This window comes from Ruditapes philippinarum, unplaced genomic scaffold (genome assembly GCF_026571515.1).
Source record: "Ruditapes philippinarum isolate M1 unplaced genomic scaffold, ASM2657151v2 ctg7323_1_1_1_1, whole genome shotgun sequence".
In the NCBI taxonomy this organism is placed as follows: domain Eukaryota; kingdom Metazoa; phylum Mollusca; class Bivalvia; order Venerida; family Veneridae; genus Ruditapes; species Ruditapes philippinarum.
The window spans coordinates 3086-71609 of record NW_026852671.1 but is presented as its reverse complement, the minus strand read 5'-3'; the positions used below and the strand labels follow the sequence as shown (position 1 = coordinate 71609).

At 31.4% G+C, this 68524-nt stretch overlaps 3 protein-coding genes across 3 annotated transcripts; 1 reads left to right on the top strand and 2 right to left on the bottom strand.

Moving 5' to 3' along the window:
* Positions 1-3839: 3839 nt before the first annotated feature.
* LOC132720605 (uncharacterized) lies at positions 3840-5857 on the bottom strand. Its single transcript, XM_060704766.1, has 4 exons — positions 5741-5857; positions 5303-5482; positions 4600-4759; positions 3840-4177 (listed from the first exon to the last, which is right to left on the bottom strand). The coding sequence occupies exons 1-4, from the start codon at positions 5741-5743 to the stop codon at positions 4074-4076; spliced, it is 447 nt and encodes a 148-aa protein (XP_060560749.1). The 5' UTR covers positions 5744-5857; the 3' UTR covers positions 3840-4073.
* A 9122-nt stretch (positions 5858-14979) lies between these two features.
* On the top strand, positions 14980-24146 carry LOC132720615 (uncharacterized). Its single transcript, XM_060704778.1, has 8 exons — positions 14980-15509; positions 16141-16282; positions 17080-17259; positions 18215-18478; positions 21393-21535; positions 22096-22215; positions 22639-22716; positions 23066-24146. The coding sequence occupies exons 1-8, from the start codon at positions 15344-15346 to the stop codon at positions 23692-23694; spliced, it is 1722 nt and encodes a 573-aa protein (XP_060560761.1). The 5' UTR covers positions 14980-15343; the 3' UTR covers positions 23695-24146.
* Positions 24147-26650: 2504 nt separating this feature from the next.
* LOC132720594 (uncharacterized) lies at positions 26651-28690 on the bottom strand. The gene is made up of 4 exons (XM_060704755.1): positions 28567-28690; positions 28110-28289; positions 27398-27557; positions 26651-27005 (listed from the first exon to the last, which is right to left on the bottom strand). The coding sequence occupies exons 1-4, from the start codon at positions 28567-28569 to the stop codon at positions 26896-26898; spliced, it is 453 nt and encodes a 150-aa protein (XP_060560738.1). The 5' UTR covers positions 28570-28690; the 3' UTR covers positions 26651-26895.
* Between the last annotated feature and the right edge of the window lie 39834 nt (positions 28691-68524).

Here is a 68524-nt window from a genome sequence, read left to right as displayed (position 1 = left end):
GACATTACAAAAGGAATTTCTCGAGACAAAACGGATTTGAATGATTTTCTACGGCAACTTTATTTACATTTGAAATGTAAAATACATGTATATACATATCTGAAACATTTAAAATGTAAAATACAAATCTTCTGACTTTTGCAAATGTAAACGCCTAATATCACGACTCACTATGCTTGTTTTACTGTTATGCCGGTGAATTATATTTGTTTGAAAGAAACAGTACAATCCTTGCTGGTCAGTAGTCAACCATTAAGATACACTATTCAAAGTGCCTTGACATTGTGTGGGCGTTGTGCATTTGTCATATGACGTGGTCTGTGTTGGGCTCTTATAATAACAAAAAAAAACAAAATACCCAAAAAATAATAAAAAAAAAACTTTAATTACAATAACTATTTAAACGTTTTCATTGAAAAAAATACTTTTATATGGGAAAAAGCAAAAAAATTTTCTTTGCCGAAATCGAGGTTATTTTGCGTTAAGATTGTTACACCCGAGAAAAGCCAAAATGATGTTTCCAGTTTCGGCATCGTATGGCCTATACTGTGTTGGTGCGCCGTAAAACCAAACACACACAACAAAACACACACAAAAAAAACAAGCTTATTTAACGTTCTAATTGTTAAACATTCTTGAAAAACTAACCATTATAATGCAACAACTAACAATCGTTCATACCTTTTCAAGTACGCTGAAGAAGACCACTTTTCTTAAACGTTTCTCCGCAACAATAGATATCGCAAATCTAATCAGTGTCAATTGTGTATTTCGGAAGTCTAAAAAAACCACATTCACTGACAGCTGACAACGAAAGCCTTTGCATGTTTCAATAATAGAATTAATCTACAGAATTGCTTTAATTATTTCTACATAGAAAGCGGCATTAGTATGTCAGTGTTCTTTTGACAATCTACAATTTGTTCCCGAGAACAGTAAGGTCATGGTAAATTATTGTCTTTATCTTAAATGGTTCTTTCGTCTTTATTCACTATCTATCATTGTCCAAAGCTATAACTTTGGAAACTGTTTGTTTCCGGTGGTCCTGTGTTGATGGGTCGTGGGGGGAGGTTGTGTTATTGAACGCCACCCTTCCTTAATTATCTTGTTTTCATATTGTACCTTCATCCCTTCACTTTACCGCAAAGAATCACATTTGAAAATTTTTCGAATTGATTAAAAATCAAGTGAAAGTACATTTTGGAAGTATTCAAAAATATCCTTCAATGAAATAGTGAATTTTCGAATACTGATTAAAGTTCTTCAGAAATAGAAATGATGCAATTATCAATTTAATTCTTCATATATACAACGAGTTTCCCAAATGTGGAACCAATGCATTTTACAATAATTAAAATTCTTATTTTTGTTCTGACAGATATCTGCTATTTGCTTGTTTTGGTTTTTTTGAAGATTTTTTTTTCCTATTCTATGATGTTATAATGATTTGCTCAAACTCTACCATGACGGTATTTGCTCAATAAGCTGTTGTTGTCAAAATATCTTAGTTTACTAAATATTAAGTTGGAATCGAGTAAGAAAACGTTTAATTGTTCGTTGGTTGCTCATTTAATTAGATTTCAGACACAACACTTTTCGGACATAACTTATCTATTTTATATATGTATATATATATAATATGCCAGTCAACAAAATCGCGAGTGAAATCGAAAATGATCTTTCGATTTCGTGTACTTACAATTCAAACACTATGAAACTAAGCTAGAATATTTACTAGAGAAAAAAATCAAAATGTTTGCAAACGTGACACTATTACAAAACCCTCAATTTGAATTTGTCATGATCCTCACATAATCCCAGAAAATAGAAAGGGAGAGATCCATGCAGTCATGTGATATGAACTGTCCATAAAAGTTGTTTGTAAATATTACACAGAAATAGAAGATACATATTAAACCTTTTTGCATGTTTTCACGTTCATTATGTGAATGGAAAAAAATAGATTTAAAGCATATCCATTTAAGACGTCTCTCAATTATGTATTTTGCATTTCGTCATTTGTTTTTCGTATAAGGAGACCGGTGTTGTCCCTTTTATGTACGAGTGCGACATCTTGTTTCGATTATGGAATTAAATGTCTGTCTTTAGTAGCCAATTTTACATACAAACAAGATACACAATGTGTATTGAATGGAAAAATTTAACGCATTAACATTCGCAGAGTTTTCATACGAAGTTGAACATGGAACTTTTAATCCGACACGTTTGTACAAAAAGACAATTGAAAGGTCCATGTAAGTTTAAACACCAAAACACAAAGACTTAAAATTAAATTGTTTAGATGTTGATAGTGTGTCTTTCAGTCAAGTTTGAAATTTTGATATGTGCATGTTCATGTCTCAAACCTTGCTCCTAATCAGTTTCTGCACGGTATTCTTTGCGACACAAAAAAAATCAAGAAATTAGATTCAATGGAGTGAAGGCTCCATCCACGGGGCAACGTGATAGTTGATGACGTCTTGAGTGATCATTTATGTCTCAGCAAACTTGTGTTTGCCACTTATGGAGAACTATTGAAGTTAGTTGGTTACTTGTACGTGGACCGGCCGCCACACATGACCAAAATAAGTTGGTGGGGGAAATCAACATACTAACCAGACAGACAAACATACAAACACACAGCAAGGAAATGTCATTTATAAACCTAGTGTATGTTTCATAGAAAGTCTTAAGTCTTGAATAAGTTCTTAAAACAAAACTAAGCCAATATGTAGGTATAATACTTGGTTGCTGCTCGCCATTATGCGATAATGGCCCGAAGATGTGCATAATGGCCTGACGGTCGCAGCCCGAAGGCAATTATGAACCCGAGGGCCATTATCGCATAAAGGCCAGCAGCAACCAAATATTAACGCCTTTAATACCTATGTCCGAAATACGGCGTTTAGACATCGCCGCTAATCTTGGTTGTCGCCCTTTTTTAGGAAACGGACTGTTGTCAATGTAAACAAATATCTGTCATAACACTCCGATTAACTAAGAAAACAAGACAGCACAAAATAAATATTAAAAACAAAAATGTTTTTATCGGCAAATTCAAAATCCTTCTCTACATTGTTTGTGAGAATTACATTTAGATCTAGTGTCAGTTTTTAAAGAAGTGTTGTGTCTTCAAGACTGATGTCTAGGTCTAAATGCGAACGATCCGGTCTTTTCCTACCGTCAATCTGAAATCATTTTTGGAATTTCTGAGGGTCATGTATTGTCTTAAGTTTATAAATCTTCAATGTTAAGCTTTGATGATTGTGATTATTTATGTCATTTAAACTTTAAAAAATGTACAAGTGACTATACAGTTCATTCAACGTTAGCAGACTGAGAATCACTGCTTCCTGTAAACGTTGCCTTTGCCTTGTTGATTTTTATTCTCGTTTTTTCTTATTACGTCTTTCTGCACGTGCGCTCATTCACTCGCCCATTATGGAAAAATAATGCCGAGTAGCAAGGCGGCTAAAATTGACTAAATGTCCTAACCTTTAATTCCTATGTTATGACCTCTTGTTTTCCTGAATAGCTATGCAGGTTAATATTAATTTATCATATTGCGAAATTAAAACGATTGTCATTGTACTATGAGGTTTATTTTAATTCTAAAGTATTTGACTTTTTAATTGTTTAACTGTTAAATTATTTAAACAGTCACACGTTAGTCCAATAAATAGTCTTACGTCCTATGACTATCACTTAGGACTCTCTGGAAAACGCAGGCAGGATGTTAAGAATAAATAAAAGCAGAAAGGAATATAAATTCCCTATTTATGATTAGCACGGCATTGTATAAAATTTCAAATATTATTAAAAAAAAAGGAAAAACATAATTGAGTATTTCCTTTTGTTTAATCAATGCATCACATTCATACATATTATCAAAAAAGAAGACTCTTACAACTCGGGTAATACATGTAATACAGACATAATTAGAGTAATTGAAAACAATGCTGTTCCAAAAGCCTTGTACAAAAGAATATTAAAATAAAGGAACTATAGAAAAGGTATGTCGGTTCAAATGTTCTATAGTCAAATTAAAGAAAACACTTTGAAATTCATTAATCCTAATCAACTGTGTCCAGATCATTATCTGTGTCAAGGTCAGCACATGCTCTAATGAACTGAGGAGCTTGCTCATCGAATTCTTCTGCTTCAATAACTCCATTTTCTAAAATAAGACAAAAGTGAAATATGTTAACCAAATGATAACTGAGTGTCTTATATGTAATACATACGTTTGGTTTAAGAGGATTTTACTTACTTGGTAAACGATATTAAAACGCGTGTCTATTTACATGATTAATCTGAAATGATATTTCATTTAATGAAATATTTAAAGAATTTGTGTTTAATTTTTCAAAAACTGTGTTCTTTAACTTTTCAAAAACTGACGTGAAGCAAACATTTAACCTTTAAGCACGATGGTGAACAACAATGCAATTCGTCGCAGTGAAAATAAATATATCCTAAAATAGTACAGACCACTTAACAAACCCCATGCTAATCTTTGTGTTTTAATTCTAAAAGCCATTGCAAAAATTGTAAGCTACTCAAATAGTAAATATATAATATTAATAAAAAAGTACAAACCATTATAATCAAGGTCCAGGAAAAGATTTAGTACCATTTTGTTGTCACCAAGGATAGCATGCAATTCTTTGAGAGCTATTTCGCCATTTCCATCAACATCGTATGTTATAAAGTCACATGGATTAGCTTGAAGTTCAACATTGTACAGTTGTTCTTCATGCTGTAATTAATAACATACCTAATGTACCATACGAATAACTTAGTATTACATAATTTAAGAGTGTTGCAAGTAATGTGTTATGATTATAACTACTACTGCTTCTGATGCTACTTCAGCAGCAGAAAAAAAACCCCACAAAAACAACAATAGCATGCTGCTGTTGCTGCTGAAACTATCACTTTTTACAATGACAACAACAACAAAGTTAACGATTGTATTTTGCATACAGACAAGTTTGAAACAGCAAATCAATGATATTTATACTAGTAAAGATGTAACCGCTTGAAATTAATTTTTGCTTATTTAAAAGAAAATTTTATTGACTGAAAGTAATTTTTAAATCGATTTCAGTGACCGTTGCGCATCTCGCACGAAATAAATGAATTGCACAAATCGTCCGTATGGTAACTTTTGAAATTTATTCAATGTTTCATAAAATTTAAATAATTTATTTCATTCGTTGTATCATTTTATCAGAAAATGCGACTCAAATTTAATTCATAATGTAAGAAAATAATTCTTATGAGACATTTGAATTCTTACTTGATCGTCACTTCTTTTGTAACGCCGGCCTGGAAAAGTAGGGCCCGGTCTTAGACTACGAGAAATAGGGCGTGGGTCTGGTGGTCTTGGTCTAGGCTTATAGGTCCGCCGATTGCTTCTCCAGGCTTCAGTGTACATACAACAGGCCAATAGAATGGCCACAGTAAATAGCGTCACTCTCTGAAATAGGAAATTAATTGACCTTGAAATTGAGCGGAAAAATTTATAAACATTAAGTATTTAGAACTACGCTATTATTAACAACAGCAAAATATCATTTAAAAGACGAAATAACAACATAACAACAACAAACTTATTACAAAGACAAATTAATTCGCAACTTGTGTTGTCAAATTTTAATTAAATTGCTCTCATATGTTTACTGGCGTATGAAAAATATTCAATAAATATGTTTGAAGAAAGAATAATATCACATACCATGATTGTTGCATCTTCTGCTGCAAATCGACCGCACACAAAGGACTTTATTAAACAATGTGAGATACGATGGACAATAAACTCTCTTTATAGCCAACCAGGGTAAAGATTGCATGACAAATGATATGTATGTTTACAAAACAAAGCAAAGTTTTGTTCATTTTTTTGCATTTCAGATTTAAGGACAATCATTTTTTTATGTTTGCTTATTTAATATGTTTTTCATAATATCGCCATATTAGCCATTTTTAAAAACAATATAAAGTTAATAATATATAATTTACCGGTAATATAATTTATCAAAGAATAATGTGTGCACACTCAAATAATAAAATTAATAATTTTAATCAATTATGACTTTGTCAATAACGGTGTTCGCACTACTTAAGTCATATGTATTTTTGCGTGTATAAAATGCCAAAATCAAGTTTGTATAATGCGACTCTCAGTTGGGTTGATTCTACTTTATACTTATGTTTACTAAATACAAGGGTCTTAAGACTGCTCCTTCGAATTACTCAGTATGTAATCTGTATCAAAATGGCAAAATCAGGATTCATTATACTGTTTATGTAAATATGTTGGTAAGTTATGAAACTCAAATTATAAACAATTATTAGAGTGTTTTACGAATTCTAAATGTTCAACTGATAAACAAATTTAACAGAATTTGAAAATATAGGGACCGATAACCCATGAGAGTTGATTTTCATATTTGACGTGACATGCTCGGAATGTCAAAAAGCAAAAATGTTGCTTCTTCTTAAGAAACATACAACTTTTAAAAATCTATTTTAAATACCAAAGCTATGTTGTTAATCAAATTTAAAAATCTGTGGCTTACAAATGTACAATGCAGTATTTTTATCTTATTTCTTTTGTCGTCACCGTAGAGTACACATCCGGTTTGACGCGTGCACTTCCTTCTTGAGCAGTAGAGCATTCTAGCATCGCACAACAACGTGATTATTCATAAGATTTATTTTTGAAACATTGAAACAAGGGAACACTATGGTGGCTAATTTCCGCCATTTTGTGTTTTCGTGTCTTCGCCCCGAAAATCGAAATGCGAAGACACAAAAACATACCTATTTGTCGTTATTTCGACTTTCGCCTTTCGGGGCGAAGACACAAACACACGATCGAAACATTCTAGGCGAAATTACGAAACTTTAACACGCGAGGGAACGAAAACAAAGTTTTCATGTCGGCGGGGCGAAATCTTTCGTGTCCGCGCCCTTTGTTTGTCGTGTCTTCGATGGTCAAAGTGCCAGCTTGAGAAAGCACGTATAGTAAATCAATATCAATAAAAACCTTCGGTGTTCCTTTTGGTTCATTGTAAGCGACGAAACGACACACAGAAGCGACAAAACGATACACTCAAGCCGAGAATTTCAAATAGAAATTATGAACCTCTAAACTAAAGTAATCGTTAAGATTCAAAGAAATGATACCAATGGTTTTCTAACGGTGAGTTGTAGAAAACAGTCCATTAAAAAAAATCAAAGACTTTGTATAGTATTTAAAAAATATAACGATCAAATCGACCATACCATGGGGGGGGGGGGGGCACTCTCTGCGTTTTTCGAAGGGGTAGAGCTATGTTTCTTATGTTGCAAAATTGCGTTTTTTTCGAAATTTGGAATAATTTATAAACAATAAGAACAAATAACAAACTGAAAAAGCGGCCATGACATGCATGCTCTGGCGATTATTTCCTTTGGCTTGAGCTAGATGCAACACATGAAACTTCAAACTATGGTTAGGGCTAATTCACAACATTTGAAAAAAAATCGAAAACTCTATTTACAGAAAAAAAATCGCCAACCGAATAAGCGAACATGCTTTTCGGACCTTTGGCTGCTATTTTTCTTGGTGTAGAGTTATGTGCCTTATATATTGCCTTTCACAAGGAACCTCTGGACTATTATTATGGCTAACACACCAATCTGCGAGTACTAAGACCATTTTTTGGTGAAATGTAAATTCTACAAATACATTAAAATATTACAAAATGGTTGACGTACAGAACACATTTTCTTCGCAATTTATAGATTAAATGTTGAACTTGAGCTGAAAAAGCATCATTTAGAACATAAGTGTTCGACGAAATCATCGTTCACGGCAGTTAGCAGGTATTGCGATAGTGGGTAAAAAATCTGGAAACAAAGTGATCCGTCGGAAGCATTAATTACAACAAAATTACATAAGAAATTGCAGACTCGGTTTAATTTAGTCTGCACACGAGATATAATGAATAATTGCAACATGACTCACGCCCCCTAGCACCGGCTAGAGCGGTATGCCTTACCTTGAAAATACATTGGAAAGGTTAAGACAAGTCTAATTCCTTTTTTTAAAATCATTTAAAAATGTGTGATCGAAAACCGGATCAAAATACTGAATCCATACGAGCTAACGAACAAATAGTATTACAAAAACAAAATGTTTACACTTAAAGCAGTTGATTGAAACATGGCAGGAATATTGATAACATTAAGAAATAATTAGAAAAATACAAATTTGTTAAATCCTTCATGAATAACAATGGACTTTAATTTCACGTGGTGAAATATATCAGTAAATTGAAATAATATTATAGAAATATTGTGTTTTGCTTATCTAATAATTAAAAGGAGGAATTTCATAATTGCATTATGCCCATTTTGCGTTAAAATTATATCATTAAGCCTTCAAAACGTAAATGACATGTAATTTAAAGTTTATGTATTTTTGTAGCTGTCGTATTTAAGATTTCAAAATTAATATTTTTTTTTGACACCAAGAATATCAAAAAACCGAGTATCAACAAAAAAGAAAAAAAAGCATATCCTGTTTTTAAATAAAAGAAAATCCACAAACAACAAAAAATAAATCACTAACACCATCAATATTTATTTAAGATGTGGTGGAAAGACGGATATGACATTTTTTGTCATGGACGATTGAAGTAAAGATTACAATTTTATGCAGGCTAGGAACAACTATATGATAAAGAAGGTTTTTATTACATTAAACATATCAATCACTATCCGTAACATGGGGGAAATACGTTTTAGAAATAATTCATTTAAAGTTTTAAAATGAATTTAGAAGTTAAATTTTGGGTGTGTTTAAATATTGTCCTCAAATGTTTGTGCATTAATATTCATGCATGTATATTATATGACACGTAGCTCCCAAAATGTAACTAAAGACGTTGTGTATAGGACAAACTTGTTAGCATATAAATTGTACATGAAATCATAAAGAATGTTAGATTCATTAAATAGAGTGATAATTCAAAGTTTAAAACGCTTAAAGTGGCAAAAAGAGACTGCTGCTATTACCACTACCATTACCACCACCACCACAACAACAACAACAACAACCACTATCATCACCACCACCACCACTTCTATTACTAACTACTACTTCTAACTACTGCTTAGTAACTACTACTTCAACTACTACAAACTACAACTCCTACTACTTCTACAACAACAACAACTTCCACAACAACTACCACTACCACAACTACTACCACTTACTCTACAACAACTTCTACATGTACCTCTAACACAACTACTACCACATCAACAACCACTACCATTAACAATTACTACATTTACCACAATTACAACCTCTGCCACAACTACTACCTCTACCACAACTACTACCTCTACCAAACTACTACCACTACCACAACTAATATCATAACCAACACTAAATACTACTACCACAACTTCCACTACTACCAAAAAAACAAACCACCTTCACCACCTTTAAGTACTACCATCACTACCACAAGTACTACCACTGACCACTACTTCCACTAACTACTTTTGCCACTAACTGCCACCACTACTACTACAACTACTATTTTTACTACTGCATGCATAAAAACTTAGGATAATATTAGTTAGTTTTGTATAATAACCATGATATATTACTTGAAGATTAGACTACTTTATTAAATGCAAGCACATCACTGTGATATCGTATCCAATGTTTTATGTTGACAGGCCCGTCCAACTGTTGAATGAACGGAATAGTCTTTGATGATCTTGTTTATCATATTTCAATCTCACAACCTTGTTGTCTGTGCCGCGTGGCGGCCGTAAATTTTCTCCCCGTACATACAATCAATGCTGTTATATTTTCATGCTTCAGGGATTGTTTGGCGTTCAAGTACAATATGATATACATGTATAAAATGTTGATTTAGTCGCACAACATAAGATTAGAATAAAATAAGTCAAGAGTTCGTACATTTCAACCAGGTAAATACAAACACAGATAATTTAATTAGCAAATAAAAATCATTAATTGTTGTTCAATTTGAATACCAAATGTGGAGATAACTAGTTCGAATATCATTCTACTTAGAACATTAAAAACAGTCAGGAAATTCAGAATAAATAGCAGATGCATTACTTTGATTAAAACAAACTGAACATATTCTTTCATGAAGTGGTACATTTTTTTTGTTTTCCCATTTCAATCGTTATTTTACGACAGAAACTCCGAAACATTACCATGTGTTAATGGATAAAGATAATGTTTAATGGACTCTTAAAAATTTTATAACGGTAACAGCGGGACGCAATGTTTATATCATTATGCCACTTTTGTTCAAGCAAGCCTTAAGTGACTCATCAGACAGGGAATAACAAGTATAATTCAAACCTTGTCAAGGACAAGTGGTCATTTTTTTAGGAAAACCTTTATACTCGTTGCTTAGTACTGATGGGTTCCAGCAACGGCCTCGCTTCCGAAACAGTCGAATTATTATCGAAAATATTACTATGATTCAAAAGTTAAATATGACACTAACTCGTTGTTTGGTATTGTCTCACTCATTGTCAAATCAAAGACAATTTTATGTTCAAAAGTCTAGAGTTCATTTTCAATTAGTTGTTTCTGGTTTTGCGCTATCAGATTCATTTATAACGTTGCTCCAAAAGTCATAAAATCTTAACATTATTAATCTTTATTATTTCATTGACAGACATAAAACCATTACAAAAAAAAATCTTGTTGAAAAGAAAACAAACTTGTTAAGTAGACTCTTTAAATCAATTATTAAGTATAACAGCATAAAAAACTTTGATACCAAGTTAACAATGATAATTGCAATTTTACCTTAAAAAAGTCTGAAAGAGGAATCATAGTTTTGAAAAAAAAACTAACAAAACCAAGGAAATGCTTACCTGTTAAGTTAACTTGTGCTAAGAAATAAGGAATGTGTTTCTGTATATACAAGCATTACATATTTGAAAGATTATAAGAAGAAAAAAATCAAAACAAAGTCAACATCCCACCTCGCCCCACCTCAAGACTCCTTCCCCTTCCCCTCCGCCTCCTCCAAAAAGGGTGGGGTTGAGGCAAGAATCTCAACCACATATAAACTCCACCATTGTGAACTTATAAATGAAATTTTGAGAACTATTTATAAAATAAAATGCGTATTTTTATTTTCCGTATTGTTACTGTTAAAAATATTTTTCACTTCAAAAAATATATTTTCCGTTTTTCACTGGTAACTTGCCGGACTATTTACCTCTTAATTCGGGCAATACACAAAATTTAAGCAGAATTCTTAAGAATTGTAAGGTCAAAAAGAGAAAAGTGTCTATCAAAAAAAAAAAAAAAAAAAAAAAAACCCAGAAAATTCCAGTTGTTTTCTATACATACAGGGTATATTTTCATCTTTTGGTACGAAAATTATCATATTTTACTTGTAGCTCACTCCATTCGTGGAATATTTTTATATTATACCACTCGATGACTGTATTTATGGAAAAACTTGAGCAGTCTGAGAACCAACTCATTTAAATATCAACTATATATATATATACATATTCTTTTTCAAGGCATTTTATGTAAATTTGAAATGCTCAAAGAAAAGAATAATGTACTATATATTTGACAACTAGAAACAAGAGAAATAGAGATAAATAAGAAATTGTTAAATCATAAATTCCCTGACACTATGCTCCAAGGTATTAAATGAAGTGACTTTTGTGATAATTTTGTTTAACCCCCGTAAGAAATGTTGTCAACGAGAAGAGTTATCCGATTATCGTAAAAAAGCCATGATTCCTAGAAAATAAAATTGAATTTCAATTATACCAATCAGACCGCTTGATGGCGATATTATTTGCTTTCCATTGAGAAAAAAAAGGAATACCGCACATGAGAAATTGTAATCGGCCAGCTTAGACAGACAACATCCTTCAATCGTATGATGTGAAGCTTTGTAGGGAATGATCCGCATCTGAAATGGCTACAGCCGATGTGTAGACTCTATGCTCCATTGTCCTTTTTATATTTATAAAATTGCTCGCAACGGAGGCAATTCAAAACGAAGGATAAAGTAAAAGAAAAGCAAGTATAAAATTTCCTCTGGCTATAATAGAATATTGACATACAATATACGTGAAAAAAGTTATTTCTTGAGCTTATTTTGTTTTTTTCTACACATAACAATTTTGAAAGAAAAATTGAAATTTTACATGCCAAAGTTATTCACTAATGTATGCTTGCATGCAACATGCACACAAGAGAGGAAAATTGGAAATATTTCTACATGAAAAGAGATATTGTATCAGGTATATATTTATTAACATAATCAACATGCAATTTTCTGGTATATCAAACAGTGAAACTAACTGCTGATAAACATGCAAACGATTTGAAGACATTTTTCAAACTTTAAGTAAGTTGGACAAAAGTGTACCACAAATACCATTTTATGTCACGTATTAAGTCTTGATTTATAGTTGTTAGATTTGTTACCGTAACGAATGAAATACTGAATGAATGCCAGTACTGAAGACAATAAAATAGCTGTTGGGAAATTATTTATAATTAAACTGAAAAAAAAAAATCAAGATCCATGCTTTATAATACTAATACGAGTATTATACAACTAATATATACACAAAATATTTAATATGTTAAACACACCAAAAAACGCATTAAAATATGACCGATGAACAGAAATACCGAGGAGCGAGAGTCCTTCACCTTTTCTCTCATTATGGCAAAGAAAATACATTTTATTTTACATAATGAAATGATAAGAAAATATTAATTTAAACTAGTTGATAAGTGAAAAAAATCTCAAAAACTTTATTATTGTGATTTCGGTGAACTTTTCATATTTTCCAAACAACTTGTGTCACAAATTTCTTAAAGTAAGCAAATACAGTGTGTTTCAGGTACGTTTTATATGGTAATTAGCATTGCTTCTTTGCGTACAGATATCGGCGAATACAGAAACCCGTTGAGATTTACCCGTTGCGCAGTAACGCATTAGCTCTCCCCGGGAGCTTTATTCGTCGGTATAAGAAATGATGTGCCTCCTCGACGTATAAAGGTGTGAAAATAAGCAACGCCGTCAACAAGAAAAAACAGACTTCCAACTTACATTATTTGGTGTCAGCTAAATTTATTCTTTAATCATCATTACAATCAAAATCATCATTAAGTTTTACGTTGCGCCTTTATAGTATAGGTTATAGGGCGACTTTCCAGCTTTACTGTTTGAAGCACCTTACAGTGTCGTTATCATTTTTCTACGAAAGACCACCGGGGACAATTCAACTTCATGAATTGCCTATTTCAGCTTCATCAATTCCCGATTTCATTTTTACGAATTCATGATTTCAACTTCATGACGTTGACATCGTGAATTCGTAAAGTTGAAATATTGAATTTGTGAAGTTGAAATAGTGAATGCAATAGGCGACAAGCCTCGTTCATCGCCCAATGGGCGTGTTACGATTGGACGGATATTCCGATCCAAACTGCAACGCAAGGCAGATATTATCTTTAATGATTGTGCGATTGCACGATGATGAACACACGTGTATGATGGCTAGATTAGACATGATCTAGATCAAGTAGACGGCAATCGAATATTTAATACGGCTAATAAAAATGTATCAGTTGGTAAATCTAAAATATTGTAAACATATTAATCATAAATTCTGTATTTTACAACCTTACGATGGGAAAACATGATACGAATTCTTTGTTTGTAAACATTTAAATCATCTTGAAATCCAAAATAATAATCTGTTCAAACAGTTTCGAGTATATTAGCAAACAACGTTATTTTAGTTGAAAAGGAGCAAACTAGATTATGCAACATATAATTGCTAATTATTTTTGCAAAATAGCAATAAATCCTAAATGAATACAGACAAGTGGACAAAGAAGTGGCTATGTGTGTTTTGAAAAGTATGTCCTTAAGTATTAAGTATGTATTGTAAAAAACAACTACAACAAATAACAAACCAGAAGACCATAAATTATCAACAAAATAAATAACAAAAAATAGTATAATCCAGCACAATGATTGAAGGCATTTATAAAAATTTCTGTGTAACTTGACTAAAATCATTAGAGAAAAATGGTCAGAAAAGTTTTTCCAAGAGTGTCATTCCATAGTGCAAAATTATTGCGCAACAGGGCCATAATTCAGCCGAAAATGATAAGATATCACAGAAAGACCTACAATATGCGTTATCCCAGTTGATGGAGATGGTTCAGTGAACGCTTAGTTCAAATCTCTCTTGTAAAAAGACAAATTAAGCCATACTTTTCGTACATTTACCAAATTGAAGCTAATAACTATGCTTTCCATTTGAAAATCGGTTAAAACATAATGAGAATGCACCACATCGTGAACCGTTGGTAACGCCTTTATTGTATTTCGAAGTAAAATGGAAAAGTATAGAACTTTTCAAACCAGTTTTGAACGTTATTTGATGTAAAGATGAATTTGCAGTTAGTTCAATACGAAGACGATGAGAACCCGCTCGTTTTGTTTATATATATTGTCAACATAATGAGAATACATCGCATATTAAACAGTTCGTAACGCTGTTTTGTATTTTGAAGTATAATGGAATAGTTAACCACTTTTCAAACCAGTTTTAACGTTATTCGATGTATAGATGAATTTTCAGTTAGTTCAGTACGGAGGCGATGAGAACCCGCTCTTTTTTATATATTATCAACATAATGAGAACACACCGCATCTTAAACCGTTCGTAACGCTTTTTTTGTATTTTGAAATGTAAAAAAATAGTTTTTTCAAACCAGTGTGAACGTTATTTGATGTAAAGATGAATTTGCAGTCCATTCAGTACGGAGGATATGAGAAACCACTCGTGTTTATATATTGTAATGTATAGATGTATACTAGTCACAAATAAACTCGTTTCATAATAAATAACACCGTTGTCAGTGAGGTTATCGTACGATACCATGCTACTATTAGCACTTCAAACTTATGATAACGTTATTTTGAAAGCGCCTGATGTACCTTTTTTATTCGAGATCAAGTAGTTTAGAGAAAACACGTGATTTAGAATGCTGATGAATAACAAGAGTACAGACAGGCTAAAATCTTATTGTAGATTAGAGTACAAATCTTAGTGGATCAAAACTTGTTTGTTTACATTGTACTTCACTGTAAAACAACTTTCATCGTCGTAGTACTTAGTGGCATGGTTGATTGAATGATTTTCTAATTTTATTTTAAATACGGAAAGGGATTTCGACGCGATTTTTTTTCTTTGAGATAAATACTTGTTTATTTTTTTCATCATGATAATGAGGGACATTCTGAAGATAGTTATGTTTTTGTGCATACTTAAACAGTCATATTCAGACAATATATTTGATGAAGCTTTCGAGCAAGACTTAGAAAGGTTTGTCGAGAAGACAATGGAATGCCGACACATCCCTGGATTGACACTATCTGTTGTTAAAGGTATTTCATTTTGTTTCCGATTCTCGTGTTACATTACAATAGCTGTTGCGGTTGTATCATTTAGCTCAGCCTTGCGAGTTTTATACAAAGAAAGAGGAAAATGAATGATGAACTTGCACTTGCCAATGCCCTTAATAAAAAGGTTGAATCAAACCGAATAGATAATGATTCCTTTTAATTTTCGGATTTGTACGATTTTCGTTTTTTATTTTTCGTCTCTATTTTATTAGTTTGATTCACACAGAATAATATTAAAAATATAGAAACCATAGAGAACGATGTGAACTACTAAGCCAAATTGAAAATGTTGAAGATTCAGTTTAATTTAACATAGTTATCATTTTATTGGAGTTATGGTTGCATGTATATTTAAGACAAGGTACTTTGAACGAATAAAAATGACGCATTTATAGGTATTACACTACAGTATTAAACTATATTATTATGAATATTTCCTTTAAGCTTCACCATTGAATTATTAAGTAAAGGCTTTAGGCATTAAAAGTTTCTGCACTGTGCTAGCAAATATACATTTTTATATATACTTTTAATGAAAAACGATATCATACGCAATTACTCATAAATCTTTTATTTGTTATTATCAGTTATTATTTATAATTTACTTAAAAAGATTCAAAAATTTGGGCTAAGGGTTACGGAACAGCCGACTTCTCGAATGGACGTATGGTTGACAACACTACACTGTTCGGTATTGGTTCGGTTACCAAATCATTTACAATGGTCCTTCTCGGTATTCTACTGACAGAAAAGGGGTAAGGATGGTTATTGCCAGCAGGGTTGATATTTGAGTTAATTTTCCTTTTAATTCATTTGATTATATTGAACAATATAAGGGACATTTGACAGAACTTTTATTCACATATAACTGAAATATACAAAGGTATATGAACGGTTCAGTCAATGTATTTTCAACTACAATAAAACGATTTCTATACAATTCATTGGGTTTTGTTACGTCAGACCAACATATTAGAGGTCAAAATATGAATGTACAGTTTTCTGGTGTAGGAATACCTTAGGAGCCCCTCCATGCATAAGTTCATGCATTAACATTGTGACGTTCTGTAAGCCAGTTTGATACCTTACCCACGTGAAAGATTAAAAATTCCCTGGCGGGATTCGAACCTACAGCTGTTGAGGCCAAGTTGTTTGAAGTCAACGACCTTAAATACTCACCCTCGGACTAGTGAATTTGAATTTAACAGCAATGATGAAAAAGTTTATTGTTTGATTTAAAGTGTATAAAGCTATATCGCTGTTGTTTGTAAATTGTAAAAGTTTGTTTCTGTTATTATCTAATTGATTACTGAATATCTAATATCTGAAATGATTTTCTTTATAAAAAGCATGCAGGTAATGCATTAAGTCATCACCAAACCCATTAAAAGAAGCAGCAGAATATTTTGTCCGGATATTTTACATTTTATTATGTTCAAGTACAATATTTGACGTGTAAATTAAATTACGCACACATTTAATGGTACATGATTTTTTTTTAAAACGACCATTAGATTAAGAAAACTACAGATATTGCTTTAAACACTTTCAGATTAGATTGGGATACAAAAGTGCACGATATACTTGGATCAGACTACGAATTTATAGACGAATATAGAAGCAAAGAAACAACACTCAGAGACTTGTTGTCACATCGGACGGGACTGGCTCGTCTTGATATTGGTTTGTTTTCTGGTTTTCCAAAAAGTTTATCAAGGGCACAGCTAAGTATGTGAGTATACTTTTAGCTGGTCAATAGTATTCTTTTGTTTGTTAAACCGATTATATATGAATATAATATGGTAGTATGACGACAAATCCATATCGGAATGTCATCGGGACATAAATGTGTCGTGCATGTTATTTTATGATTGTGAAAATTCAGTATTTACATCACTTATTGATAACATACTATACATATATGTTGGAAGAAGGCAATCATTACATGGTTTAAGTTACAGATAAAAGCAACAGTTATAAGCCTTAGTTTCAAAATGTCATAAGGGTCATACGGTCTGAAAATTATTTTCGCTCGCTTACAAGTAAAAAGGTTGCAGTCGGTATTAATATTAATCTGTTATTGAATAAATTTCACGAGAAATGATTTTTTCTCCACAGAAGTTATATACATGTACATGTATCATAAAATCCCTTGTTATAGTATACATGTATATGTAAATTTATTTATATAAAAAGTTAATATCCAGAGTTTTTGTAAAAAAGAGCTTTACAAATTATAATGTTGCTTTTTAACAAGCTCTAGAATGCTTATTTTCTTAAGAATTGAGGTCACTTACGTTGGCCTTTAATCGAATCGCACAAAATCAATGTTTACATTTTATGATAAAAACATACTAGAAAATATTGCGTGTTTTTGTCATTTTTTGTGAGACATGTTCATGTATGTTATAAAAATACCGTAGTTTATATAACAACAAAAACATCGATATCAATATAAAATGATACAAGTATTATTAGCAAACCTATTTATTTAAAGAAATTATTTATGTGTGCATACATGTATATTCAATAATTATCCATGTTACCGTATATGATTTAATTGATTGTATTTTTATTAATGTAATGCTCAACGGTAATATGTGATTTACTGTATATTAATAATAAAGAATCTTCTTCTATAAAACACGATAAATCTTGGATTCTAATGTCACAAAAATGTATTGCAGGAAGATGAAGTATTTACCTCAACTATTGCCTTTTCGAGACAGATTTCTCTACAATAACTTCATGTTTATGTATCTCGGACATATAGCAGAAAAATTAGGTGAAGATACCTGGGAAAATCTTTTGAAATCTAAGGTGTTATTGCCTATTGGAATGACATCCACTCAAGTACTCAAACAACCAGAGGATGTGTTGAAAGATAACGTTGCTAAACCATATATATTCAATGATAATGAATTTCAAAATGGCACACTTGATATTTACAGGTATGTTTGTTCTATGTAAACATTGTTCATGCTCACAAAACCTTTATTTTAATAACTGTTGAAGTGGATAGTGAACAACACAGGTGGTTTAAAACGGTACCTCATATCCAGTTCACAATTATTTAAATTTCAACTTCTTTTTTCAATGGTCCTTTATGTACAATGACAGTACACATATTTACCTAATAGCAATATCAGAAAGCTTAGTTTATTATAAACATCTTATTTATTATCATAACAAATACCTTTTCAGTTTAAGAATAATGTTTTTTTTTAAAATACGACAGACCGGCTTGGATATTTCAACTTCATGAATTCCAATTTTCATCTTCGTGAATTCACCGTTTTAACTTCGTGAATTCACGTTTTTAACATATAGAATTCACGATTTTAACTTAACGATTTCAATTTTGTGAGTTCTCAATTTCAATTTCACGGCTGCATGATTTCAGCTTCATGAATTCACGATTTCAACTTTATGAATTCACGTTTTCAGCTTCATGACTTCAAGATTTCAACTTCTCGACTGCATGATTTCAACTTCATGAATTCACGATTTCAACTTTATGAACTCACGATTTCAGCTTCATGAATCACAATTTTAGCTTCACGAATTCATGATTCGCGCGTGTGAATTGGCGCAAAAAGTTGAAAGTTTGATTTTTTTAAGTTGAGATCGTGTATTCGTGAAAATGAATCCGATAATTCAAGAAGTGTTACCACCGGTCTTTCGTACTTATGAGATATATGACATTTAAGACGTGTTAAGTTTAAGTCATATTAATTTTGACCCGAAGACAACTAACTTTATTATATATTGAACTTAATTTTCTTGTAAAAAGTATGAACGGATATCCTTTTTATTTGAAAAATATAAAATTATCTTACTCCAATTCAATTAAAGATTTGATTTACATTTTCTTTTTCTTGTAAAATGTATGAACGTTTACTCCTTTTATTTGAAAAATATAAAATTATTGCAATTTAATGTTAGTATACATTACAGTCATATTTTCTTTTTCTTCTAAAATGTATGAACGGATATCTATTTTTTTTAGAAATATTAAGTTATCATAATTTGAAAAAAGATACGTTATATGAGCCGCGTTATGACAAAACCAGCATAATGGGTTTGCGACCAGCCTGGATCAAGACCGACCTGCGCATCCGCGCAGTCTGATCAGGATCCATCCTGTTCGCTATCAGTTTCCTTACTTGTTATAGGGCCTGTAAGCGAACAGCATGGACCCTGATCAGATTACATAATTATGCAAATAAAACAATTTTCAAACATCAAAGAATATGTAAAATATGTACTGCGAATATTGGTGCATATTATATGTAATCATTAAAATATATGCATTCATTTCTTGTTAAAATTTGACTTAAACTTTATTGAAAATTAAATTTTAATTACCTCCCTTTATTTACATGAAATGTTAAATTCGGTAATATCTTTATAATGCTTTTTTGGAACTTACAATATTGATAAATCTTAATTTGAGCATCATTTTTATGATTTTAAACCATAAAAAATGTGTTACAGGTTCTTTAAAGTAAATTGGTCTATAATGGAAGGTCTGTAAATAATAAACCTGATAGTATTTAGTGAAGGTTTGTAAATAATAAACCTGGTAGTATTTAGTGAAGGTTTGTAAATAATAAATCTGATAGTATTCAGTGAAGGTTTGTAAATAATAAACCTGATAGTATTTAGTGAAGGTCTGTAAATAATAAACCTGGTAGTATTTAGTGAAGGTCTGTAAATAATAAACCTGATAGTATTTAGTGAAGGTCTGTAAATAATAAACATGGTAGTATTTAGTGAAGGTTTGTAAATAATAAACCTGATAGTATTTAGTGAAGGTCTGTAAATAATAAACCTGGTAGTATTTAGTGAAGGTTTGTAAATAATAAACCTGATAGTATTTAGTGAAGGTCTGTAAATAATAAACCTGGTAGTATTTAGTGAAGGTTTGTAAATAATAAACCTGTTAGTTTTTAGTGAAGGTCTGTAAATAATAAACCTGATAGTATTTAGTGAAGGTTTGTAAATATTAAACCTGATATTATTTAGTGAAGGTTTGTAAATAATAAACCTGATAGTATTTCGTGAAGGTTTGTAAATAATAAACCTGATAGTATTTAGTGAAGGTCTGTAAATAATAAACCTGATAGTATTCAGTGAAGGTCTGTAAATAATAAACCTGATAGTATTTAGTGAAGGTCTGTAAATAATAAACATGGTAGTATTTAGTGAAGGTCTGTAAATAATAAACCTGATAGTATTTAGTGAAGGTCTGTAAATAATAAACCTGATAGTATTCAGTGAAGGTTTGTAAATAATAAACCTGATAGTATTTAGTGAAGGTTTGTAAATAATAAACCTGGTAGTATTTAGTGAAGGTCTGAAAATAATATACCTGATAGTATTTAGTGAAGGTCTGTAAATAATAAACCTGATAGTATTTAGTGAAGGTCTGTAAATAATAAACCTGATAGTATTCAGTGAAGGTTTGTAAATAATAAACCTGATAGTATTCAGTAAAGGTTTGTAAGTAATAAACCTGGTAGAATTTAGTGAAGGTTTGTAAATAATAAACCTGATAGTATTTAGTATCAGTCATAACAACAAACAACACAAGAATATAATATGGATGTTGCATGATCTGAAATAGCATTATTATATGTAGATAGCAGATAATAAAATGTCATACGACAAGATAATATTATTCATCATATTAATGTTCATATATAATAATTAGAACTTTTTCTTCCACTTTTGTTTTTCAAGCAATGTTTTATAAGAATATCTGATTGATACATTTTATTTCTTTATAAATATTTGAAATAATGTATGGATAATGTGGCCTTTGTAAACCTTTCCTCTTAAAGAGTTTTTTGTCTATTTTAGCATTTACCCGGCCGAGCCTGCCGGTGCAATTTTATCGACTGGAGAAGACATGGCAAAATATCTCCGGTTTCACCTAAAAGACGGAACTACTGAAGATGGAAAAACACTCCTGAATCCCATACTTCTCTTCGAGGCATACACTGGTAAAAAGTCCTTCGACATTTATGAAATAAATAACACATGTTTTTCGTGGTTGTAGTGGATAATATACAACCCGAGTTCTGGTATCTTACCGCGAAAGGTAGCCATGGCTCAAGGGTTAACAATAAACGCTATCATCCCGACGTTCATATTTTTATTTATTTTAGTATACCGAAAAACCTAATGACTACAATATGAGATTCATACACTGTTAAAGAAATACTAACACACAGCCTTTTTGGTTCTGCTGTGCTTTATTATCTTCCTACGGGAGTTTACTAGTATGATACTAAATACAGAGGCATGTAGCAGTTATGTGCCCTAGATTATACACGGAGAATATACTCAATGAGGTTAAGGATACATAACAGGTCTAGGGGAATGTATATTAAAGTTTATATTGAGTTATGATATTATTGTATCATAGTTTGGGGACCTTTCTGTTGAAAATGTGTCCGAGTTAATTAAATTGTATATATATACACGATTTAACTAATGTCACATTTTCAACAGAAAGGTCCCCAAACTATGATACAATTGTATATGTCATATACTTTTTCAGCAACTACCCCTACAGTGGACAAAAGTTTCTTAGATAGTTACTATCTTACTCGACCAGAATTTCCAATATCAGAAACACCTCAAGGTTATGGACATGCTTGGTTTTCCGCTACATACCGAGGTAAGGTTGTTAAGTGCAAATTGTTTTGGACATTAAATATAAAGTAATTCATGTAAATTCTTTACATTTATGAGTGATTTTAGCAGGCTTCAAGACGTTATTTGCATTATGACGAGTTTAAATAATGCAAAAAGCTCATTGGAGTAATTTGCGAAAATATAATCATTTTATAATAACTTAATATTTAGACTGTAAAGTGAGCATTTTATATAACATATACATAGTAAATAAGCTTTGGTGATTGTAAAAACCACACCGTTATTGCTTGACATGTTCTAGAGAAATTATTTCTGCCTTTAAAATAAAATTATTTGTACAGATGTTAATTAACAAAAAAAAGAAAGACACACAATCATTGTGAACATCAAAATTCTTCCTGTGAATGTCCAGTAAAATTATTGACAGTGTTCTCTAATATTTAAGGATACCGTAAGATATGGCATAGTGGTGGACTCTTTTCGTATATCACGCAAGCATGGTTTTTTCCCGACATAAATGCAGGTAAATTTAGGTCGTCTTATTTTATATAATAAACGTTTTTTTTGCATGCATAACGTGCATACACTATTCCTTCTTAAAAGAAAACAACATAATATAGTTCAGCATCTAAACACTGAATATTATTCATTAATCGACCGATATTCCCATGGTTATTGTATTTTAATGTTAAAATGTTGATTTCTAGCTTAATCCGGTGCTTGGGGCGTGGACGGCAGTTTGCATTTGACAGAACCGTCGATGAATAGGCTCATTCAAACCGAGCCTGCATTTTCAATTTTACCGTTTTGTACTTTCTTTAGGGAATCGTTAACTACTCATTTGTGATTAGCATTATTTTTCTAACTTACAGGAGTATTTGCCAGTGTTAATGGCCCAGCTTTAGCAGGCTTGCCCGGTTATGCACTCCGTACAATTATGTATTACATAACTGACAAGCTAATCGGTGAGGACCCGTGGCTAAACGAGACAACAACATGTGAATTTCCAGACCTTTGGCGTAATATAACTACAAATTCAACAGCACCAGAACCGTTTGGAAAATTAGAAAATCCATCAGAATATACTGGTATTTACGGGAGTTATTTCCTTCCTGCGCTGACTATCTCAACAAAACCTGGTGACGATTCTTCATTGCTCATTCAAATGAATAGGCTCGGAGGTGTCCTACATTCAACGCAAGACAAAGATAGGTTTTTGATGGAAATCACTTCTCCATGGGAGTACATGACAGCTTTTATAGATGGCAATAACAATACAGTGTTTGTCAATTCAACATTTATAAGAAATAAAGACGGTGAAGTGAGAAGCATTGAGTTCAAGTATGAAGTAAAAACTGTGTACACCAAAGATATCACAATCTTTGACGACCAAGTTTCAGGCCAAGCTGCTGTTTTGAAGCTAGATACATATTGCATCATTAAGAAGTTTATTGTTTTGATAGCTTTTTCATTTGTGGTTGCCAAGATAAATCAACACTAAAATTACACTACAATTCTTAAAGAAAAAACAGCAGCAATAAGTATGTTACAATTAACGCAGTAGTTATCGAGAAAGTTTCTTTGAATATTATTCAACTGACGTCTATACATGCTAAACAAAAGGAATTATCAAGACAATACGAAAGGAATCTCTCAAGACAGAATACTTTTCTATGGTAACTTTATATACATTGGGAATGTAAAATACATTTATACACATATTTGAAACATTTAGAATGTAAAATACAATTCTATCGAGTGTACAGAGAATGTTTTGCAAATGTAAACGCTTAATATCTTGACTCACTATGATTGTTTAACTATTATGCCGGCGGAGTACATTGACAGAAACAATACAATCTTTGCTGGTCAATTATTAAGATATTCTTCTCTGTGTCCCTTGATATTGTGTGGGCGTGCGTGCGTGTTTGTGTTGGTATATAAAAGCAGAAATAAAAAGCAGAAATAAAAAAGGTTGAAAAACATTTACTTACAATTAACAATTTTCATTAACAGAAAAACCTTCTCATATAGGCAAAAGGCAAAAAAAATTCTTTGCCAAAATGGAGGTCATTTTTGCTTTAAGATTGTAACACAGGAGGTAAGCCAAAGTCATATTTCCTGTTTCGGCTCCGTATAACCTAAACCGTGTATGTGCGCCGTAAAACCAAACAAAACAAAGTTATTGTACTTTCTAACAGATAAACGTTCGTGAAAAACTAACCATTATTGCAACAACTAATCGTTCATACTATATCAAGTACGTTGAATACCACTTTTCCTAAACGTTTCTCTCCGCTACAATAGATATCGCAAATCTAATCAGTGTCAATTGTGTATTTCGGAAGTCTTAAAAACGAAAACATTCACTGACAGCTGACAACAAAAGCCTTTGTATGTTTCAATAATCGAATTAATTCATAGTATTGCTTTAATTATTACTACAGAGAAAGCGACATAAGTATGTCAATGTACTTTTGACACAATTATGTCAATGTACTTTTGACACAATTTATTCTCGAGAATAGCAAGGTCATGTTTAATTATTGTCTTCTTGTCTTAAAAGTTTCTTTCAACAAAATGGTTAAGTCTTAATTCACCGAATCAGTTTGGTGTCCATGGTCTTGTGTTTCTGGATCGTGTGGAGATTGCGTTCTTTGAACGCCGCCATTCCTTGATTATCGTGTTTTTCATATTTTACCTTCATCCCTTCACTTCAGACACCCAAAAGTATCACATTTGAAGGTTAGTCGAATGGATAAAAAGTCGTGTGATAGTACATTTAAGAAATATTCAAAAATATTTATCAATACCTTCAATGAAATTGTCAGATTCTTTTCTAATGATTAAAATCATTGGAAACAGAAATTGTGCAATTACCAACTTCATTCCTGATTTAAATTCCAAGTATCACAATTGTGAAAACAGTGCAATTTACAATCATAATTTAAATACTTTTTTTTCTTAAAAATATCTGCTATTATTTGATTTGTTTCGTTTTGAAGAATGCTTCTTTATATCATGATCTTATAATAATTCGGTCAAACTTTACCATTACTGTATCTGGTCATTTTAGCCATTGTGTTAAAAGGTCTTAGTTTACTTATTAAAACATTTAGCTTAAGCGTTTAAGGTACAAAGTTAATTTTGCAATCGTGTATAAAGCACTTTATCAATATTAGTATGCTTCCATAAAAACGTTTTTTTCCGTTGCTCATTGAAATAGGAACACACGCCGCTTAGATAAAGTGGCTATATTTCGGACAGCACACTTTTCGGACATAACATTTAACTTATATTTTTCACAGCTTTTCTGCGAGAATGTTGAATTCGAGAGTCAAGTGGCGAGTAATCTCGAAAACTCCATGCAGTCATATGATATGAACTGTCCATAAAAGTTTGTTAATTTTACACAAACATGTAAGATACATACAATACAAACTATTTTGCATGTTTTCAAGTACATTATGTGAATGAAGAAAATAATGTTAAGTTATTCACATTTAATGCGTCTGATATTATCCTTTTGGTTCAACCACGTATTTTGCATTTCGTAATTCGTGTAAAGAGACCGATTTGACAATACCCTTGAACGTACAGGTGCACAGCCTTGTTTTGATTATGGAATTATCAGGTCAGTCTTTAGGCGACACTACAGTCAGCTAATTTTACATACAAACAAGATACAAAGGAACAATTAAACCTATTAAAATTCACAGATTTGTTCATAATGGGATGGTCATGGAACTTTTAATCACATGCCTTTGCACACAAAGGCATTTAAAGGTGCATGTAAGTTTAAACCCTATCCTCGGATGACGTAATGGTTGATGACGGACACTGACTCTAGTGATCATTCATCTCTCAGGAATCATGTGTGATTGGACGATTGCCACTTATGGAGGAACTGGTTGTAACTTGTTGGATATCGAAGATAGCCGGTTATTTGTGCGATCGCCGACAAATGTCAAAATGTGTTAAAGTCAGTCTACTAACCAGACAGAAAAACTGATAAAGAAATAGTTAGAGAACTTCAGTAATAGACTTGGAATATGTGTCACACAAAGTCTTAAGCTTTAAATTATTTCAAAACAATAATAAGACAATATTGCGTTTTAAAATAAATGCCCTGATTCCTATGTTATGACCCTTTATATTCCTAATTAGCAATGTAGATGATTATTTACCTTTTGTTGAATTAAGGTGCATGTCATTGTACTTCTTAACTATTTATATGAAGTTTAAATTAATAAAAGTCTAACGTTCATGATTCCTTAATAAAAATGTTTATTTAACGGTCACGAGTCATAACGTCCAACACTTAGGACTTCCCATGAAACGCAGATGGGATGTTTAGCATTTATAAAAGAAGAGATGAATATATATTCCTTTTTATGACAAGAATATTATTGTATTAAATGTCATAAACAATATATACAAGAAAAAAAAACACCATCATTTGCTTTGATTTTATTAATTTATCACATTCATGAATGTTAACAAAAATGAAGAATGTTACAAATCAGTTAATACAAACATAAAGTAATAGAAAACAATGATCTTCTAAAAGCTCTTTACAGAAGAATTTCAAGTTTACGAAACTATTCAAAACACTTAAGGAAAGAATGCCGTATAAAAATTCTATCGTCTTATTATGGAAAAACACTAAGCAAACATTTTAAGTAAGAGTTTAACACTATCATTAATCCTCATCTTCTGTGTCAAGGTCATCAACTGTGTCAATATCAGCACATTCTCTAATGAACTGAGAAGCTTGCTCAGCGAATTCTTCCGCTTCAATAACCCCATTTTCTAAAATTATACAAAAGTAAAATATGTTACCAAATGATAACTATGTGTCTTTAACTGTTATATGTAATATATACGTTAGGTTTTAGATAATTTTACTTGACTGTGAAAATGACCTTTGTTTACCGATATTAAAACTAATGTTTTGACATGATTAATCTGAAATAGTATTTCAGTAGTAATAATATCATAAGAATAGTTTTTAATTGTTTTCAAAATCTGAAGTGGATGCAAACATTATACCTTAAAACATCAACGCAAGACCTCTTATATAACATTTAGTGACAATAAAAGTAGAGCAAATTCCATGTCAGTCTTTATGATTTAATTCTATCAGCCAGCGCAAATGTCAATATACAAATATATTTACTGTAATCTTTATACATAGTACAAACCATTATAATCCAGGTCTAGGAATAGATTTAGTGCCATTTTGTTGTCGCCAAAGATGGCATGCATTTCCTTGAGAGCTATTCCGCCATTTCCATCAACATCATATGTTAAGAAGTCGCATGGATTAGCTTGAAGTTCAATATTGTATAGTTGTTGTTCATCCTGTAATTAATAACATATGTTAATATGTAATTTAAGATCACAAGACCACAAAAACAACGATAACATGCTGCTGTTGCTGCTACAACTGCCATGATTTACACGGACGACACTAACAACGTTTACGGTTGTATTATGCATACAGACAAGTATGAAACAGTAAATCAATGGTATTCTTACTCGTTACGATTTATTAAAGAGCTTGAAATTATATTTTAATTAGCTAATTTAAAATTAAATTTTGTTGACTAAAAATATTTTTGAAATATATTTCAGTGACGGCTGCCTATCTCGCACAGTATAAATGACTTTCGCAAATCGACTGTATCGTTACTCTTTAAATTTATTCTATGTTCAATAAGATAGAAATACTGTTTCATTCTTTGCATCTTATAAACGACAAATTGTTTGGTGCCTTCTGGGTACCCTTCTTAGATGTGTTGGGGGGCTGCGTCCTGTGAACGTTGCCTTAACCTTGTTGATCTTTAGTCTTGTTTTTTTTCAATGTAATTCACAATGTAAGGAAAGGATTTTATGAAACATTTGAAGACTTACTTGATCGTCACTTCTTTTGAAACGCCAGTCTGGAAAAGTAGGGTCCGGTCTTGGATAAGTAGGGCCTGGTCCTGGATAAGTAGTTCTTGTCCAACTGTCCCGCCTTCTCCTGCTACTCCACAAGGCATCACTGTTCATAAAACAGGCCATCAGCATGATTGCGGTGAATAGCGTCACCCTCTGAAAAAAGAAGTTTATTGAATTTGATATTGAGAAGGCAAAGTTAAATACATTAAGTATCTAAACATATCAGTTAAAGGGTTCACAATCATGAAAATCAAAATGATTTGACAACATTATTAAAATATAATTACAAAAGGAAGAAACAACACCAAAAATGACAACATACAGACAAAATAATTCACATCAAGTGTTTAATTGAATAGCTCTCGTATGTTTCCTAGCGTATGAAACGTATGCTATAAAGTATGTTTGAAGGAATGATTATATCACATACCATGATTTTTGTATCTTCTGATGCGTCTGCAAGTCGATCGCACACAAAGGACTGAAAAACAATGTGAGGTACGAGGGACAATGAGCTCTCTTTATAGCCTACCAGGGAAAAGATTGCATGACAAATGGTCACAAATAAATATAATGTATGTTTACAATACAAAGCAAAGTTTTCGTCATTTTTTTAGCTTATTAAGGTTTAAGGACAAACAATTTCATGTTTGTTTAACAAGTTTATCCAAATCTGTACATCGCCATATTAACCATGTTTTAAAGAAAACAAATTATAATTGATAATACATAATTTAAAATTCTCAAAGAATAATGTTTGCAAACTTCAAATGATGAATAATTTTAACGGTGACAATTACGGTGTTTGCACTACTTTAGTATATATTGATATGTTTTATGTATTTTTGGGTATAAAATACCAAAAATCAAGTTTGTACTCTTACAGCGACTATTTATTTGGTTGATTCTATTTTATATTTACGTTTACTCAATACAATGGTTTAAAGACTGTCGTACATTATTTTCCTTCGAATTACTCAGTATGTTATCTGTATAAAAATGGCAAAATCAGGATTCGATTATACTGTTTATGTTAAGTTGATAAGTTATGCATCTCAAAGTAGATAGACAATTATTATAGTGTTCCACAAAATCTAAATGTTAAACTGATATACAAATTAAACAGAATCTTAAAAAAAGGGACCGATAACCCATGAGAGTTGATTTTCATATTTGACGTCGTGACATACTTGGAATGCCATGAAGCAAACAAATAGATTGCTCCTTCTTAAGAAGAAAAAACTTTTAAAATTCTAATTTAAATACCAAAGCTATGTTGTTAATCACATTTAAAAATCTGTGGCTACGAAGAGTACAATGCAGTATTTTGATCTTATTTCTTTTGTCGTTGACATGTCACCCTAGAGTACACATCGGGTTTGACGCGTGCACTTCCTTATTGAGAAGTAGAGCATTTTAGTATCGCACAACAGCGTGATCATTCATAAGTTCTATTTTTGAAACATTCAAACAAGGGTACACAGAACATTATTCAGGACATCACTTTGAATTTTTTAAACTTGTACATTTGGTGATCTGTCTTTAATGACAACATTTGATCATTTCATTTTCCCTAGAGTCTACTGAATTGCCGAGTATAAAAAGGAGAATTGGCAAAATCTGTTTGATCCGTTTGACCTGGCCACCTTAAATGAAATAATTATAATAAAACAAAACAAGACAGCACTGACTATATCTCATTCTGAAAATATGCATTTCAAACCATACAATTTGTGTGATGCAATATTTTTATTTCATAACATTTTTATATAGTTTATTGCAAAAAAGTGCAACGAATGCAGGCACATTTTCAAAACTGTTCCTTTTGCTGTGCAATAGAATAATCAGTCTAAGCTTAAGTAAAAGTTATTTTTTTTATGAATGGATCATATTAAAATCCATTTGAATATAATATTGAATTTAATAGACTTAATACGAAGCATTGAATCAAATTTTTCAAATATGCAACATTCGTCAGCTAAATACTAACTCCAACAATCCCCGAAATAGAATAACACATAAACATTGAATTTGGTTACCCAAGGATTGGATATTATTACATCGAATCCTTGTAAATGATGAGAGTCGATACATGTATTGTTCATAAGAGAAATGCCATTCAGAAGTATAGTCAAATATAAAGTGATGAAAAGAAAACGTAACCTTTTGGTTTTGTTTTACGGCGCACGAACATAATTTAGGTAATATAATCCTAAAACAGGAAACATGATTTTGGTTAACCTCGGATATTACAAACCTTAAGCAACACCTCAAAACCACCTCATCTGCTGTCGCTTGGATATGAATAGTCAATAAATTTAGTGACCTTTCACGATCACGGAGGCTGTAATTGTAATGACACAACAGAATAATGCAGCCACTCACCACATTGGTTTTATTGTGGATAAATTTGTCCGCTAAGAAGTACCGTGATTTGGTAAAAACATGCGGGTCGTTAACGAATCCTAAATATAGTAAAACTTGTAACACTGACCTCTATAAATCAGCAAGGTTAGTTGTACACGTTAGTACTAGGTTGTAACTTTTCATGTCACAATGACATAATCTAACTGCAACATTTGTGTTCCTGTTTCGCCATCCAATAAGTTATAACTTCCTAGTTCTCTTATAGCGTGTATGATATCTCCAGTTGATGGATACATTCAGATCGTGTTACAAACTTTGCATTCAATCATTTGAAGTTTTAAAGTACATCTCGTTTGTTTTGTCTATTTTAAGCTGTTTTTTGTAATAGGCGTTGGGACCTTTTAATCTTGTATCTAGCTCTATTCGGCTCAACAAGTACTTAGTTCTGTATTATGACATAAAGTAAATTACTAATACATCGTGAGGTCGTTTCAAAAAAGTACGACATTGATACATGAAATATGACATTATTTATGATTTTATAAACATGTATGTACCCACAAGTTGAAATAAAATTCTAAATTAAATCTATCTTCCTAAGTAATAAACACGACCTTTTTCTTTTTGATGTCGCTTTATTTAATTGTTATTAATTAAAAACACTATACACTTGAATGTGTTTCTTCGTTTTGAAAATAAATTTATTAAAATCATTTTATATATTAAATAGTTTTAATTAAAAACATCATATCGTTTAATATTTTAATTGCTATGTAAGTTGATATTATAATTATATTTTTCAGATAAGACGTTTTATTCTGTTCTCATATCATGACAGTATTCAATATGTCTAACCGTTTATAACCGGAATTTAGTTCATAGCGATAAAAGATGAGTGATTGTGAATAGTCTATGATTTTAAAGAAATAACGTTCAGGAAATAACCGATTTGCTACGATATTGGCCGATGTTAGAAATTGTTGGCGGGAAAGTATTCTAGTAAGACTACCTTAAAAGAATTTTATTGAAGAGGATGGATATAATGTAATTATGTATGGAATATAAATGATTTATTTCATTAACCATTAACATGACAACATTTAACATACAAATTTACCTCAAACAATTTAGCAACGTCAAAGAAAATAAGTATAGATTTCAATTTAAGTAAATAACATTGAAACAGAAAAACAGTCATGTAAGAATATTGTTTCCGTTCTAGATGTCATCTCAACATAATAAAAGTGACCAATACTCGCCATAAAACATGAAGGCAGCTATTGACTGTGTGGGAAATAATGGGATGTCGAAGGTAACGGCTGCCAGAATATATGGGGTTCCAAGAACCACCATATTAGATAAACATTCGGAACGAGTTCCTAAAATGCCAACAAGGCCTGGACCTCAGTCAGTGTTGACTCCTTTTAAGGAGACACTACGCAAAAAAGAGTTTTTGGTTAAAAAAAACCAAAAAACTTTTAGACATAGATGGAAAGAAGACCTTGTTTAAAGACAAATTACAAGAAAATGTATGGTACAAGGCCTATAGAATGAGAAATACAGAGCTGGTTGAGAGAACTCTAGCAGCGCTAGGATGTCAGAGGTCAATAATAACTTTACTTACAGGAAATTATAAAAAAACCGATAAACTCATCTGATTAATTAGATACATAACAAAACAATTAACACCAAAATAAACTACCATTTAAAACATTCAGTAAAATTTTTATAGAAGATGGACTGTATCTTACATCCACATTCAAACAAAATCATAAACAGGAATATAAGAAGGAAATGCATATTTTTATAATTTTATTTTAATTTTAAGCTCAAAGTTGACATTATTTACACATAACTTGCAATTGTTATCAAAAACATATTTTTTTTAAGATGGATTGAATAAATTGCTAAAAGAAGAGATAACTGATTACAGCGACATGGTTAGTGACCCCAAGACGGATTTTTAATGCTGACGAGTCTTGTTTTCCGATTTGTGAGAAGTCGAGGCGTGTCTTAACCCCATCTGGGACATAACATGTCTATCAAGTTTTGTCAAGTGATAGGAGACAACTCACTGTCATGTTTGAATGCTTTTTGGGCATATATAGTGTACCCTGTAAAGTGCATGAGGGACACTGTGGTGAGAAAGCTATTTATGGTACAACAAAAAATGACTGGATGGATTCTCATTTATTCATTGTTATTTGAAAAAAAAACATATATATTCTCTTATGATGATTGTATTCGCTGTTCTGTATGTTATTCAAGGAGGATGGTGAGTGAGAACTTTCTACTATGGTGACAAATAGATTGCAAAGGGAGAGAAGATTTTCTACCGGAACGTATGTGTCGTAGGGTGAAATTGTAAATTGAAATGAATTAAGGTTGCGAATTAATTTATATATTTAATAGATAAACAATTGAATAAATCATGATTGTTTTTTTTTTCAATTCCACTAATTATTACAGTTTATTATAAGTCCAGTAAACCTTTCCTGTATATCAATACGACCGGATAGAAATATTGTTTTCAGGAAACGACTTATCAGCTGTGACATAAAAACGAGTGAAATCCGTGACATAACGATATTTACTTTTGACTGCGATAAGTGTGCCGGCTAAGACAAGTGCTGGAATAATATGATGGTTAAATAAGATAAATAATTAATTCAAAGTCATATTGTGACTTTCCGGCTTAACGAGTGAAGAAAGAATTATGTGTTTCATTTATTTCAGGCGCAAATTCTCCGTAAGCTATGCAATTGCGAAAATATCAACACTAAAGATTGTAAATAGTGATTTGAAAACAGAAAGACAAAAGGATAACAGGGTTTTATTTTCTTGGTGCATTATATTGTATGGCTGTTTTATTACCACAACATTCCTAAGCACATTTGGCCTTTCAAAGTCGGCTGATGTGCCATACACGTAACACTCGTTTTTCTTCAGGCAAATGCTGTAATGAAAGAAAAGTAAATTTAAATAGAAAATAAAAGAAAAAAAAGAGAAATAAAATAAAAATCACATACACTTAAAAGACATCATATCAGATCTAACAGTAATGTTTTGGACATAATTTTCAATGGAGATAATTAATATACTGAATAGCAACAATTGATACATCGCACATATGTATAATGCAGATTTATGCATATTTCGACACTTAATAGGAGCCTTCTAAATTCATATAAAATATCTAAAAGAAATGAATATTAAAAGTGATGTTATTTTATTTTTCTTAATATTGAAATTTTGCTCGCTTTTACTCGGGTGTATAAATAATTAACGTTCAAAAGCACATTAACTTCGACAATTAATGATGCCTTTTGATTAAGCAATCTCCATAAATAATCTTCATTGTTAAATAAAATTCGAGCTGTTGTGACGAACAGCTACAGACGTAGAATTTGTGTTTGTTTGTACAGTGATAAGGCTAAAACAAGTTTAAAATTCGAAAAAATATGTAATTATTAAATTTTGATGATTAAAAACTTGGGTCGGAACTCCAACCTGTTAAAAAAAACAAACAAACAAGGAGCGTTCTTACGGTAAGACAAATACATGAATCGATCATATCAAAATATTGCTGTAAATCAACATTGCATTTACTTACCATAATAGGGGTAAAATTGATGCAGGAGATCATTTCACAGATTGACCTGATAATAAGAAATTAAGAATGGTGCGATTATTCGTGCATTACTTTAATATTTCCTTAACATGCATTATTTTGCATATATGAAAAGATGCAGAACAAATGAATAATTCGTTCCGGAAATTGGATAATAATCTAATGATCATATCGTAAAATGTTACTGTAGGTTGTCTTATACCATGTCATACAAATATGATGTTGGACATAAAGCAAACGCTAGGTAACTACTCAGCATGATTTTACTACAGTAACAGTAGTATGTTATTTTATCTTAGTATGCGAACAATACTTTATTATTTGTGTTATTTCAAAACATTGGACAGGTATCGAGGAGCTCATGTATTTTTTTGCAATTATTTTTACAATCAATATCTTTATAAAACAATTATCAACACATATTTCCATGTACCATTAAAGATTATCTTAATATTTTTAAACGGTTACAATTTTACTTGTTTTGTTATATTTTCTTGTGAGTTTGCTTTTATATGAACTTCACATGGATCAATAAAATGTTGATTTAAACTGACACATTTGAAAAGACATGTTGTTATTTATCTTGCTCATTTTTCGACAAATGTTCTTTCTTTGCAATCACATGTATATTCATATGGTGACTTATTGTCGTAATATTGTACGGTTAGACCTTCAAGTGATATGTACACGTTACGTTAAATCAATATAATCTCGATAATGATTGAATAATATTTGTAAAAAATCTAGTGCAGTTAAAATCATTTTTTTGCCTTTGTCCGAATATAATTCATTATCAATTACACATATTGAATAGTTACTGCAAGGGTAATTTAAAAAGAACACGAGAGAGACTTCTAATTAAGATTCATTTAATTTAATATACGAGTTTATTTTAATTCGATTGTGTTGAAAGCTATTAGTTTATTGTAGCACTTCCGGATCAGTTTCATGGCAATGAGTGTACAGTCTCTTGCTCAAGAAAATCTCGTCTTGCCCTATAAAGCTGCATGCCACCAGATGAGCCAAAAGTATTGCAAGAAAACCAAATTGATAAAAATGTTTTCAGGTTTTATGAAAAGTAATAAGACTGAAGATAAAAGTAATAGTGTCCATGCTATTTGCGATAAATGCCTATTTTTCAGTAATTTTCACCATATTTCTTCTGCGTTACTAACGCAGTAAGGGCTAATTTTGCATATTTTAACATTTTTTGGTAATTTAGCTGGGTTGTAAGTGCTTTTTCCAATTTGTTTATAATTTTCTTTGCCGGCTCACAATATTTTACTTTTTAATACATTTTCAAAGTTTTCATGTAAATTAGCAGGAATCTGGAGGCGTGCTGCTTTAACGAGGTTTGAACCAAAGCGGCAAGCAATCCTTAGATAACTACTCTGGCGCGTTAAACCACTCGGTCACGCTGCTGCTCTTAAATTAGTTTCCAGGCAACGTTGCATATAATGAATATAAAGGTGCTTGTCACGTTTAGTTATTGTAGCAATTTCTACGAATAATTTGTGAAGCCTGAAGCACCGTCTGTGTATGTTCTTAATATGTTACTTGAAATTTGATCGAGTGATTCTGTTTCTTATCTAGCATCATAAAGTGCATTCTATAATCATGCATTTTATATCTGTTTCCAATCAATGATGAATTACTTCAGTTATGGAACTTATCCCTTTACGTGATGATACATTCAAGACAATGTGTAACTTTGAAGAACGAATATTCAATTAAAATCGATAACAATAAAATGATGTCACATATTAAATAGTGATATCAAAGTTCATTTAAAGATTATCAATAAGGATAAACTATTGAATTTAGGGCCATTTATTGTATAGTTATTTCTTAATAGTTCTCTTAAAATGTCTTTAAAATCATTCAAAATAATGTTAAAACATCTACTATTACACTTTCAAATTTAATCCCACGTTTCATTATAGGGAGATGATATTCAAATTTGTAATCAAGGGGTCGCTAAGAATATCAATTTCACGCGTTTCGTAGTATAGCGTGAAATATTTGTCTTCTCGAAACTTACATAGTTTACGGTATTGGAGGTAATGGTCAGTTGTGCACGAGATTATCGTGTTTTTTCGAGTAGGCTATCTATATCAGGGTTATAAATACGGAGTGTAAAGATTTTTATTCACTTCTACCCAGACGATTTCTAACAAAGTACACTTTCAATTTTGAGCGTGTGCAGTGCAGCCATGGAAGAACAAAACGATTTATTGTCAAGTATGGAGAGACTTATTACTCAAAAGCTTGAAGATTTTGAACAGTCTCAGAGGGCTTTTACTCAAGAGCAGATAAAGAGACTACAACACAGTGTACAGAGACAAGATACTTTCACGTTTCGTAAGAAAGGCAACGAGGAACAACATAAAGTAAACGCACGTGTTCTCGACAAAATGAAGGAAGCAGACTTGCATCTTCAAGAGGCCGCCAGATCTCATCAAAGTGAGGCCATGTCGTCTGCTATGGGAAAAGTCTCTCAAGGTATTGACATTTTAAATCACCGCCAGAAGTTAATACGTCTTGCTGATTCAAGTGACGCTGGTTGGCGTGTAGTAATGGAATATGAGGCCCATCCTCTGGCCGAAAACGAAGATGACGAGAAAAAGATTTACAGGTCCCAGAGAGACGCTGAGCGTAAGCTCAGACAGGAGAGGAAAGCGAGAAATACCCGTTATTCTCCGTTTTCACGTTACGGGCGTTATTTCCAAGGACAAACGTTAACACCTGAAAATAAGGATATTGCCGGCTCATCGACCACGTGGAACCAGACGAACGTATCTGCTGGCCGTAAACCTGGCACGTGCTTCCGGTGTGGACGTCCCGGTCATTGGCGGAAAGACTGCAGGGCTGGTTTGCAAAACGACGAAGGGTTTATGAACAAGGATGTACAGTCAAATTCTAAGATAAGTTGCTCTTTGTTATATTTATCTACGCAAAACGCTGAATGCGAAAATAGTTCAAAAATTAGTACGCCAGTTGGCAAGTTAAAATCCTGTATAAATCACTGGAAAGATGCTGGAGCAAATGAGTACGTATTACAAATAGTAGAAAATGGGTATAAATTACCTTTCAGAAATATTCCAGATTCAGTTTTCTTGTTAAACAACAAATCAGCAAGGGATAATTCTTCATTTGTAAGTCAAGAAATTAAGTCATTACTACAAAAAGGTTGTATTTCTGAGGTGAAAGAGCAGCCTTATATTGTAAATCCCCTTACAGTAGCTTATGGAAAATCTGGTAAGGCACGTTTAGTCTTAGATTGTCGTCACATTAATTTAGAACTTTTTAAGTACAAGTGCTGCTTTGAAGACCAGTCTGTGGCAAAAAATATGTTTGAAAAGGGAGATTACATTTTTTCGTTTGATATAAGAAGTGCTTATCATCATATAATGATCACTCCTGAACACAGAACTTATTTAGGGTTTTCATGGGAAGTAAATAATGCGCTTCATTTTTACGTTTTTAACGTGCTTCCTTTCGGAATTGCGACTGCAGGTTTCATTTTCACGGAGGTATTGAGAGTTTTAGTTACTAAATGGCGTTCCCTTGGATACAGAATCATTCTTTTCTTAGACGATGGTTTTGCAGGTGATAGTAAGTATGAAAGTGCTATAAAATTGTCAGATTATGTGCACAATGATTTATTAAATTTTGGTTTCATACTCGCAGAAGATAAATGCCATTGGATTCCATGTCAAAGGTTAGTATGGTTAGGTTATGTTTGGGATACTCTAAACGGTTATTTAAAAGTAACCGACGAACGCATATCTAGTACAGAGCTCTTGTTGCAAAAATTCATTGACGAAATTGGTCAAGGGAAGACAATATTTCCTGTACGTATGGTAGCCAGGTTAGTTGGTCAGTTGATTTCCATGATGACTGCTGTGGGTCAGAAAGTACGATTACGAATCAGGTCGTTATATGAATGTGTGGTAAGTCGGGCAAGTTGGGAGGCCCCGGTTATGATTAGTGCAAGAGCATTTGATGAAATTGTATTTTGGAAAGAAAATTTAAAAATATTAAACAAATTTGTTCTAAAAGAGGCCGGAAGTGCCAAAGTGAAAAATATTGAAAATGTCATATTTTGTGACGCCATTGGAGCTGGCTTTGCAGGTTTTATTGCAGGCGATGAAACTAGTCATGTGATAGGTTGTTGGTCTGAATCCGAAACGGGTATGAGTTCAACATGGAGAGAGCTAGAGGCTGTACACAGAGTTATAAATACTTCATTTAAAAGCCTGGAAGGGCAAGATGTTATTGTAAATACTGATAACAAAAATGTAGTTTCAATTTTGAAATATGGTAGTAAAAAGCAGTATTTGCACGACATTGCGGTTAACGTGCACGATACATGTTCGCAACACAGTATAAATATAGTACCGAAATGGGTTCCAAGAGATGATAACAAGGAAGCAGATTTTTATAGTAGATGTACTGATAGTGACGATTGGTCCGTTGAAAGTCACGTGTTTGAGACACTAGATAAAATATGGGGTCCTCATACATTTGATTTGTTTGCATGCAATTACAACACACAATGTAATAAGTTTTTCTCAAAGTACTGGTGCCCAGGGACTTCCGGCATTAATGCATTAGAACATAAATGGGTCAATGAAAACTTTTGGCTTGTACCGCCACCTAGATTAGTTGTCAATTGTTTAGATAAAATATTTTCAGATAAATGTACATGCACACTTGTAGTCCCAATATGGAAGTCGGCGCCATTTTGGCCTATTCTCTTCCCTGAAAGAGGAGTGACAAACGGGAGTGTTTTTGAGCATTTTATTTTTTCTCCAGGATAGTTGACAAAGCGAGGTCGGGGGAAAAATGGCATTTTGGACGGCAGAAATTTAGGATTCGGTTTAATTGCTGTCAGATTCGTGTAGTACATTGATATTTTATATTTTTGCAGGCCTGAATTTGAGGAGGTGTATAGATGCAGAAGTACATGAAAGTGGGCTGAGTCATGGAAGTTTCAATGAACTGTCGTCTAAGATGTCTTTACTGTTGGTTAAGTCGAAGAGTGACAGCACAGTATCAAAGTATTATTCGTATTTTAAAAAGTGGGAGGATTTTATTACTTCTAAGAGCGGGGTAGCAATACCCGCTGAGCCAATTCATGTTGCCCTGTATCTTACAGAATTAATTGACAAACACTCATCCAGTTCTATTGTTTCAAATGTTGTTTATAGTTTAAAGTGGGCTCATTCTTTGAGAAATTTACGCGATCCTACTGATAATTTGTTTGTGAAAAATTTGCTTGAAGCTTCAAAAAGATTGTTGACAAAACCTAAGACAAGGAAGGATATTGTGACAACAGACAATTTAATAATGTTGTGTGATAAATACATTCAAAGTGACGATATTCTTGTGTTACGTGATTTAGCTATGATTTTAATAGCGTTTGCAGGTTTTTTAAGGTTTGATGAATTAAGTAGCCTTAGGTGTAATGATATTATTTTTCATGATTCACATATTTCTATGCGTATAAGAAAAAGCAAAACTGACCAATATCGCCATGGAGACCGTATTGTTATTTCTAAAGGCGAGTCTGTAGCTTGTCCATATACAATGTTACAACGTTATATGCGTGTTGCAGGTTTATCTGTTACAGATGATACATTTTTATTTAAGCCATGTTATCGGTCAAAAAACATTTGTAGACTTATTTTCAAAGATAAGCCACTTAGTTATATGCGAGCTAGAGAATGTCTTATTTTGCGTTTAAAAGAAGTTGTTCAAGATTTAAACATAGGTATTCATTCACTTCGAGCGGGTGGTGCTACTGCAGCCGCAAACGCTGGTATAAATGATCGTTGCTGGAAAAGGCACGGTCGATGGAAGGGTGAAAATAGTAAAGACGGATACATTGGTGATTCTTTAGTAAAAGATTGTTAGTCACAAAATCATTGCATTTGTAAAGCACTTTCCATTTTCCAGCCCGCTCTTTTCGTATTTCTAAACTACTCGTCTGGTATTGCATTAATTAGTTTAGTTTTGTATTCGTAACGTCTTAAGTCAAGAAAAGACTATTAATTTCACGCGTTTCGTAGTATAGCGTGAAATATTTGTCTTCTCGAAACGTACATAGTTTACGGTATTGGAGGTAATGGTCAGTTGTGCACGAGATTATCGTGTTTTTTCGAGTAGGCTATCTATATCAGGGTTATAAATACGGAGTGTAAAGATTTTTATTCACTTCTACCCAGACGATTTCTAACAAAGTACACTTTCAATTTTATATTATTTTAATCGTGGTGTAATATTAAAAGTAGATTTTTCCCTGATTTTTTTTTATTATTATTTTTTTCTCACATACTTTCAGTAAGCTTTTTCTTACAATACATACATTTTAGCAGGCTTTAAATCAGGCACTAGTTAAAAAAGAAAATGAAAAGTTGTATTTTACTTCATTAAAAACGTTTTCCTTGTTAAAAATATTAAAGCAAGAGTAACGCACAATATAATTTGTATATATATAATGCTACATTTATGATGCTTTACCATATACCTGCAAGGAATGAGGCCCGACATTCTTACGATCCGACATTGACAAATGGGCACAGGGTTTTCAGAGATATTTTCATTTAAAAAATGTTTTTACCTCTGTTTTTTACCTGGGCGAGTCGGTTCGTCATTCAATCTTTAGGTTAAATTTTGGATACAAGTTTCAAGAAATTGTACGGAAGTTTAGGTAAATACGTTGAAATGTTTTTCGCAGGTATATGGTATTTTCTTTTGCAATATCAAAACAAGTAGATATACATGTACATGTATAAAGATGACATTATATCAGTTATATTTGTATTGTAATTAAGAAATGTATTCATAGATCTTTTACTTTTAGATCTCGTTTCTTAATGTTTCACTTTTACATGTATAAATGTATGATGTAACCCGGCTGCTACTTAAATAAACTACTCGTCTGGTATTGCATTAATTAGTTTAGTTTTGTATTCGTAACGTCTTAAGTCAAGAAAAGACGAAAAATTGTCAATGTCAATTGATCTTTGCCATTGAGTCTATGTGATTTACCTCAGAAATCATGTGGAATAATAATATATCGGTGTCATTAGCGGAGAAGTTTGCAACTGATGCCTAGTTTATATACAGAAATGTCTGTTTTGGGTAGACTAACTGCGGAGATATTAAATAAAGAGTAAAAATTGGCGTAAAATATATCTTGTTTTTCTTATGATTATTTAATGTTAATTATTAACAAGCTTCAACACACTGAATAAAAGTAATTCCGTTAAATGCTCTTGTTGCACTGTCCCCAATATACTTGAACTGTTGATATTACCTTCACAGTGTTGATGTGCTAAATCATTATCAAAACAAATAATATAAATTAAATGGCGATGAGGGAAAACAAACTCACAAACATTTGGATAAATTGGTTTTATTGACAATTTACAAGAGAGTGAGCACTTTATGAATTCTGAAAAGAAGAGATTTCTTGAGATCAATGACAACAGTTCAGACAAAGTTTCAATCAGTTACAATTTAATTGCTTACTCTGTCACATATTTTTATAGTTGTAGAAGTAATCGTCAGTTTTGTAAAATCTTGTCAAAAGCAAATGGCCTTTTAAAGCTGTTTAAGAACAAAGAAAAAGGGAGGTTCACAGTGAACAAGGACAACAATATCAGCATCAATGTGTGTTACAATGTTTAAACTTGATATATCTTTGACACGTGTGAATGTAAAGCCACTGTGTTTTATTTTTTGTTAATACATTAAAAATCTTCTGCAATATCGGAAATTTCAAATGACAGAGAACTTACAGTATTGTCTTTGTACTTCAGCATAACTAACTAGATGACAATATATTTTCCTGTAGTATACCTGTTTTACATCTGCTTTATGAAATAGCCCTATTATACTGATCTGAATCTACTGCCGAATCTTAAATTAAGTTGAACTGATATATTTAATGCAGAAGCGTCTTCCTTCAAAAACATACCATTGCATGTGTTCATTATTGACTGCGAATTTTCGTTTTGTTGCTTCATAAAAATATAGAAACGGGTTTAAAGCATAATTGAATATGCAAACTTAAACTAAATCTGTATAATCAAATATAAATATGTTTTAAAAGCACGAAATACGAATCGTTTATACCAGGCGAGTATGTTCCTGCTAGAGATATTGCAATGAAAACTAATTCGTTGGTTATGACAAAAAAATCACAGTCGGAGTATTAAAAACCTTGCTTAAAGTGAACCATCTTTAAATGACTGGTACTTTTAAAGTCTCTATGTAATCTCGCACAACTTGTCTAAATCTGAATAAAAATAATGGATTATGATAAAATATTTTTTGAAGCATTGAAAAGGTCATTTCTAATAAAGATTGATCCAAAAATACACATGTAGTTTCAATACAAAGCGTCGCATCTTGTTCTTATCTTGTGGCAAGTTATTGTCTCTGGAAAGTCTTCAAAAAAGTAATAAGTTGTAACCTTATCGTAATACAGTATACACTGTTTATACGTACAACCTATTAAATCAATAGGAAAGTCCTTGTCTCATTTACAATGCGAAAATGCTCAAACAGCATACCCAAAACCATCGAGTAAGCTCAATAGGTAGAGTGCTAGACTGTGCAACTAGCGACCGGTTTCGATTCCTGGAAGGTGCATTTCACTTTATTGTGGTATAGCATAAAATCCTTTCTACGATCACTTGCACTGTACCTCTGCTCTGACAGAAGTTATCAGTTCCTTGCGAAAGTGAAGGCTAGAACTGATAAACTGCTAGGCAGCCTGCCCAGGAATAAAAATGCGGTGACTGAACTATGCGCTTGTGAATTCGAAAATGGCCTACTGGGTTAGTTTCTTTTACAGCTAAACCTTGTTAACGTTCAATTGATAAAAAGAGTGGGACAGTCTTTATATTTTTGGCAATTGTAATATTTTATCGTATTTTTTTTCGATAAATATTGGTCAATGATCATTTTTAATGGTCAATCTTTTATAGACATATTACGAGGGGTGATCAAAAATTACGTAGACTGGTTCAATATCTTTAAGACGGACCCATATAAAATATTTTTATTTATATCACTGTCGTGACCTATCTCTTTGCCATTTACAAGGAGCTGTTTATCAGTCATGCATTACTCAGAGCAGAGTAACTAGCATAATTGTAACTATAGTAACGCCCCAGCCAACATTCTATATCGGCCCGACATCAAACCGACATGGTTTTCTATGACGGCCCGATGTCGGCTTTAACCTCGGCTGCAAATAGGAATGATGTTGGCCCGACATCGGCAGAACAATATCGGGCCGACATCTTAACGATATAGGCCCGATATTTCTTGCCGACATCGGGCCTACATCAAAACAATGGCGGTGCGATGTCAGCCAACAGTAGAAAGATATCGGTCCTATATCGACCAGGTATCATCCTTATGCTAGCATGTTGATGACATCTAGCAGCAAGCATTTGGCAGAACCTGCAAAAACACAAAATAAAAGATAATTATTCTACAAAATTAGACAATAAAGACACCTATTTTAACTTAAATGTGCAAATGACAATCACTAATGATAATGCATGCCGCGAAATCATGTGACAAATATTTTCAAACATAATTTTACATCTAAAAATGAGACAAACAGATAAATTGTGTTTTTCCAATAATTTTAAGTGTAAAAATCAAATTATTAACAGCGTTAACAGATTTGTTGAATAATCATTACATTAAAAACATGCTTTTCATCACCTTCCTTTGTTAGCTTTTTCTTTTTGGCGCTTAATCTGTTAATTGTAGGACTGCAGTGAATATTTTCAAGCTTTTCATTTAAGATATAATAAAAGAGTGATTTTTATGTAGTCAAAACGTAAATATTGAATTTAATAACAAACCACATATCATTTCCAAACTAAACTATGATTATTTTAGAAATTCTTATCAAAATTTACAATTATTTGCTGCATGATTTTCAATTGAACAGAAAACGCAATATCGCACCGATGTCAATCCGATATACAAAATACTTGCATTGATAGGTCATGTAGGCCCGACGCAGACCCGATGTATCTTTTTTGATCTAACACGAAATGTGGTTAATATTGTTCTAGTAATTGAAATCATACACAGGACAATCTATTCACATTATTAAGTAAACAATGGCATTGCAATTGGAATTTTTCAAAAAACTCAATATGTCGGCACTGCAGCGGCCTGACGTCGGCCAATAGTCGGCATATTTTGCCGACATGCCGACATTAATCCTATATCGGCCCGATATGGTGATGCTGGCTGGGCCCAGGTGCTATTTTTATATATAATTGCTTTATTCAATGCATTATAATTTTGACACTGTTTATCAAAATAACAGAAAATGCGGGAATATGTTTTCGAATGTTTGTATAAAGATTTGACGTCATTTGAAGTTAGATAAGGACAATAAACAACGTTTAAACCATAGTAGTCCGTTACGCAGCTCATTAAAATGACATCAAAAGAAGGCATTGAATTGCGTGCCAACATAAAATTCTGCATGGAATTAGGTGAAACGCCTACAGACACATATAAAAAGCTGCAGAGGACCAGAGGAGAGAATGCTGTTTCTCGAGGTCTCGTTTTTAAGTGGTTCCGGCGATTCTCTGAAGGGCGGAAGACACTTGAAGATGATGAAGGGCTTGGAAGAAGGTCGAGCGTCGAGCCGTCAGTATTGACGTCAATTGAAGATATTATCAAGAGAACGCAAGAGTGGCCGTTCGAGAGATATCAGAAGTAACTGGGATGAGCTATGGACCCACACACACAATTATCACTAAGAAATTGAACATGCGAAAGGTATTTTATGTGCATTAACTTATGTTTTTTTTTGTTTTAATCACTCTACAACCTATTCAGTTTCGGATACATTTTTTGTATAAAAATATTCAAATTTTCCGCGCTAATTTATGATTTCGCACGTATTGTTATAAACAATAAAATGCACGGATACACATTTGTTTCAAACATGCTGCGTAATTCAAATTTATAAACAATGTATCAAAAACTTAAATAATTTTACAAAATACCTTAATATTTGCTTATCAAGTATAAACGCCAGCGCTTTGAGAATTTGGAGAAGTTACAGTCAGCGACAAACACCCTAATACGTCAGTATCCAGCAGAGTATTACAGGAATTTATTCTTCTTTCAGTGGCATTGCATGTTCTGGCTCGTACTTTGAAAAAGAGTGAATGTCATGTGCCAGTTGACGCTTTTCCTTAAACACTTACGACGCTGCGACGTCGCTGACGTCAAGAGTTTTTGACGACGTGGGTCGGTACCGCGATAGTGACACATTTTCATGGTTTGTTATTCCGAATTATGTAAACATATTGTAAAACAAAATTGCACGTTGTTTGTTGATAAAACGTACTTTCATGTGATATAAGTTTTATGTACGTTTGTCAAACAATAAATGAGATATTGAGCCAGTCTACGTAATTCTTGATTACCCCTCGTACCAATTCATCTTAACTAGACTAAAACATGAGCGTAATGAAAATTAACTGTGTTATCAATGTTTTTCTGATGGAAGTAAAAGAATAAAAAAAAATATTTTCAAAAAGCAAATCATTCTGATCCCATTTGCTAAATACATATATCTCAATTTATATCTATTTTACTCCTGGTACCTGTTTCGCTAAAACACTGTAGTAGCATCAAACATGAACCTTAACCAATCTTGTTTGTAAGTAGACAAAATATACAATAATTGTTATCGTATAATAAGATGATATTTGCTAGATTATCTGCATACATTTGAATATAAGTGTGCGTTTCGCGGTAATTTTAAACATTTCATGAAGATAATTTCCATAGAAACTTACTTTTAATATTCATATAGAAAACGAGTTATGCAAAATGATGTAAATTTGCAATTCAAATAACTATGTAAGGTGAACTTTGTATACTTATCTGATATATCTTTGCGTGTCTAAAAGGATGACTGATTTCCATTAATCTACACTATCAACGAATATCAACTTGATGATTTATATATCTTTGTAAATGTATGAATTCAATTATTTTGGTCGTATTTCTATCAAAAATGACCAGGCAACTGATAATTTATTGAATGCAATTTAAGTAATATGTGTAAATAAACAAGGTACGTCCGTAGCCGAGTGGTTAAAGTCGTGTATTTCAAACCAGTAGCCCCTTACTGTTATAGGTCAGGAACCTTGGGGTTATTTTATGTCAGGAAGCTATCTAGCTAGCTGATGGAACATTGGTGGTAAATAACTGAGGTGCCCGTTCGTGCTTGAAATAATGCTCAGAATTGCACCCGAAATCTTCGTTCATCACTAATACGGGAAAATTATCAGCTGCGACGTAAAGTCCAACCCCTTAAAACAATTCTATAAGTTTCCGAATAATAAATCCTAGATTAAGTTTAATACGATTGTAACGAAACAAAATACAACAAAATAATCATAATTGACATTGTTAGGTATATTTCTATGCAAAATTTATTTTCAAAATATAATTATGTATTTGTGATCAAGTTACCAACATAAACTGCATTTAAATGATACATCTTAAATAACCAAATAATAACTCGAAACCGTTCTTGTCTGATAATTATTTAGACATACAACGTGTAGAACGCCACCGACACATTTTACTGACAATGGATTAATGATACCGTTGCATGTATAACGTTTTTCTTTTCTTTTTCTTTTAAAGACAAACGTTACAGTTTATTACAGTTACAGATTATTTATATCTCTCCATTTTGACAATTGTTATTACTAAGTTCGTGTTATCCGATTTTATAATAGGTTTAGTTCTTATGTTTAGTTATAATCTAATCATATATAATTTATAATATAATATAATATATAATTTCTTTTGTATTCTAGCATATATTTAGGCGTGTTCTTCTGTGACATAACAGATAATTCTAAATAAAGAAGCTACCTTTCAAATACTAAAATAATAATTATAAACAACTCTTTTTGTCATGTTTTAATACATTTTAGCTTTGATTTAAAACTTGCACATATATTGTAACTACGCAATTGTCTTTAATAACAATATGGTGTGACTTACAACAAAAACAGCTGAAAGAACTGAGCCATTCCAATAATTGGTTTTCTTTTCTGCCAATTCTTAAAGTGCACACCACTTGTTGACAAGAAAAACGGTTCAGAATTACTCATATAAAGATATTCATATCACGTCATCTTTGAGCATGTCGAATAAACCTTTATCTACATATATATTGACAAACATGCCTGGTGATGTTTATCACTAGACGAGATTCAAAATTATTCTTCAGAATAATTATTCTTTCTTACTGATTGATTATACGATGTGTATTTTTTCTTTTAGTGCGGGTCTGTTTACAATTCGCAGTAAAGGCAGAGTAAAGGCATCGTTTGATATACAAAAAAAAATCATTGAATTTTGTATACTATATATAGTAACGTAAATAATGAGTAAAAGCTTTATATCGATGTGATATGTATGGAACAGAGTTTGGTAACTTTTTGTTGTCTTATGTAGGGTACAGTTTTTATTGTCTACAAATTAATGACATAGTAACGGTCTTAACTCTTATATTCCTCAAAGACTTTAAGATATATAGGCTTTTTAAAAAGGTTACTTTCTATCGCACATAATATTTTTTTCTCTCCCTGATTATTTATTTTCTAATTCAGGCATGTACCATCTAAAACTAGTTACAAGTATTATAAACAAAGCCTGGTGTTCAAAATAATGGAGACATTTTGCGCGTTAACAATGCTAATAAAAAACATTATTTTTTTATTACAAAGTGCAAAAGAAAATTATTTCCGATGATTAGTGATATCAAAATGAAAACATTCTTTAATTTTATGTAATGCTTAGGTTTTCAGTAGTTGGAACAACAGTTAAAGCAGTATTCCTAAAGTTTCATGTAAATTTCGACAAACATTTGGAAATCTTATAAGGTTAAATGTTGTTTATTGAACAAAAATATTAATTTACACATAGCAAACTGCGCTAACATCCCATGTAAGTTTAAAAAAAGATGTCAAAATGATCAAAAATAGCCTTTACTGTGTTAATAGAAATATGTTGATAAATACTGTAAAATCAGTTATTAATCGAACAAAACGTGTAAATTTACTTGAATCTTTTATTTAAAACCATAGTATGAATTTCTAAGTTTGATTTCCTTGAAATAGTGTAGCTTATCCGGAGGCATGCAGCTTTAAATGTTACTGCGTTTACCAAGAGATGTATGAAGCTATTATTTCTCTTTAATAGCAAGATGTCAAGCTCAAATAGATTTATGCGGGAAGTCTCTCCATAATTGCAGCCATGTTGAAGATTTAATCACCGGGTTTTGCTAATTTAAAGTTCCGATGGTTATTTAAGATGACAATGGAGTGCAAACAGTAGTTTTGACCTCATCCTTTACAATGATTTGAGGGTGAAAACCATACATCTGGTTATTCTATCGCAGTACGGTATACTCTAAATATGTATAGAAATTGTTTCGTAATCAGGATTTATTGTAATCTTCAGGTCGACTGAGTATGATGCAATAATTCAACGGGCGGTATTTTATGTCTTTGACAAGTTGATCAAATTAAATGAGATGTACATTATAATTTGAAAAAACGGAATAACCTCATTGAAAAGAAAATATATATAATTTTAGTCTCTTTGTATTTAGATTACCAACACATGTTATCAATTGTCAGAAAATGATTTCTTTGTAGTGAAAAGAGTGGTTTTATCCGAAGAGTGTTTTTTCCCGAATAGAAATCAATGTTTGACAGTTTTCCTGCAAGTTTAATATGTTTGACTGTCACACACCGGATATTGTAATTTACTAAGATCCCATCACAACTTTTGTGTAGGAGCATAACTGCTACAATTCATATAACTTTCATTTAAATTCATCGATTTGGTTTGTTAAAATGAATCCCCTTTCATATAACACATACAAACACATTTTTCAAGTAGTATTTAAATGTTTATGCTTTTCTAGGAGTTTTTAGCATGATAGGTTACAATAAATTGATACAGTGGTATCTGTTGGTTTCTAGAAGGATTACCATTAGCCGGATGGCAACAAAAGATTTTACCCATGGGACGGACCAGTGCAGACCAAGACCTGTCTCTACATCCGTGTCATACGTTCTTGTACTGTCAGTACATGTTTGGAATTTTCTCCTAAAATGATGAATGGTTGTGTCCAGGTTCAAGTTTCAACAAACGATGGTGTTTATAAGCAAAATGTTTGTTCTTAAACCACGAATAATAATATAAATGCAAACCAGAATTTCCTTATCTGCATACAAAGTTCTTAGTAGTAAGGTAATATCAAACATGAAGACATAAGTATCAAATTTATTGCTATTACTGTCCACGATTTGAATTCAAAATAGTGTAAATGTGAAAACAATGAATAATAATGGCTGAGGTATAACATAGAGGAAACGGCAAAAGTGAAAATGTTGCAGACTCGGTTTGATTGTGCCTGTTCTTGGACATTACTGGGAAGTGCAAGCTACTGCCCATGCACTTAAAACATAGGTCGGAGGCTAGTATTTAGCATTTAGGTTTCTTTTTAAATTTAAAACCGTAGACTGCGTGTTTTGCTCATTGTCTGACTGTATGCGTGTAATAATATAATAGAGTTCGAGATATAACCAGATTGTTCTGGAATTATATAACATAAACATGTTTCTTACACACGCACAATAAATGTCATTTGAAATATTCAAAATTTATTAAATGTAAAAGAAATTACCAAAAGAAAAGTTCAAAGCTAGCTTGGTAAAACATATTTGACAAGGTTATATTGTCCACTAATTAAAATGTAATTCAATACAGTATGTAATACATATATTTCGAAATCCAAAACGCGAATATAATTTATAAGAAAACAATTATATTTTTGATTTCATTGTATGCTATTGAATTGTCTTGTAAAAACCCGACTTGCATAAAACATTTGTTAAAGGGAGATGCAGATACTAAAAAAATCTTACAAAACATATCCACCAATTGTAACATTTGAACATACGATATAAAATAAATAATTGTACAAGATAAAATAATAAGATTTGACTATAATAATTAATATATTATTATTATTATTATGACTATAAATTAATAGGTGTTTGTTTATGTAAAGGTGAACCATGATAGGGGTGTTTTCTTTTAGTAATTAATTATAAATGGTGATTTAATCCAGCAGATATATGCATCGTTTTAATTGTGATAAGAGATAAGTTTCTCTAACGGCATAAAATTAAAAAACATATTGTTCAATTCATTAGCAGAAATAAATACATACATTTATTATTTCTATAAACATAACCATGGCAAATTATTATCAAAGAAGTAATCAAGTTTAACGATGGTATATTAACATAATTATAGAATCATGTGGATATGCCAATTTAGAATAGTGAAAGTTTGTCCGTTTATTATAGCTATTTAATTTGTTACAAAAAGATGGCTACAATTTTTCAACATTTTGTATATTAGTCATTGTTAATGCCAATAAAGAAAAACATAAGAAAAATCGTCAAATTTCATTTAAATAATGCCATATGTATTCCTAAAATCTAAAAGCAAATAAGTCGGTTAATGTTCTTTAACATTTTAAGCTGTATGTCTGTAAAGTATTCATAATTATAATAATATTTATTTAAACCTAATTTGAACATGGTCACATTTATGTGAAAACGTTTAAATTGCCGTTTAGTAAGCGAAAAAGATAACAGATATGGGAAATATTTATATGCCTGTTGGCGGTGTCATGCAGTTAAGCCACGTAAAAAAGACATATTTGTATCTTGATGTGTCACACATTACGATATAAACACTCCAAAATGTAATACGTGCAGCTTTGCCAAAAGCACAATAATCATCTTGCTTGCCTAAAGACACTGAATTGAATTGCTGTCACATAAAGTAGATTTCTTTATCACATTAATGTTTAAATTCCTTGTTAACTGAAAACGAACTTGACGCTAATTAGATAAAAACTAGTAGCATTTTCTAAGGGGACATGCCTTAAATTATGCTGCTTCTGAAACAGTGGAAATGATAAAAGTTGCATTGTTCTGTCTGACATAACTCAGAAGGAAAAAAATACCAGAATTAAGGTCAAACTATCAATAAATGAACAAAGTTAAAGTTTTCGTATTTAAGAAAGAAAGAAAGAAAGAAATACTTAAAATGTTACCTATGTTTTAACGGTATTTCAGTATTAAAGAATGTATCAACCAACGGCATGGCAGCAGCTCCTTATAACACAACTTTCGATAGCATGCTTCCTTGAAATTCGCGATAATGTGTGTATTGCAATAAATAAATGAATAAATGAAAACTCTTCAAATGTCCTACATCTCCGATGATTTTAAACATATTGTGAAAGTTTGTTAAAAATTCTCAACATTTTCGATTAGAGTATTAATGCCTGAACACTTACAATAGAGACAGGCACATTGAATGACAATGCTTCCCAGGGGACCTTAGTTTAATCTTAAATACTCCCGGATTAGAACATGGAATGATTGACCATAAGAAATCGCATTCCAATTATATCCAATATATGTAGGTGCATTCAACCCGTCGTCGATATACCACATTTTGGCTAATATGAGGATTTACTGTCATGCAATACTTTTACAGACATTGCTTTCAGAAAAGGATTGGAAAACGTCACAATTATGCAAAAGAATGTTATTGCACTCATTTATAACATTCATTACCATATTAAAGAAATTAAAATACATTTATCTTGATTGCTTTGACTTATATTGAAATCCCACATGTTTCAAAAATATTACTGCATCGTAACTATTTAAACTTAAAGATACAATAGCGATTCAATATATGCATAATTTCCCAATTCCATATAAGGATAAAATAATCATTCAACAACAGATTGTAGTTATTGTTTTCTTTAAAGACAGCTAGTTTAAGCATTTTATTTTCAATTGATTTAAATTATTGAATAGTGTTTCATTTCATCTCGTCCAATTAGGTTTTTTGGTGGAAAGGGGTTTTGTGAATGTAATAAAATAAGAAAACACAATAAATGAGTATGCATAAATATAATACTGTAACAATGGACATTACAGCTAGGTGACTTAGTGCTAGCGAGTCATCTTATTGGTTAGTAATTGTGCATATTTAGTAAGAAGTCATTGATATGATACGTCAAATTTGCAAAGAAAGAAAAGGAAAAAAAAAACTAAATTAATGCAAAAGTGTAAAATGGGCAATGACAAGCATTAAATGGATATTGCAATTATGTAACATACCAAGGTCATGGCCTATAAACTGGAAAGTTAAAGTATACAATATGCAACAAACGGTACAGATAAAACTTAACATGTGTGGAAAGATTGACCATACATGTTTTCTAACTGCTAGAAAGAAATATTACAGGGAAAAGGAAAATACACCATCAGATATTGTTCAGTTAAGTAAGGTACTCATGATATCGGTCGATTATCTTTATAAATATTCCATCTTCAAACACACTAATGCTCCATATGCATATAAATGTGATATTGTTGTTTTATGATACAAATCAATGTTGCTGTTGCTCGGTATGTGACCTCTTTATTTGCAAACAATTGACCAGGATAATAGATAGCTTCAGATAACGCTACTGTCCTATAAAGTACAAAAAAGCACGTCGTCCATTCGTGAAACAAAGGCTAAGCATGATTAGAGAATATGCTTATTAATGTGAGATGCTGCCGACTTCTTTTTAATTGGATCGTTTTGGGTTTCTAAACACAGTTTAAGTGCATAAGATTTACCCAAATGATGGCACAATTTATGTTTAGAACAAACCATTATTTGTTTCCAAATCACATCATTTTAAATTTGCTACTTTTTGAATTATGTTTAAGCATTCATACATGGATCAGCCTAACCATGATCCCAAATTTCAGTTAGTCACGACTTACATTTGCTTTTTTATGTTTTCAGTTAGTATTTTAATTACATATCAAAGCTTAATGGGAGATTATAAGCAGGTCTGTAAAACGTTGCAACCAAACTCGTTCTTTCAAACAATGTTGCATAACATACTTATAACATTCCTGAAGTGCACAAGGTTTTGAAAATTGAAATTGAATCGGTTTTTAAGTGTTGAATATGCTGGTCTATCCTCTACTTGCAAAGAGTCAACACGTTTGTTGATAAATTAAGTAATTTCGATTTTGTAAAATGCAATGTTCATGTTTTATTCATTGCTAAATAACAGTTCATAAAATATTTAATTACAAAAATCAGGAAACCTATTAGAAAACTGAAACCAGAATGTCTTTATAAATGTAATTTTTAAAATTCCCAAAAGCTATGTTCTTTGTTGTATTTTAGAACATAAACTATTGTTTATTCTGTTGTGTTTTTCTTAATTTGTGTTGTAATCTGTATTTTGTTTGCCTGAAGGAAACACATTTTAATTGTAACTGACGAATACAAGTAATAGGGAAAAAAATCAAGAGAGGTAACAGCACCTTTAACCATGAGATATCCATCAACAATCCTACATTGTGTTCATGCTACTTGGTTGTAGAACAAGTTTATGACACAGAGGCTCGTGGTTTCAGTCAGTTTGTTTGATTGTCCTTATTTACTTATTTCAATAAGTGATATAGAATGCCTAACTATTGGAACTCATTATACATTATAGATAAATGTACTAATACAAGTCAAACCTAGCTTTATCATCAATATTGTATACAAACATTTAAGAGAGGGTCACGAGAAGGACGGTTGAAATACTTGAAAACATAAGTTCGCTAGTAAGCGATTTCCGACGGAACATAAAATTATCACTCATTAGTAACTTGGCTGTGATTCAATTTTAGATAATATTTCTATTATTGTGTATTTATTTATTGTCCCAAAAGATTTGACCTAAGTATTAGAGTTCAACATTGGTGACCACTATTGTAGGCTATAACGACAGTCACTGTTCTACTTTTCCACAAATATTATTTATATTATTCTTTTTTACATTTGCCATAAGCAAGAACAAGTAAGAGCTGTAAAAATGCTTGTTAGTACATGTAAAATATGAAAGGAAAGGCGGCGTTCAATGAACGCAGCCTATGAAAATATACATAAGCAAATAATAGTTAATTGCAGATTGTATTTGCGAGTGCTGTAAATAATTCGAAAAAAGAAATAGTTAAGTAATAAGGAAATGTTAAAAATTGACACCCATTTACATGATTTATGGCAACTGTGCTCATTTAAATTATTGGGAAAGAGAAATAAATAATAAACATCGCAGAAAGCAAAACATTATGGTGAATATTGTTGACTCGATTTGAAGAAAAATATGGAAAAAGGGCGATCCCTCAGACGGAAGCATTGATCACAACAAAATTAAATGAAAATTGCAAACTTGGTTTTATTGAGTCCGCACACGAGGGCCCTTGTGGCGCTGATTGTGGCAGCGTGGTAAAGATTTAAAAAGTTTCTAGATACAACACTAAGGGGTACTGAAAAAGTGCTACATCCATCACGCCCCTAGGACCGGCTTGAGCGGTACTCAACACTGAAGTGAAGTACTGGGCAACTTTTTACAGCAGCAAAACGGTATTTGACACCAGCTGTTGTGAAGCATAAATATCTGGAAAAAGGGAAAAGTTGTTGATAAAGTCAGGTTTTTGGATAATGGACGATATCTAATTTAGCACGTCGGGTAGTATTATCTCAGAAGCAAAAGCTTATTTTGCTTACTTCACGAAATAGAGGGTTTTGATTGATATTAAAGGCAAAACGAATATATTTAATCAATTTGTACTTCCTACACATGCGCATCTGTAGCTGCAAAAAAATAAACACACACACAAACTTAGCCAGCGTTTATTCATTAATTCAAAAGCAAAAGAAACAAGATAGTTTGTTGACATTGGAAATAATCAACTCATACTCAAAGTCAAAGGGAGGATGATGCATATGGAATTGAATTACAAATCTCTTGATAAAAGATAAATTAATTAAAGTGAATTCATAAAAAATGATAAAATTAAGTTTAACTTATAAAAAGATAAGGACTTAGAACCGGTTTAGAACTTTCCTTTGCGTTATTTGTTTTTATTTCCAACAAATTAATGTTCCTTTGTTGTTATCTTAAATTAGATAAAGCATTAAAAACACAATGAAGCAATAATTAGAAAATGCAAAATGGTAAAGGTATTATCGAAAACAATGGTATCATAAAGAGCTTATTAGTAGTCACAAACAATTGAAATAGTAACATATATATTAAGACAAAATAGAAAATACAAAATGGTTAAGGTATAATCGAAAACAATGGTATCTTAAAGAGCTTATTATGTACATGTGTATGTAGTCACAAACAATGGAAATAGTAACATATATATTAAGACAAAAACGCATTTGAAGGCAGTTATGACCAAAAATATTAAGTCTGTTTTTATTAGATAAGTAATGTTTAGATTGATGTAAACAAATACCAAGGACATTTAATAAAAGAGTAAGTCAAATCTATTTGATAGTAAACATTGCTACATCATCTTGAATTTGTCAATAGTGGTCCAGCCAATTGACTTCATTTACATCTTTATTCCGATTTGTAGGCACCAACCAAAGCTTAAGTGTCAAAAAGTCCACACATTCATACATCTTTGTCATTGTGTGAAATGAGTTCTAGTGTAAAATAGCCCACATATTCATACATAAATGTCATTGTGTAAAATGAGTTCTAGTGTAAAATTGTCCACGCATTCATACATCTTTGTCATTGTGTAAAATACTTTTATTGTCAAATGAGTGTTTTTTTTTTCCAGCATCCAAATGATACCGATTAGATTGGCTTTATCTATTGTAAGTAAAGTATTTGGAATATTTAAGCCGTTAAGCTTTACTATTTTAGTGGTAGCAATTAGGTATTTACCAAAACAATTCAGTTGCAAATATTAGTACGAAGATTACAGTCGGCTAAAGGTCTAGACCGTTAAATATATGTATGGTTTTATTGATATGAAAATGTTTTTTTTGTACATAGTGAACTTTTAATATTATGTTTTATTTTTTATTTCTTAAATACTTCATCTATAATCTGTTATTTCTTATAACGTGTGTATAAGATAAAGTTGACTCTTAAAGGGACTCCACCGAGGTTTAAAAGCCTAAAAAATAACATTTGAATTTCGTACATAAATGAGCTGGGACACATTAACCAGAAATATATGCAAAGATAGTTAAGAAATATACTTTGAAATAAATTTAAAATCGTATTTTTATGCTTTTCATAGCCCAATGTGAGTGAATAGTGTTTTTAACGCTTTTCATTTCTAATCATTTTTTACAATTTGAATAATTATTCTAGAAAAAAACGAAGTGCGCGAATGATCTGAAATTTTGCACAAAGATAAGTGGTCTAAACCTACATCAAAAGGTACATTTATCTGGAAAAATATGTTCAGTCCCATCATGTCAAAAAATCTTTAGTGGAGTCCCTTTAGAGTCATTAATGAAATATTACTTTGAGCAATGTTGTCATACATTTGCGTATCAAAATGACAGTCCTTATAATGGTAAAGAACAAGTTTTTGTTAAAACTTTGAGAATTAATTCTGCAACATTTGTTAAACTAATGCGATTATTCTTTTCATCGTGTTGATGATTAAATTTAAAAACAAGATTGTACTGGGGGAGGGGGTTAAATAAAACATCAAACCGATGCGTTAGGCTATTTAACTATCTGTAAATGAATTTGATTGAGACAAAAAAGAAAAAACCCTTAGAAATATCAATCTGTAAAGCATCGTTTATGCCAACAAAAAAGAAAGGTTTTATCATTAGATTTGACAAAACATTCTTAATTGCAGGATATCGCAGACACATGGCACTTAATTTGTCGAACCTGGATCATAATTAAGACACATGGTAGGAAACATTTGAATTTCTTTAACTTTAGCAGGCTAAGAGTGATTTTTTGGTGTACCTTTAACCGATTAAACTTCCAAGTTGTGGTTATATAGTAGTTTCTTACATTTTTGTTAATACTAATTATCTTACCCAAATCCCCCTTATCTCCAGAACAACTTTTATTAATTTTCTTTTTATCCAAGATATTTTTTATTAAAGGGTTTTGATACATTCCGCCCTTTAAAACACTTGTTTTTTTCTGTTTTTGTAATTTGCCCCGCCCCTGAATGCCTGAATAACGTCGCTCTACGTTGTTGGTATGTCCTTTGATATTCCATTTTCTTAAATAAACCGTTTTCTATCGAAAGATTGAAACTCCCGACCTGATAAAGTGTTATTTTATAATGAGAGTTCAAGTGAAATTTCTTATGTAAAGATATTTATAATGATCACAATGATATTTTACTTAAACGTAAATGAAATGAATTGTCTGACCTGATTAGGAAATTTTAATAAAAAAATAATCATTATTTCAGCATCTTATGTCCAAACTAATGGAGATAAGCTCCTCGTACGTAAATCATTGTAAAGGGAATATTCATGATTTTATAGGCGTAATCAAACTGAGCATGCAAAATTTTCAGTTTTGTCGTTTTTGACACTTTTTAGGTATCTTATTTCTTTATATTTTGTTTAAAAAAAAACAGTTAACCTTAGTCAATTAACTTAATAAGAGATGCTTTATAAATCATTTTGGGTTGGAAAATATTTATACACTCTTATAACTTTTTAAGGATAAATGTTTTATATATTAACATTTTATTGCAAACGAGAAAACGATAAAGGCTTTGGTTTACCGTCAAGTTTCTGTTTGTTTGTTTGTTTTTTCAAAGGTAATCTTCTCTTCATTCTCTATTTTCTTTGTCAGCGTTTTAAAACCGATTGTTCTTAAATAATTAAAAGAACATTAACTTGTTCTGTGAAATTAGTCTGGAGTAATTGTTAGATATGGACGTAACTCTGGTGTCAAAGCAACGCAACATTAACTTGTTCTGTAAAATTAGTCTGAAGTAATTGTTAGATATGGACGTAAATCTGGTGTCAAAGCAACGCATTGTCAGCTTAAATTAAGGTTTGTGTGCAAGAGCATGGTTTGAATGTATGTCATTTGTACCTTAAGAACCGAGATTTTCGAAATATTCTTCATATCTTCTCTATTATTGTTGGAATTATATCTGGAAAGAACCTCTAAATTCCATGAACAAAGCGCCCAGCAGGACACCAAAAAAGGAAAGGACACACAAGCAATATTGAACATCAAGGAAACTATAAACAACAATGAATGAAATAAGTATGTAGAAATAAAACAAATTAAAAAAATGACTAAGAAAGAATGAACGAAAGAAAAGCAAAAAAAGAAAAGAGGAGAGTTTTAAAAATCATGGCAACTTGCACAATTATTGACTGTGTAGACCTCAAATGTTTATTAATTCATGTTTTCAGGTCAAATATATTTACTAGGGAAAAAATGCTGCTATTTAAGCGGAGTTAAAAGTCTAATCACCAGGTGTCACTGATTTAGTGTTCTTGTTATTAGATTGAACTCTCACAATTATAATCATAGGCTGTTTTTCTTCTGTAATTTCCTGTGATGCAGTACTAACGTACGGTATATGATTTTACTGTAAAATGTTATATTATCTTAAGAATCATAGGTAAGGTAGTAACAGCTGCATGTTCCAACAATAACTATACATCGGAAAATACTTATTTTGTTTCTTACATTTTTTTGTTGAGCATTTTCTGGATAGCACAAGGAAATGATAAGAAACACGTGAATGCTTTTCGAATAGATTGTATTGTCTCATTGGTTGCATTTATTAGTATTTCCACTTGCCTTACACGCGCTTTGTGGAATGGAACTTTATACAATTATTTCGAGCGAAATGAAAAACAATGCATTCTGTAATCTTTATGTATCAAGATATACATGTATAGCAAGATTGTAAAAAGAAAAAAGTGATATTTGGAATTACTGGGAAGCAAATATGTTCGTTAAAAGTATCTTAATGAACACAGTTTTTGGATTGTGCATTTATAGAATTTAAAAAAATATACTGTACCTTTGCACTGTACGTTATAAACTTTCGCCACATAAGAACGATGGTCACAAAGCCACTCGCTTTATGTTGTTCATTGAATAATAAAGAAAAAAAAGTAAACTAGCGTACAAAATCAGATCTATTCACCAATACAATGTGACACAACATTTGAGAATTACGGCATGTGTTTTTATTAATTCCGTAAAAATAAAATGAAAAAAGTAAATAATTGCCGGATGACATGTTATATATTATTGCTGAGATGGTTTTAAATGTCATATCTTTGTCTTTCGTGAACAAACATAGCTTTGAAATTCGTTTCTCTGACTGGCTTAGTAGTTGTTTTTTTTTGTAAATTGTAAACTTTACAGGTTAATATCAGAGTATATTTACTGTTTTTTTTCTTCTTATCGCCTCGGTCATCATTAAAACTTTTAAGTGCATATCACATCTTATTAACCAGCTAAAAGTCCATATTTGTATAGTATTCACGGAACTAAATTTAAACAACCATCTTGGGACTCAGATTGTTTGAATTTTTGAACAGTTATATTTTCATTATATCTTAAATAAAGTGCATATTCCCCTTAATGTAAAATTGTATATGTTCTTTTACCGAATAAGAATTTATCACATTAATATACAACACAAATTGTGTAATGCCATGTTATGCTGATATAAGAATCACTGTCATTTGCTTCGTAAATTCCATTTGTCTACCATAATATTTATATAAATTCCGTAAATAAGATTATTTCACTTTTCCTTTATACGAATTATTCTAGACGATAATCAACTTTAATGCGTTGTTTGAGAAGTTACAAAGACCTTTTTGTTATGTTTATTACAATTATAATAAACTTTTGTTTCTTTACCGTGATTTAAATAAAGGAATACATGACATCGTCTACAATCCAAACTTGTATTATAATGTATAATATAAAAAAAACTGTCAAAGTAACATCTTAGAAGTAATGTAGAAGATAAAAAGAACAAGAACTAGCAAAGAGGAATAAAAATAAAGATTACTACAATTTTATATGTGCTTTTGTCAATGATGGCCAAGTTAATTGCATTCATTTACATTTTTACTCAGTTTTGTAAGCACAAACCAACGCACTTGTTTAAAGAAGCACACCCATTTGTTAGTGTGTAAAACACTTTTTATTGTCATACGAGTGTTGTTTCTCTTTGTCCAGCGACCTAAAGGACACAATTGACATTGATTAGATTGGCTTTGACGATAGTATTTCGAATAAAATTGCCGTTGATATACTCGTAGTGGTAACAATTAGGTTTTCACCAGGCCAATTCAATTGAAAATCTAAGTGCGAGTATTACAGTCCGCTAAAGGTCAAGACAGTAAAATACATTAAATTATATGGTTTTATTGCTATGAAAAGTGTTTTGTTTGTACAGACTGAGTGAACTGTTCTTGTTATATTTGAAGATTTTATCTCATATATCCTTCATTTAGTTCAATAAGTTATAGATTTCTTATGACCTATGTGTAAAATTGTATTGACTTACGTAATTCGTAGATATATGCATGTTTAATGCTGTCCAGATCATTTTGTCATTAATACAAGATATATCTAAATATATTTGTCATACTTCCAGACAAATGAAGTTTTTCTTTTACAAACTAACATTTACCCAAAGGCAGTCCTAATAATGGTTGATTACAAGTATTTTAATATCTATAAGTCAGAATTATTTCGGCATGATTTGTTAAACTAATACGATTATTCTTCCTTCTTGTCTCTCTTCTTAAATCCTGTTTAATAAGAAAATTCTAAATAAAACACCATACTGTTTCGTAAGGACAATGAACTAACTAATTAGTACGCTAAGTAACGAATATGATTTCGACAAAAAACCTTAAAACATCAATATCAAGAGCGTCATTTATGACAACAAAAATATAAGTATTATTAAATTGCGCTTTGCTAATTGTAAGATAAAACAAACATAAGGAACTTTAGTTTGAGGAGCCAACATTATATTTCTGACAAATGGTTGAAAAATGTTTACATTTCTAACCTCAATTTCTTTATCGATTTTGCTATCATATTGTGAGATTTGAACTTTTAGTACGCATCATGTGAATTCAATTTAAATTGTACTTCAAATTTTTACACTTGCACACTTGTACCCTGTGTTCGTCCTACCAAGTGTATATTTCTTAGTTTATACAGTTTTATATCATCATTTTATGTCCAGAAACATTTAGGATGAACTCCTCCTAATCAATTGTTATGTAAGGAATTTGCATTCTTATGTATCTATTATAAGTGAAGTGCGTGGTTTCGAACTGCTTATGTTTAAAAACAAAAAACAAAAAAAAACATTTCATGTTAAATGTTGAATTCTATTTATGCCGTTGTTAGGGGATTGGCGTAGTTTGCTATTTACAGTACAAACCATGATCAGGCGGGTTAATCAAACCGAGCCTGCAAAATTTGCAAAGTAATTTTTGACGTTTTTTGGGATGACTTTCCAATTTTGTTAATAAATTCAGCGAACCAAAATAAATCGACTTGATTTCCGACGCTTTAATGTATCATTTTGTATTTGAAAATATTTTTACTTTGATAAGATACGTTCTTATATCCTTGAAAACATGAACAAAGCTTTTTATGGTAGCATTTCCATTGTAAACGATTAGACGATTTAGTTTTCCGGACAAGTAATATTAATTTTCAAAAAAACTCGTCTTCATTCTCTGTAACAGTTGTTTTTTGTTGTTGTTGTTTTTGTTTATGTTCTAACCTGGAAGAAAATTAAACTTTCAAAACAAACAATACAAACAAGGCCTAAAATATCTTTAAATCAATGGTATGAGCATTTCAAATCAGTTTTTCAATCTGATACAAATACCGTATATGAAAGTAATGCTGTAAATGATGAATCAATTAGCTATAGTGAAAATGATGTTTTATACAATAACTGTTACAATGGAGTAGAAAATGAAGTAGAAAGCATATTGTTTAATGGTGAAATTACAGATGAAGAGATTAAAAATACTATAACTGAGCTGAAACGAAATAAATCAACAGCAGGAGATTTAATACCTGAACATTTTATTCAAACAATTGATTTATTATTACCATATCTGCGTAAACTGTTTAATAGGATATTTTTAAGTGGTTTGTTTCCTGAAAAGTGGTCTCTTTCAGTACTTGTTCCTATCCATAAAAAAGGGCCAACTAATAACCCTGATAATTATAGGGGAATAGCTTTGTTAGAAATTTGTAGTAAAATATATATTAGTGTTTTAAACAAACGATTAACATTTTTTACAAGTGCATATGACAGATTAACAGAGGCACAAGCAGGATTTCGTTCTGGGTATTCTACTATAGATAATGGTTTTATACTCTATTCTATTGCAAATAAGTTTTTATGTCAAAAACGTAGAAAGTTGTATGTGGCTTTTATTGATTTTAAAAAAGCCTTTGACAGCATTGACAGATCAAAGTTGTATTTAGTTTTACATCATCAGGGCATTAAAGGTAATCTTTTAAGGGCAATTAAAGGTATCTATAATTCTGTCAAAGCTTGTGTCAGAATGGATTCTAAACATAGTGAAATTTTTGAGTGTCCTCTTGGGTTACGTCAGGGCTGTAATTTAAGCCCGATGCTTTTTTCTCTTTTTATAAATGAACTATATGATGCTATAGCATCCAGTGGTATAGCTGGAATACAGCTGACACCAGATACTGTACAAATTTTACTTTTACTATTTGCTGATGATGTTGCTTTGACTGCTGATACTGTAAATGGGTTACAGAAACAATTAAATATTTTGTCAAAATATTGTAATGATTGGAAATTGTCTGTTAACATAGAAAAGTCTAAAATTTTGGTCTTTAGAAAAGGTGGCTACTTATCTCGTCATGAAAAATGGACATATAATAACAACCAATTACAATGTGTTAATGGATTCTCCTATGTTGGTTTATATTTTAGTAGTAAGCTATCGATGCAAAAGATGGCTGAGAACAATGCTAATAAAGCTAAGAGAGTTTTAGTCTCCCTATTATCTTCATTGAATCATTTAATGCCTATGTCAAAAAATGTATTTTTTAAGTTGTTTGATGCTAAAATTGCCCCCATTCTTTTGTATGGATCAGAAATTTGGGGTCTTGAATATATGTATAATATTGAAAAAATACAGTTGTATGCATGTAAACGATATATGAATGCACCCCTACGTTCTTGTAATGCTGTAATTGTTGGTGACTGTGGAAGATACCCAATGCATATTTTAAGTAGTATACGCTGTATTAAATTTTGGCTAAGAGTTCTTTCTATGCAAGATTATAGATATGTCAAAAAATGTTACCATATGTTGTTGTATTATGACAGTATTGGATATAGAAATTGGGCTTCTAATGTTAAATTGTTTTTATATAGAAACGGTTTTGGTTATATTTGGGAACAGCAGCATGTTTCAAATATAATGTTATTTTTAAAACAGCTCGATTTAAGGCTTAAAGATCAGTATCTACAAGATTGGTCTGCTGAATGTCATTCAAATGCTAAACTTACTTCTTATATTAATTATAAATCAGTGTTTGAGTATGAAAATTACCTTGATATTGTTGACATCAAGAAATTTAGGAATGCTTTAGTAAGTCTTCGGTCATCATCACACCCTTTAATGATTGAAAAAGGGAGACACATAGGTATTGATAGAAATCAAAGATTTTGTTTCTTTTGTGAAGACCAGATTGAAAATGAATTTCATTTTATTTTAGTTTGTTCAACTTATAGTCATCTAAGAGAAAATTATATTAACAAAAAATATTATAATAATCCAACTTTGAACAAATTTCATGTATTAATGTCATCCAGAAAAGAACAGACAATAAAATGTTTAGCTATGTTTATTTATTATGCTCTAAAGCTGAGGTCATCATTATTGCAGTGTTAACATGTTGATTAATTTTAATTTTTATGTCAATTGATCATAGCAACAATCTAGATTATCTAGATTTAATACTTGAAGGTAATCTCCTTTATTTAAGGGCATATTTGAATTAATACAACCTTGTTCCTGTTTTTTCTTGTTTTTCGTTTCTTCAAGATGCAGGAACAGGCAAATTAAATAGTCACTCTTTATATTTTCGTTTTTATAAAACTACTTATATACCTGTTTATATATGTAAATATGTTGATTACTGTAGATTTTCATCATATTTGTGATTTTCTGTTATAATATGTAAATATGTTTTGTGTTTATTGTGATTTACGAGTCTTGGTTGTTATGTTAATTACTGAAAATTTTCACTTTATTTTGTGATTATGTATTATAATATGTAATTATGTTTTATGTTTATTGTGATGTATGGGCTGGTGGCCTGAATCGTCTTAATAAAGAATTGAATTGAATTGAATTGCTGTAAATGTAATTCGATCCATCTGACCTGTCAAACCTAACCTCGATTTCAACGACCGATGGCCGCGTTTTTAACGAATGAAAAAATATTGAAATTAACAGATTATTTACTTGTTTATTCTTATTGAAGAATAAGTCTAGTGTAAATGTTCGATATGCACTTAATTCTAGCCTTAAAGCAACATGTTGTCAGCTTCATTAAAAGTCTTAATGAAAGATGAGCTGGGTTTGTGTATGTCATATGCACTTAGTTGTTAAAAGAATGTGACTTTCCAAAAAGTGTGCATGTTTTCTCTTTTCCTATTGTAAGGCATCTAGTAGATACGTATCATTTCCATAAATAATGAAACACTACAAATGTATTAACAATAAAACATCAAAAACAAGTACGTAAAAAAAGAAAAGGTAAAGAAATAAATCAAGACAGATGAAAAAGAGTAAGTACGTTAAAGTCATGGCCATTTTGCACGGTTATTGACTGCTCAAACCAATTGTGACATTGCTAACTAATCACATGTTGTCAGGTCAACTAAATTTACAGGGGAGTAGAACTATTATTTCAGGCAAAGTGAAAGTCTAATTCCAGGGTGTCGTGATTTAAAGTTCTTGTTATTAGATAGAACTATTATTATCGTAAACATAGACTGCTTCTTTCTCCTGTGATTTTATCTGCTGCATTATTTCTATAATTAAAGCAAACATTGTGTTTACATTGTAAATACAGTTTGAACTGTAAAAAGATGCTTTGGATATTATATATGTTTTTGCAAAGGTAAAAGATCCTGTTACACATTTTTTTATGGTTTTTATATCATAAACATGATGCTAAACATTAAGATTTATAAATTTTGTAAGTTCCAAAAAAAAATATTCATAACGATATTACCGAATATAAAATTTAATGTAAATAAAGGGAGGTAATACAAAATTTAGTCTAAGTCATTTTTTTCAATAAGACATGAATGCATATATTTTAATAATTACATATAATATGTACAACTATTTGCAGAACATATTTTACATATTCTTCGATGTTTTAAAAAAAAATGTATTATAAGCATAATTATTTACATATATATAATTTCATTAAGTACAACCTTAATTACAACATACACGATCTTTAACATTTATATAATTGTGTATAATGTATAATGACAATATAGAGAAATAAATACGGGGATAATATTTCAAAACTGGACATTTAATATAATTTTACTCTTGGGATAAGTTTATAATGTTGGAAGAGTCCTTTTATTTATATAGAAAATAATTTAAAGCAAAACTGCATATTAACATAAAAACAAAAATGCACTTTGAAGCTAACCGATACTATAATATCAAAACTCCACCTCAGTGATGACGGGTTAGTATTAAAATAGGTCAGCAGTAGATTGAACAAGATACTGAGAGTACTTGGTATTTTCATATTTGATATTTAACTCGTCTTAAGTTAGTTTAATTTATATTAAAGACCCATTATGCCTCAGAAATGCCCTTTTCTTTATATTTCAAAAGTTTTTTAATTTTAATGTCCTGTTATAGTTTCCAATAAGTAACACACTGCCCAGTTACCACGTTTGCATTTTCTTTTAGCTTTTTGGCAATAAGTACAGTTACGGTGATTTCGTATTTTCTACAGAGGTTAAAATACTGCTTTATTTACATTTGCTACTTTTGTGACAAATAATATTACATAAAGCGCTACTTTCTTCCTTCGTTGAGCACCTAGTAACATGCTCTAAACACTTTTTTGAGCACCTAGTAACATGCTCTAAACACTTTTTATCAAAACATATAAAAGTCATGTTTGCTCTTTCTTAAGAAGGCACAATTTATGTTTAGGGCATAGTATTTATTTAATTTTTCAAATTTTTCTTATTTTGTAAACAATGAAGCATCAATTATTTCAATTATAATTAATAACATGATAACATATAATAAGTACATGCAATATTATGTTTTATAATATAAAAGCATCTCCATCTTTGTAAACGTATCGGACCCAATATGCAACTTACAGGACCGTTTTGTTCATCACAAATTTAACCTTAAAGTTCTGTAATAACAAGAAATAATTGGGAAAAGCAAATAATACCGATTATTAAATAAATTACACCCAGTCATGTAGCATGATTATCTTCATCGTAGCAATAGTGTTATCGTACGAGTTCTGGTTAAGATACAAGCATTATTGACTTTTACTGTCATTTGGTAATTACTTCCGACTAGAATGTCACTAACATGTATGAGGCAATAACAAGCCTACTTACCAGAAAGTTTATACGTAAAAGTACAATTCTATTTATTAAAAACTTATGCTTGTCAATTTGATACACATTGTTTTCTTTTTTACTTACAATGCAATTAATCTATAAGCAACTGTTACAGTAAACATAAAGAAAATAAGAACAAAGGCAAGGCGATGTCCACAGAACACAGCATCCGACAAAACAAGCCACAACAGCATGCCACGTGAAAGCAACGAACTGAAAACAGGAGAGGACTCAAGCCCACCGAAAGAAGGGGGTAGGGACATGTGATAAATGTAAGTAAAATTATCAGCATTTAAAGAGGCCGATACGGAACTTAAAGGGACAAGCGGTGTAAGAAGAAACGAGGGGGGAGGAGGGGTAGGATGCATAATCGAAGGGAATAGAAAGAACATACTTACCGTCAATGACAAGTTAACACGATTGGACATCACAAAACGTGCACACATTAAAATTATGTAACGGAACACGTATATGAAACATGTGAGGAAACACAGAAGGGTACTGCCATGGAACTGTCAGTAGTATAATAAATACAATTGGGAGTTTAAACCGGTTTCAGGCGCGCGAAACCCTACTACCCAAAATATTTTCCTAGATGTCTATATAGTGTAAATAAAACGAATCTCCGCCAAGTGAAATTCTAACAATTGTCATAGTTATATCAGAAGAAGTAGATAAAACACATAATGACAATAAAAACAGTACTCGATGACTTAAAGGTACGCAGAGCAACAAGATAATCACAAACAAGGGTCCGACGAAACATGTCAGTTTTAAACAAACAGTGAGTTACAATAAACTAAATTTGAACACAATAGTTTACCAACATTCTCACTTGGTAATACTAACTAAGCTAGAAAAATTGCAGAAGATTTCCCCAAAAAAACCAAATTCAAATGGACATTGGTTTTCTGAAAAAAATTTAAATTTTCCTTCTACAGCACTGCCCCTTATACCAGATGGCATTTTTCCATTAAAAATATTGGATCAGATTTTTATAACAATATGTGATATGTCTGTTAAAGGTAATGTTTGAAAAGTATTCTGTCACCAAAAAAAATAATTTCCCGTTATGGAGGGGCCCAATTTTAAACCTTTAAAAAGGAAAATTTATTTAAGTTTAAAAGACCTTTTAACCAAAATTCCCCCATTGGGAAAAGGCCAGAAAATTTTTCTCGATTGTTAAATTTTAATTCCAGTTCTTTTAATTTTTTGATTAGGCAATTTTTAAAATTGGTGGGGTCCCCGAAGTTTAAGGGGTTTCTAAAACCTTTTTTTGATTTAAACCCTTTTTTTCCCCTTTTAACTTTGTGCCTTAAACCCTTTAAATAAGTTTTTCCCTTATTTTTCAAATTTCTTGAAAAAAACCTTTTTTTTTTCCCCAAACACATAATTTATATAAAAAAAAATCCAATTTTTTTGTTGGATTTTCCGGAAAGATATTGTTTTAGAAATCCATTAATTTTTTCCAAATTAATGTTTTTTAATCCCTTAAAATTTTAACGTATCCTTTATTTCGAATTTATTTTAATGGGTACTTTTTTTAAAATTTGGCCTGGCTTAAAAGGAGTTTTTCTTGTACAGTGGCACTCCCTTTCGGGTTTTTAAGTTCAGAAAAACCATTTTTTTTTCTTTTTTTTCTTTGGTTTTTTCCGGTTTTTGTTTAATTTAAAAATTAACCCTACTGGGAC

What these genes read in the sequence shown, in the direction of transcription:
- LOC132720594 (XM_060704755.1), bottom strand. An exon ending in TCAAAAGAAGTGACGATCAA is followed by an intron (nt 27,558 to 28,109) that starts GTAAGTCTTCAA and finishes TATTAATTACAG; the next exon opens with GATGAACAACAACTATACAA. An exon ending in CCTAGACCTGGATTATAATG is followed by an intron (nt 27,006 to 27,397) that starts GTTTGTACTATG and finishes GTATAATTTTAG; the next exon opens with AAAATGGGGTTATTGAAGCG.
- LOC132720615 (XM_060704778.1), top strand. Translation starts at nt 15,344, where the DNA reads ATGATAATGAGGGACATTCTGAAGATAGTTATGTTTTTGTGCATACTT. An exon ending in GTTTTCCGCTACATACCGAG is followed by an intron (nt 22,216 to 22,638) that starts GTAAGGTTGTTA and finishes CTAATATTTAAG; the next exon opens with GATACCGTAAGATATGGCAT. An exon ending in TTTTCCCGACATAAATGCAG is followed by an intron (nt 22,717 to 23,065) that starts GTAAATTTAGGT and finishes TCTAACTTACAG; the next exon opens with GAGTATTTGCCAGTGTTAAT.
- LOC132720605 (XM_060704766.1), bottom strand. An exon ending in ACAAAAGAAGTGACGATCAA is followed by an intron (nt 4,760 to 5,302) that starts GTAAGAATTCAA and finishes TATTAATTACAG; the next exon opens with CATGAAGAACAACTGTACAA. An exon ending in CCTGGACCTTGATTATAATG is followed by an intron (nt 4,178 to 4,599) that starts GTTTGTACTTTT and finishes GTCTTATTTTAG; the next exon opens with AAAATGGAGTTATTGAAGCA.